General features: G+C 45.2%; 3 protein-coding genes across 3 annotated transcripts in view; 2 read left to right on the top strand and 1 right to left on the bottom strand.

Moving 5' to 3' along the window:
* CLUL1 (clusterin like 1) overlaps nucleotides 1-12850 on the top strand; it is a 21557-nt gene extending 8707 nt beyond the window's left edge. The window contains exons 5-8 of the mRNA XM_078060475.1: nucleotides 4907-5044; nucleotides 11779-11993; nucleotides 12484-12599; nucleotides 12847-12850. Coding sequence (XP_077916601.1) covers nucleotides 4907-5044; nucleotides 11779-11993; nucleotides 12484-12599; nucleotides 12847-12850 — 473 coding nt within the window. The remainder of the gene's footprint in view (nucleotides 1-4906; nucleotides 5045-11778; nucleotides 11994-12483; nucleotides 12600-12846) is intronic.
* A 6368-nt stretch (nucleotides 12851-19218) lies between these two features.
* Nucleotides 19219-29314, top strand: TYMS (thymidylate synthetase). Its single transcript, XM_036070705.2, has 7 exons — nucleotides 19219-19555; nucleotides 21329-21402; nucleotides 24255-24429; nucleotides 25892-25993; nucleotides 26785-26960; nucleotides 27341-27412; nucleotides 28712-29314. The coding sequence occupies exons 1-7, from the start codon at nucleotides 19330-19332 to the stop codon at nucleotides 28847-28849; spliced, it is 963 nt and encodes a 320-aa protein (XP_035926598.1). The 5' UTR covers nucleotides 19219-19329; the 3' UTR covers nucleotides 28850-29314.
* Nucleotides 29315-29844: 530 nt separating this feature from the next.
* ENOSF1 (enolase superfamily member 1) lies at nucleotides 29845-58983 on the bottom strand. The gene is made up of 16 exons (XM_036070701.2): nucleotides 58831-58983; nucleotides 52526-52634; nucleotides 48341-48456; nucleotides 46517-46603; nucleotides 46106-46132; nucleotides 43902-43974; nucleotides 43747-43785; nucleotides 43291-43373; nucleotides 42469-42503; nucleotides 39816-39903; nucleotides 37956-38090; nucleotides 34896-34937; nucleotides 34003-34132; nucleotides 33666-33765; nucleotides 30839-30920; nucleotides 29845-30237 (listed from the first exon to the last, which is right to left on the bottom strand). Exons 1-16 carry the CDS (start codon nucleotides 58912-58914, stop codon nucleotides 30136-30138), a joined length of 1332 nt encoding a protein of 443 aa, XP_035926594.2. The 5' UTR covers nucleotides 58915-58983; the 3' UTR covers nucleotides 29845-30135.
* Nucleotides 58984-60948: the final 1965 nt, after the last annotated feature.

The following is a 60948-nucleotide window of genomic DNA, read 5'->3' on the forward strand; positions in this document are numbered from 1 at the left end:
GTCGGCCAAACACCATCCCTCCTCCAACATTGTCAAGAGCCCTGTGGGGCTGGTATCTCTTTTTAAAGCAGATTTTCAAAGCTGAGAAAGAAAATGCTAGCAGCGTGAGAAGTTGAACAAAACAGTTGCCTCCTTTATTAAAACTCATGTAGATACGCACAACTCTGTTCTGCTTGAACATCATGGGGTTTCCTTAAAATCAGTCTAGACTCCTCAACTCCCAGTTTGGGAAGGAGCCTAGTGTCCTGTATTAACCAGGTCACGTTGAGTGCCCTGCACAGCCTCCTCCACATCACCACCATGATCCCTTAAATCATAACATTTATGCACAAAACCACAGAAGATGTTCACAGACAAACCCAAAACTACAGAAATCAGAGTATCTGTAAAGGATAAGAATTGCCTTCTACCAATGCCAAACACGCCCCAAGATATTCCATGTTGGAAACATAATGCTACTGTGTGTCTTGAGGCAGAAGGAGATACCTTCCTTGGGATTCTGTAGAGTGGCTGGGACACAGCATCTCAGAAATGAGAGCTGCTGGGTGGGCCAAGGTAGGGTCTACATTTCCTTAGACTTAGATTTTATGGACCTCAAGCCTACAGGAAAGAATACTCCCCTCTGACATGAAAAATAATGTGGGCTCCTTCTAGAAATCCTGCCATTTGTAAAAACATGAATGAACCTGGAGGACATTATGCTAACTGAAACAAGCCACACACAGAAGGACAAATACTATATGATACCTCTTATATGAGGAATCTAGTCAAAGTTATGGAAGCAGAGAGTAGAATGAGGTTGCTGGGAGCTGAGTCAAGGGGGAAATGGGGAGATGTTGGTCAGAGAGTACAAAGTTTCTGTTATGCAAGATGGGTAAGTCCTAAACCTATAAGTCCAACTGTGCTGGATAGCGCCTATCGTTAAAAACACTGTACCGTATACTTAAACATTTCCTAAGAGGGTAGATCTTATTATGTTAAGCATTCTAATGATGATAATAATAATAAATAAGAGGGCAAGAGAACATTTTTGGAAGTGATGGATAGGTTTATGGCATAGATTATGGTGATGGTTTCATGGGTTTATACTTCTCTCCAAACTCTCCAAGTTGTATATATTAATTACACACAGCTTTTTGTATGTAGAAAGAAATGGGCTCCTTCTAGCTATTTCCCCATTATACCAGCTGTACCTGGCAACATCTGAACTAAATTCTCAAAATTACCATTACATCGCATCACTGGTCTCTATATAGAAGGGACCTACCTCACAGTACCAGAAACTGAAGCCAAAAAACACCGCATGACATCCTTCCCGTCCCTTGTTCCATGAGCAGAGAACAGCCATCATTACTGGAATTGTTGCTGGGTTCTATTTCAGGGTCTGGAAGACTTTCTTGTAAGTCAGGTGTTTTCTCTGGTATTCTATTCTAAGATTTCCAATATTCAGGAAAAGCATCAAGGCAGTAGACTAGATATATCAATGCTGGGGTGATATTAAATAATTTTTGCCTGAATTTTTAAATAGATATCAATTGTTTGGGGATAATATTCCAAATGTGTTCATTAGAATAAAATAATGCCCCCTCCATCTTTCACATTGCATACAACCTTATATGTGGGTTGCTACATTCAAACGTGCACAAGAGTATATAGTGATCCATCCACTTTGAAATCGAAATAACTTCCTTATCACTGCAACTCCCTCCCACCCCACCGACTAAGAATGTAGGTTTCCACCCGTTCTGCCTCAGCTTCCTCCCCATTCTCGCAGCCCAGACCCAGCCCCTGCTCAGCTGGCCCTCTGCACAACCTCCACCTTGATGATAACCTGCAATATCCAGAGCCCCCTGTAATGCAAAGGTAATGTAAATACAAATATGAAAAACAAAAACAAAAAAGCCTTTCCTCTGCTATCCCTCCCCTAACCAGACAGCACCCAGCTAGCCCCACAGAGGAGACATTCTCTTCTCCGAAGAGCACCTGTGGACTATTCATCAAGCATAGTCAGGCAGGGGCAGTAGGGTATTTGCAAGTAGTTTCCGTTACTCTTCTGGACAGGTGGTAGGTGAACGATAAACCTAATGCTCCTGGAAAATCTGCCTAATGAGAGGACATTTTGAGCTTTGCCCCTGTGTAGACAGAATAATAGCTTCCCAAAGATATCTACACCCTAATCCTCAAGACCTGTGAATATGTTGTGTTACACGGCAAGGGGAAAGTACGGTTGTAGATGGAATTGAGGTTGCTTGTCAGCTGACCTTAAAATGAGGAGATTATTCCGAATTATACATGTGGCTACAAGGGTTCTTAGAAGTGGAAGAGGGAGGCAGAGTAAAATCTATAGAGATGGTAGCATGAGAAGGACTTGGCCCTACTTCGCTGGCTTTGCAGGTGGAGGAAGGGGCCCAGGAGCCAAAGACTATAGTTGGCCTCTAGAAATTGGAAAGGCAAGGAAATGGATTCTCCCCTAGAGCCTCCAGAAAAAAAAACCCACTGCCAACACCTTGATTTTAGGCCAGTGAGACCCATTTCAAACTTCTGAGCTACAGAACCAGAAGGCCATTGGTGTTATTTTGAGCCAATAAATTTATGGTAATCTGTTACAACGGCAACAGGGAACTAATACAAGGCTCTTGTCAGTTACAACGGCCAACACTGACTGAGTGAGCGCTGTGTATCTGACAACCTTCATGGATGGGCTTTGTCATGACTGTCCTAAGAGCTAAAATTAGAAAAATAGCTAAAATTGAATAATGAGCACCATTAGAAGAAAAGAGGCGATAATAAAAAAATCTGAAACGTTGGGGCACCTGGATGGCTTAGTTGGTTAATCATCCAACTCTTGATCTCAGCTCAGGTCTTAATCTCAGGGTTGTGAGTTTAAGCCCCCTGTTGGGCTCCCACAATGGGCATGGAGTCTACTTAGTAAAAAAAATCTGAAATATTTCGGTTTTTAATATTTTTGTTTGATTGAGTGTGGGTTTCATTTTAGTCTTCATATGGGAGAATTTCTTTCCTACTTTGGTCTTTCTAAACTTCAGTTCCAGAATCTGTTGAAAGAGAATAAAATAGCTCTTGTAGTTGTCCTCTCTTGCTTTATAAATCTCTGGAAAGGTTAGAGAAGATCGTGTGCAGTAGATCTGCATGGTGTGGTAGCTTGGTGCAGTGCTGGATGCTGGGAGATATGAGTTCTAATCCTACCTTAGAGAGCATTTTGACTTTAATTTTCCCTTTGAGTGGGGTGGGGAGACAGAGGCAGGTGGGGAGAGTAGATGGTTGATAAGAGTGACGGCACCAGAGGTAGCTGCCTAGAGGGGTCTGGAGGTTCTGTATGGGTTACTGCCATGCACAGGATGAGGAATTGGTATCGGATGGTCCTGGAATTTGCCATCCCTGATCTATATACCAGATATTAATCTAGATGCTGGGAATAAGACAATGATTATGACACAGTCCCTTTTAGGAGCTCAGTCCAGAGAAAGGAAAACAGATCACTGGACAATTACATTACCTTCATTACCATATTGTAAGCAATGACAGAAGAAGGTACGGGAAAATGGCATGATTTCAAATGACAAGGCCAAATCCCTTCCCTCAGTGGGGGGAGGGGGGGCGTCTAACAGACAAGATAAGAAAGCAAACAGTACAAAAAGCAGAGACAAGCTCGACAGCAGAACTCCTCACAGGGGTTCTGGGGGGTGACAGGGGACAGTTCAGGGAGGCAGCTGGGAGGCCACGACTCTATTCAACAAAAGGAGACGGTTACCTTACACACCACGTGATCTAACCAGTGCCTCCAGTTTTTAAGCAACAGACTTCACAATTCATCTCAAAATAAAATGTTTCATTTTAAAATGTTGTAAATTAATAATAAACGTTTCCTAATGTCAAACACTCAGTTAAGAACTGTCAATTTTCTGTTGGACAGACTTCTTTTTTACATCATCATTTTCATATGAATTTTTAATTCTTCCAGAAAAAGAAAAGAGTTTCTCAAAAGCTGATCAGCTTTAGTAGTTTTCCTAAATCTTTGACCCATTGTTCATAACATTATATATATATGAAATGCAAAAGGAATAGTAAGAAAGTAAATGCCTACCACCCAGCTTTAGAAACAGACATTCCCAGTACCTTTGAAACTCCAATGTACTTCCCAATTATAGCTGTAAAAAATTAAAATTATTAGAAAAAATTAAAATTATTAGGGCGCCTGGGTGGCTCAGTTGGTTAAGCGACTGCCTTCGGCTCAGGTCATGATCCTGGAGTCCCTGGATCGAGTCCCGCATCGGGCTCCCTGCTCAGCAGGGAGTCTGCTTCTCTCTCTGACCCTCCCCCCTCTCATGTACTCGCTCTCTCTCATTCTCTCTCAAATAAATAAATAAAATCTTTAAAAAAAAAAAAAAAAAAAAAAAAAAAAAAGAAAAAATTAAAATTATTAGAAAATTTTTAAATAGGAAGAAATCCAAAGAGAAAAGTGGCCTACAATCCCTTATTTAATCCATTGACATCAGAAATAATAATAAAAATAAGACACACTGAATTTAAAATAATTCAAATATATAAAAGAACAAACAAATGAAAGTTGCCCTCTCTCACCCCATCAAGTATCTCTTCCAAAAGATTCTTTATGATTTCTTCCAGAAAATAAAATTATATGCATTAACTTTTCGGGGGGGGGCAGTATACAAATAATCATAGTAATGTGATTGTTGGATCAAAGAATATATGCAATTTTTAATAGATGTCAAATTGTCCTAGCAAATGGTTGCCACAATATGCCCTCCTATGATTGAAGACAGAAAGATTTTAAAAGAACTGGTAAGAAAAAGAAATGACATCATGTCCATGCCTTTAAAATGCAGACTCTAATAACATTAATGTGCAAACACTATGTTACCTGCAGATTCTAACCATGGAAGCCTGAGTTCAAAGGTGTTTCCTGTGCAAGACAGAGGACCGTGTGGAGAACTTGGCCAGAATTTGTCAGAATGTTTCCAGTTTCATGCCAGATGCCAAAAATGTCAGGACTACCTGTGGGAAGGTAAATAATTATTATTTTCCAGGCTTTCAATAGTATTCTGGTTAGAGGTCAAAATCTCTCTTTTACAAGCATCATAGGTTCATTCAAGCACTTTTTTCGCATGCTTATTCCCATCTGGGGGTGTTCAGTGTAGGTTTATAAACTTTTATTATTCAAAAGTAGGCCACTTGCTTTTTCTCTTATTTAAAATTCCATCATTGCTCCTATGACATTTTTTATGGTTATAGACCAAAACCACTAATGTACGCAAAAGAGAAGGTAGGAGCAAATTAGGGCACTCCTTCCTTCTTACTGCAAGGAAAAAGAAAGCCCACAATGGAAGCAATCTTCCCATTGTATAAGCAAATTATTAGCCAAGTGAGTGTTTTTTTTTTTTTTTTAAGTGGCATTAACTCTTTCCAATTGGTGGGTTAATTACTAATTAGTATTTAAATATGTAAGGTGGCTCCTCCTCAGAAACCACGTAGCCTTTTGCCTCCCAGACCTGGCCAAGATGGTGAAAAATCCTTCCCTCCCCGGCCCCTCCCTCTCCTCCCTCCGTCCCTCCCCTTATCTCCTTTCCCTTCCCCTAACTAAAGTTACCCCTCCCATCCGCCAAAGCAACCCCCGCCCACCAACACATTTTCTTACAAAAGCCAAGAGATTTCAATTCCTATGCTTCTGCTTTTCACCTCGCTAAAGCCCTGAAGGAAGGAGTTGCTAAAAGGCAAGAAGGTTGTACCTTTTTGTTATTTCTCCTGAATGGCTAATTCAGTGACTCTGCACCTCTGTTTCATCACATGGAGAATGGAAATAATAGATCTATTTTACATAGGTGTTTTGCAGATTAAATATAATGTCTACCATACTAATGATTTTCGCTATTTAGTTTTTGCTTTTTAAGTCACACTTACAAGGTTGCATGCAGAAACAGAAGTTTTTATAACAGAAAAATATGCACAAACACCCTGATCACTTACAAAAATAGTCCCACTCAAACATCCCATCTACGTATCATTAACTTCCTTTCATCCAGTTAAAAGCTTTGACGAATAATCTCTGCCTGTCATAAAATCATACAGAAGATGGGGAGAGGGTATTGGAGGAAGGTGGTCAAGAGGTCCAAGCTTCCAGTTATAAGACAAAGAGGTGCGAGGCAGGTAAGCTACGGCAGGATGACTTTCGCTATAACCGAAGTGTGACATCCAGGAAAGTTGGTAGGAGAGTAGAACCTAGGAGTTCTCATCACAAGGAGAAATTTTGTTTTCTTTCTGTTGTATCTATATGACATGATGGATATTAACTAAACCTATTGCAATAATTATTTCAAAATATATGTAAATCAGACCATCATACTGTACATCTTAAACTTAGTGATATATGTCAATTATTGCTCAATAAAACTGGAAAATTATGCAAGGAATCAGATAATATAGTACAAATGCCTTGGATAATCAATATACATCGGACAACGTGTTAGCTACAGTACACATCAGATAACACAGAATACATGCAATGTGAATTGCTGCATAGATAAAACATCAAAGAAAGGAGGCTCTATTGTGCTCCCATACAACTTAAAACTTTTATTATAAACGTCCATTTTGTTATAACGGTATAAAGGATAAAAGAACAAAACCCATGTGCCTACAACTGGATTCAGAAATAAAACATTACCAAAATAGATGAATTCCCTTCTGTGTCCCTTCCAGATCATATCCTCTTCAGCCCCTCAAAAGGAAACTGCTATTTTGAATTTAGTGTTTATTATTCCTTTGCTCTTCTTTATACTGTTATCACGTGTATGTATATATAACACACACAACATACATAACAGTGTTTTGCATGTTTTTCATTTTATATTGTCAAAGTATGATTTTTAAGTTTAAAACTATGACTCATACAAATATAAAATGAGCACGGGTCAAGATGAATTTATCCTATATAATGAGGGAATCCGCAAAGTGTTAAAGCTGTTGCAAAGGAATACAGGAGAGACTGAAGAATTTATAGTCCAAGATAGACAGAACGTGGAAGTTAGATTGCAAAATTAAATATAAAACTAGTTACTGTTCTAACAGGCAATAAAACCGTAAGTTTTGCAGTGATGTTTTCTATCCGACCAAAATAATTTATATGTCTACTGGACAAAAGAACATTTGCAACTTTTCAATTTTGAATGTTCATCTAAGCACATAGAATCTTGCCCTGAGTACCAGTAAGTGGTAAACCCAACAAAAGATCATTTCCCTAGAGAATCAAAGAGGCTTTAGGTGGGTCTCTTAAACAATGCAGCTGTTCTTTTGCCTTATTTCCAAATTTTGGATGATTTTTCTTAACAATGTAAAATATTATTGCTTATGTATTCATTGGCAACTTGGCTTGTCACAGTGTAGTTTGTGAGATTTAGCCACATGAATATGTGTTCTAATTCATTAATTCACTGCTCCGTTAGTCTGTGTAGGCACATCACAATTTATCCATTCTCCTTGAGTCTATTTAAGTTGCTTCCATGTTTTGCTATTACAAACAACTCTTCTACATTTTGCCAAACAATAATTTTGCCTCTTCAATCAACATTTGATTCTTTCCTTGTTCAAAGACGAAGCACATAGCTATAATTATAGATGTAAGATCTTATAATAAATAAACCTTATATTTGATAAATATTTTCCAAGACATCATAAACCTTTTTGTTTTCCCACTAGTTACCATACATTTTTGGTCCTGATTTTAAACAGATTTACTGTGAATCTTTTCCTCTTCTCCCATATCAATTACTAGTACTGGGTATATACACCCAAATTCAAAATAGTAGTTTCCCTTTGAGAGGACAGAGAGGGGTTTTGATGTGGAAGGGGCACGGTGGGGCTTCCTCTGTTTAGGTAGTATTTCATTTCTTAATATAAGTGATAGGCACATGGGATTTATACCAAGGAACTTCTGTCTCCTGCCCATTTTGTTATATAAGACCATATAATTATCAATTAAACTAAATCCCTTCTGAAAGTGATGTGAGTATATAAATACTTAAGAAAAATAGGCATAAACTGGCAGAAGGGAACGTATGAATAGTAGATAAAAAAATTATCACAATAATTTGTGGTTTCTTCCATCAAGAGATGTTTTATATTTTGTATTTATTTTATATTTTTTATGTTTTTTAAAATTTTTCCACGTACATAAATCTGGGGTTGGCCAAGGGTCTGTCCTTAGTGAATGAGGCATTGATAAATGTGACCAAAGTACAGGCTTGACATGTGCTTGTAAATTAAATCTTGTTCTGGGGCATCTGGGTGGCTCAGTCCATGAAGCGTCTGCCTTAGGCTCAGGTGGTGATCCCAGGGTCCTGGATCCAGCCCCACAGCAGCAGCGGACTCCCTGCTCAGCAGAGAGTCAGCTTCTGTCCCTCCCCACCCCATTCATTCTCTCTCATTCACTCTCTCTCTCTGTCAAATAAATAAATAAATAAAATCTTAAAACAAAACAGAACTTCTCTCTTGCTGTTGGACAACTATCTACTACCATGTGAACATTTGTGTATCTCCTTTGCAGAAATGTCTACTCAAATCCTTTGCCCATATTTTAATTTTGTTATTTGTCTTTATCATTGAGTTGTAAGAGTTCTTTATATATTCTAGATACTAAACCCTTATCAGATATATTATCTACAAATATTTTCTCCCATTCCCATGTGCTGTCTTTTCACTTTTGGAATAATGCCCATTGAAGTACGAAAATTTTTCATTTCAATCAAGTCTAACTTATCTATTTCTTCTTTTCTTTTTTGTATTTTGATGCCATGTCTAAGAAGCCATCGCTGAGGCTCAGTCAATTAAGCATCTAACTCTTGAGTTCAGCTCAGATTATGATCTCAGGGTCATGAGATCAAGCCCCACATGGGGCTCTGTGCTCAGTGGGGAGTCTGCTTGAGATTCTCTCCCTCTCCTCCCTCTGCCCCTCCCTCCACTCACCCTCGTTCTTTCTCTCTCTAAAATAAATAAATCTTAAAAAAAGAAACCATTGCCTCATCCAAGGTCACATAGATTTACACTTATGTTTCACCTACAAGACTTACATATTTAGTCCACGTGTTTAGGTCTCTGATACATTTGAGTTCATTTTTGTATGGTGTGAAGTAGGAGTCCAGTTTCTTTCTTTTGCAGTAGATATCCAGTTGTCTCAGTTCCACTTCTTGAAAAGACTGTCCTTTCCCTCATAGAATTATCTTGGCACCTTTGTTGAAAATCTATTAACAGCAAATATAGGGTTTATTTCTAGACTCTCAATTCTATTCCATTGATCCATATGTCTATCCTATGTCAATATCACACTGTCTTGACTATTGTACTTCGTAGGGAGTTTTGGGAAGTGTGAGTGGTCCAATTTTGGTTTTTGTCTTCTTTTTTAAGATTTCATTTATTTATTTGAGAGAGAGAGTGAGAGAGAGAGCAGAAGTGGTATGAGGGGCAGAGGGAGAAGCAGACTCCCTGCCCAGCAGGGAGCCTGATTCAGGGCTTGATCCCAGTACTCTGGGATCCATGACCTGAGCCTAAGGCAGATGCTTAACCAGCTGAGCCACCTAGGCACCCCTGTTGTTTTCAAGATTGTTTTGGCTATTCTGGGTCCCTTGCATGCATTTCCACATAAATTTTGGGATCAGCTTGTCAATTTCTGCAGAGAGGAAATTCAGCAGGGATTTTGATAGGAATTGCATTAAATTTATAGATCAGTTTGTGGACTATGGCCATCTTAACAATATTAAGTCTTCCAATCCAACAACATATCTTTCCATTTATTTAAATCTTCTTTAATTTCTTTCAAAGATGTTTTTTAGCTTGGTGTATAAATCTTCCACTTAAATTTCTTTTTCATAAGCAATTCATTCTTTTTAATACTATTGTGAATGTAATTGTTTTCATAATTTCATTTTTGGTTTGTTCGTATTTTATAGAAATACAATATTGATCTTGTATTCTGAATTATTTATTAGTTTTTATATTTTTCTGTGTGTATGTATTCTTTAGGACTTTCTATATACAAGATCACGTCATCTGTGAATATAGTTTTACTTTTTCCTTTCCCATGTGATTCTATTTTCCATGAAGTTTCACCTTTGTTCCATGAAAATCTTTTTTCCTGGGTGGTACTCTTTAAAAGAAGAAATGAATATCCCTTGTAGAATTCTGCTTGCCTAAATCATGAGGCAATCACCACCTTCTTCCCCCCATAATTAAAATATATATATTTATATTACTATTCTAAAAGTTAACTCTGAAGTTGCAAATGAAGACGTTTTAAAAGAATATCTGAATCTCCTCTCAAATATATACCATATCTTTTTGTTTGTTTTTAGAGGGAGAGAGAGACTGGTGGGGAGGGGCAAAGGAAGAGGAAGAGAGAGATCTTAAGCAGGCTCCACATGGGGCTCAATCTCACAACCCTGAGATCATGACCTGAGCTGAAATCAAGAGTTGGATGCTTAACTGACTGAGCCACCCAGGCGCCCCTCAAGTGTATACTATATCTTGTTGACTGTGACTCCCTTCATTTTCAAAATGTTATCTTGAATCACTTTTCCAATGTATGCTACTGCAAGTTTGTTTATTTTTTTAAAAGATTTATTTATTTTTAGAGAGAGAGAGAGAGAGCATGAGCAGGGGGAGGGGCAGAAAGAATCTTTCAAGCAGACTCCCCACCAACTGAGGAGCCCGATGTGGGGTTCGAGCCCACAACCCATGAGATCATGACCTAATCTGAAACTGAGTCAAATGCTCAACTGACTAAGCCACCAGGTGCCCCAAATTTGTTTACTTATAAGTACAAGGGGCTCCCTCTCCTCAAGATCCCAAAACAATTTCTGAAAATGTATGAGATGCCAGGGAATCTTGTGTTATATCTTCAGTATCAAAAAGAAACCAATAAACTGATGTGTAAGACCTCAGATGAGGTAGTCACCAGCTCTGGTTGGTGGATTCTCTCCTGCCCCGATCTTCCTGAAGGCATGGCTTTTTGGTAAACAGTAAAAGACACAGTTAAAAGAGTCTGTGGTCTTTCTCCACAACAACAACCTCTTATGATCTTCCATGCCCTAACACATAGACACTTCCATAGTCTTCAGATAATCTTTCCACAGTATCAAGCTGCTCATTAGCATAGCTATGTAAATTCCTAGAATCCTGATTCAGTTCAGATGGGCTGCTGTAGAATCATAGTGTCTTGTCAGCACAAAGGTTGATTTCTCACTCTGTGCTGTGTTAATTACTGTTTGAGTGGAGGTCCTGCTACACCTCTCACTCAGGACAATGCAGCCTTAGTACATGGAGCAAACCTAGTTCCGCCATCTGGGGAAAGGGAACATGATAAATCCTTAATTGTTCCTTATGCTTCCTCCAGAAGCAAGACCCATCACCTTGAAGAGGGCCACATCTAACTTCAAGGTGGCAGGAAACACAATCTCCCATGTGTCCTGATCAGAAAATCAGTGAGTGGCCCTAATGACCCTTCAGAGACACTACAGAAAGAAGGAAAAGAAAAAGGAACATTTGCTAAATCTCCAGTGTGTGCCTGCCCTGTGAGCAGACAGTTCACAGTGTTATTACATTCACGCCTATTTTACCTAATTGAAAACTCACTGAAGGTCCAAAGGCTGGAAATAGAAATAGAAAGCTTAAGGGTTGGGATTTAAACCCACATCACCCAACTCCAAATTCCATGGGCATTTTCCTTTACCATGTGACTTTCTTCTTTGCTAGACTGTCCTGATGTACCCGAACTACACACAAAAGTAGATGAGGCCCTCGCATTGGTCAACATCTCCCATCAGCAGTATGCCCAGGTTCTCCAGATGACCCAGCATCACCTAGAGGACACCACATATCTGATGGAGAAGATGAGAGAGGAATTTGGCTGGGTGGCTGAACTGGCAAACCAGACTCCAGGAACTGAGAACGTCTCCAATTCCATAAAGGTAATGGAGAGACCCAAGAACAGATACAGAGATGATATGTGCATACATTGATTTTTTTTTTCTATTAATTCACTTCTTTTTTTTTTTTTTAAAGATTTTATTATTTATTCACTTGAGACACAGAGATACAGAGAGGGAGAGAGAGAGAGCATGAGCAGGGAGAGAGGCAGAGGGAGAGGGAGAAGCAGGCTCCCCGCTGAACCAGGAGCCCGATGTGGGGCTCGATCCCAGGACCCTGGGATCATGACCTGAGCCGAAGGCAGACACTTAACCATCTGAGCCACCCAGGCGCCCCTATTAATTCACTTCTTAAGTACGTCTGCATTTGAAAACAAGCTGTGGGAGGATATTCATATTTCCATTACGACTGTATTCAGGCTGACTTGATATAATGTGTGCATGGTCCTTAGAAACAAGAAACTCTATAAAGAAAACCAATTTAAAATGCAAAATACTTTCTAATCCAGACATGGCCATATAACTTTTTCAGATTCCTTTTAGGAAGTTTGAGAGCAAAAAATTAGGAAATACAACAGTGGGGGTTGGAATCCAGGTGATCCTGGGCGCGGAGGCTATACTAATGGCTTTACAGACATCCATTTTAAGGTATCCTATTATTTCCATTTCCAGGGGGGAAAAACTGAGACCTAGAAAGGTTACGGAACGTTCCCAAACTTACTCAGCGGCTAAGTATCACAGTCAGCATTTGAATTCATTGCTTCACCTGGAAGTCTTCTCTCCTAAAAATTACATTGGTCAGGTTTCTTCAAGTTTACTTGTATCAGTTAAGTACATCCCTGTAGCTCTAAGCAGAATTGGCCATATTTTGATTTTTACTGCTTTTTTTTTAAAGGTAAGAAGACCGGATGCATCCTATACCTGGCAAGTAGAATGACCTGTTCAGGTTTCTCTGAGACCTGAAAAACCCAAATGTATAAGATAATGTAATAAATGCAAGAGCAGGAAAGTATGTCAGTTACATATTATGAAGTACTGTTATTTACTGGCAGTTTAATAGCTATTCAGATTGAGTTAAAGTAAAATACCTTTTTAAAAAATTCACATGTACATATTACTGAATTCTATGGTACATTAGTAGTTCTTTGTATATTAAATAAATATAAAATCACTAAAGTGTCTGTTTTCCATCATTTCTACTACAAACATGCCACTTTCTAATTAACAAAGGATACTTCTTTCAATTTGCTTTTGAATTTACAATATAATAATTGACTTTTTGAAAAAATCTATAATTCATTCCTTTGTTTTGTAAACACCTATAACTTCTGCATAGATTTTTTTTATTGTGGTAAAATATATATAATAAACTATTATCGTAACCATTTTAAAGTGTACAGTTCAGTAGCATTAAATACATTCCCATTATTGTGTAGCCATCACCCCCATCCATCATAAGAACTTTTTTCATCTTCCCCAAACTAAACTCTATACCCATTAAACACTGACTCCCCATTTCTCTCTTCTCCCGGGTCCCTCATGAGCACTGTCCTACTTTCTGCCTCCTCTAAGCACCTCACCTAAGTGGAATTGTATAGCACGTGTCCTTTTGTGACTGGTTTATTTTACTTAGCACAATGTCCTTAAGTTTCATCCATTTTGTAGCTTGTGTTGGAATTTCTTTTTAAGGTTAAAGACTATTCCATTGTGCATGTGTGTGTATTAAATTTTGTTTATTCACTCATCCATCCATGGACACCTGGGAGATGGGTTGTGTCCACCTCTGGGCCATTGTAAATAATGCAGTTATAAACATGAGTGCACTTCATTGTTTCTTTTTAAAATTGACACAACAGGGCTCTCTGAACAAGGCCACACATATTTTATGGAAAATACACGATGTCTTTGGCTGACCCTTACTTAACCTCATAATTTGAACCTTGATGCAATATAATAATCAGAGGGTCATTTGCCAGTATATGTCACTAAAGGTTATGTTGGAAATATACTTATAATCAGCCTTTCCAGTTATGAACAAGAATATAATGAGAGAGGACTCAAAATCATTAAAGCATTTTCTACCCAGTCTTGATACTCTATTTGACAGAAACGCTTGTCAGAAAAAGAGGGGTCAGAGGCAGCCAGTTGAACATAACTGACTCCAAATGAAGATAAAGCCTCTCCTATCAAAACTGAGGGCCATAAAAAAAAAAAAAAAAAAAGACACTATTGATAGAATCTTCCTTAATGTGCAGAAGTCTCAGATAAATACAGCCTATTCAACCATATATTTGATGTATTTGTCAGAGAAGGTGCCAAAAAATAAGTTAGAAAGGGAACCTGACTATTTTATGGCCAATGAGCTACGGAAAACTTGCAGAGTGAGGAGCCGGGGGGGGGGGGGGGGGGGCAGGGTGGCAAGTGGAAAGGCCTAGAAAAGCCTCTGCGCCCAGGATCACCTGGATTCCAACCCCCACTGCTGTATTTCCTAGGTGTGGGACTTCAGGCGAGACCCTTAACCTCTTTAAACCTCAGTATCTTCACCTTCAACTAATAAAAGGAATAGTTTTTGTCTTATTATAGGGTAGTTGTGAGAACTACAGTAAATAATCCATAATGATAAGCATCAATAAATGGTAGTGTTGATTATAAAATAATATTATTATCAAGTATCTCAGAGTTGGCTCTCAAAAATGTTTCCTGCTTTCCTTTACCTAATTGGACCATCATTCTTGAGAGTTTGTTGTGTAAAGAAAAGATTTCTTTTTTTTTTTTTTAAAGATCTTATTTACTGGGGCGCCTGAGTGGCTAGTCAGTTAAGTGTCTGCCTTCGGCTCAGGTCGTGATCCCAATGTCCTGGGATCGAGTCCCGCATGGGGCTCCCTGCTCAGCGGGGAGTCTGCTTCTCCCTCTCCCTCTGCCTGCCACTCCCCCTGCTTGTGCTCTCTCTCTCTGTGTCAAATAAATAAATAAAATCTTAAAATAAAAAAAAAAGATCTTATTTACTTATTTGAGAGAGAGAGAGCAAGAGTAGGGGGAGGGGCAAAAGCAGACTCCCCACTGATCAGGGAGCCTGATGTGAGGCTCGATGCAGGACTCGATTCCAGGACCCTGGGATCATGACCCGAGCCAAAGGCAGACGCTTAACTGACTGAGCCACCCAGGTGCCCCAAGGAGAAGGTTTCTTTAGACCAATAATATCCTAATTTTTTGCTCTCAAACTTCCTAAAAGGAATCTGAAAAACTTACATATGCTCTTGCATGTGATTTTTCAACATAAACTTTCAAATAGCAAAATTTTATTTTCCCATGTATTGTAAATATTAGCATTTAAAAATATAGTTTTCATCCCTCTTTAAAATGTACCCAATGGAATCTAAATATCGTGGAAATTTGATACCCAGCATCGTCCACTTAAACAAAGATACAAACAAGTTTTTCTTTAACAGTGAGAAATCTTATTTCTTTCCATTTTCTCCTTAAATTCTGATTTTCATTCTCCTTTTATCAGAGAATTTTATCTTAATGTAATATATTTTTATGCTTAAGCATCTTTTTAAAAAAGATTTTATTTATTTATTAGAGAGAGAGCTAGAGAGAGTGTGGGGAGGGGCAGAGAGAGAAGCAGCCTCCCTGATGTGGGGCTTGATTCAAGGCCCTTGGCTTGGGATCCTGACCTGAGCCAAAGACAGACGCTTAACCAACTGAGCCACCCAGGTGCCCTATGTTTAAGCATCTTTTATTGATCGATAAAATGTTAGCATTTTTAGATTTTAAAAATTAACAATCTCCCCAGACACAAAAATCTAGGTATCAAATATTCATTCTCAATTGAGTTATTGCCTGTAATTATTTGTACATATTGCTCAAAATAACATAAATATATTATAAATTTCTATGACCATTAAACATATAAAATTTTTAGGGCGCCTGGGTGGCTCAGTTGGTTAAGCGACTGCCTTCGGCTCAGGTTGTGTTGCTGGAGTCCCGGGATCGAGTCCCACATCGGGCTCCCTGCTCAGCGGGGAGTCTGCTTCTCCTCTGACCCTCCCCCCTCTCATGTGCTCTCTCTCTCTCTCTCATTCTCTCTCTTTCAAATAAATAAAATCTTTAAAAAAAAAAACATATACAATTTTTAACAGAAATAGATTTCTTAATGAGAAGGAAGAGGTTTTCCCCCTAATAAGTTAATGTATTCATTGATAAAATTCTTTCCTAGAATAAGATAGGATTCAGCATCCATACTACCCCTATTTTTTATTTTTTATTTTTATAGATGCAAGTGCTAGGAAACATGCTGGCATGGATGCACTGGGGGTTGGAATGCTTTTTCCCTCAGGGAGGTCTTGCCTGGTGATGGGACCTAAAGTAGTTCCTCTGTACTACACTGTACTACACTGAGTCATGTATAGAACTGTTGCATCACTATATTGTAAACCTGAAACTAATATGATACGGTATGTTAATTATACTGGAATTAAAATTAAAGCTAAAAAAAATTTATTAAATAAATAAAGTAGTTCCTCTGTACCTTCAGTAGCCCTTTACTGGGTTACGTAATCATCATGACATTATGACACTTGTCACTATCTGCAGATGTCTTGTTTGGGAACATACGCATTGTTTGTCTCTGCTAGAACATCAATTTCTGTGAGAGGGACATTGTCTATCTTGCTCTGTTGACATGCAGTAGGCACTGGGATATAAATTCTTCTTGGAGGAATGAATAAACGAAACGCTCCTCTGAGAGGATCATTCATTTATGGAGCAGCCCTGGAAGGCCATTCTTTCTCTATTATCATCAAACCAAGATCCTCCCAGCACCACAGAGGAAGAGGAATCTCCACACGGGTGGGGGGGCCTACTCTTATACCTTGAGCTTCTCCTTGTGGGATAACTGACATTCGGCTGCAACAATTAAACTCAGCTCAAAATAACAATTAAGGGGCGCCTGGGTGGCTCAGTTGGTTAAGCGTCTGCCTTCAGCTCAGGTCATGATCCCAAGGTCCTGGGATCGAGCCCCGCATCGGGCTCCTGCTCAGCGGGGAGCCTGCTTCTTCTCCCTCTCCCTCTGCCTGCCTCTCTGCCTACTTGTGCTCTCTCTCTCTCTCTCTCTGTCAAATAAGTAAATAAAATCTTTAAAAAAAAAATAACAATTAAACTCAGCTCAAAATAACAACTGGAATGGAAGACTGGAAAATCTGAGATATTTTCAGGCTGGGATCCTCCATGGTTGGAGATTATGGGGACACTTTTCAGTAGGGGTGGTGTTGGAGGAATACCTGCATTTAGCTGGCTTTCCACACGCATGCTAAAGCCCTGCAGTATGCAGGACAATCCTGCCCAGCAAAGAACTCTGCATTTTCTGGCCCACCCAGGACTGTGCTTCCACATGGCACGTTAGGTTCTTATACCCAGGAGCACTCTCAAGCTAGAGCAGACGTGAGTCCCCATTCCTGTCTAAAGTCTGTTTTCTGGGTTCAAGTTTTCTGACCAAGCACGTCTCTTCCCAAATGCCCATCAAAAAGAATGCCCACTGCATCTGGTGCTACCCACCCTGTCCAAACAGTACAACACAACACAACACGACACTGGAGGGCCATCATTCCTAACAGAGACAGGTGACTCTTTAAAACTGTTACTACACTGGAATGGGGTAAGGTGGGGAATGTGCTGCAGGAGGGGGAAATCAATCTATGCTGACCTAGGAAAGGCCAGCTAGTAGTGTGCTGGATGAAGTAGATTTAAAATATCTGCTGTTCCGTAACCCAGTGCATTTCAGTTTACTTTGGCCTTGTAAGCACTCATACAACCAAACAGCAAGAGCATGGACTTTCCAGCTATGAGGCTTGTGACATGTTTCCTGAAACACTCCCTCAGTCTGTTCATAGTATTTTTCTCCCTCCAATTAATCCAAATGGCCAGGTATTTTGTAAATTGTCTTTGAGAATTGATTTAATTTTTATAGGCTTTGTACCACATAAAGGCATGCAAGATTGTTTTCGCTGAGATTAGGCAGAGCTGCAGATGAAAGATACCTCCTCCTAGAATTTGTGTTACAAAAATTTTAACCTTGAGGTTGAGAGGTGCGTATTAGCAGAAAGATTCCAGAATCTTGCACAAATTCACTTCAAGTAACCAGAAACAAACAAACGTTGACTTTATTGAACAGCAAGAAATAGTGTTTGATATATTTCATCAAAAGAAGTTTTCATCAAAAGTATTCATCAAAAGAAGTTCCCCTTTCATTTCAAGAGCTGACATCTTATTCTTTACAATCCCAGACCTATCAACAAGAAATACATTGAACATCTACTATGTGCTCAATAAACAGTTGTTGATTCAAAAGGCTGCTTGTTGCGTGTACATGTATTAGTGCATTTTTTTTATTTTTTAAAGATTTTATTTATTTATATATATGTTTTTTGAAAGGGGGAGTAAAAGGCGAAAGATTTATGCGATCTGAACCAGAGTAGGGGGACAGAGAGGAAGGGGAAAGAGAGAATCTCAAGCAGGCTCCATGCTCAGTTCAGAGCCTATACAGGGCTTGATCTCACAACGGGAGATCGTGACCTGAGCTGAAACCAAGAGCTGGAGGCTTAACCAACTGAGCCACCCAGGCGCCCCTTAAAGATTTTATTTTTAAGTAATCCCTACACCTAACACGGGGCTCTAACCTACAACTCCTAGATCAAGAGTTGCATGGTCTACTGACTGAGCCAGCCAGGCGCCGTAGTGCATTTTAAACTAATCATCAAATAGCTCTTACTCACCAGTGTTTACATTATAAACATTTCACAGTAAGTGAAAATTTTAGTATTAAAAACTTGAAAATGGCTGGCTGTCATTAATCAAGTAAAAAAGCTGCCTATTTGACTCGCTCCCGCTACCGGCCTTCACTGGAGATGGGGGAAAACGGAAATGCACATCTCCTGACAGCATGACCCCCTTACTTGTAGGAAACATACCTCAAATAACAGGGTTTTGTTTGTTTTTAGATTTCACGAACATGTGCGGACTGTTCCAGGCTCCCCTTAGTATTGAATGGCGCGGTGGACTCGGAAACTTTCTAACCGGAGCGGCCTCTTTCAGCCAACGCACCAAAAGCCAGGACTTAGTTTGTTAGCTTTTAAAACGGGCTTGCAAACGCCGCAGCTCTGGAAGTCTGGCGCCTTCCCCGGAGCACGCGCCCTGCCCAACCCATAGCTCCGCGCGCTCCTGGGACGCCAGGGGGCCGCGCGCGGGCCGACGTCAGCGGGCAGGAAGGGGCGGAGCCACCGCAGCGGTGGCGGGAAAAGAGGCGCGCAGAAAGGCACGCATCCCCTAGCCCGCCGCCAGCCGCCCTCCGCGTCCCAGAGCCCGCAGCGGCGCCCGCGCCATGCCCGCCCCCGGCTCCGAGCTGCAGCGCCCGCCGTCGCCGTCGCCGTCGCCGTCGCCGCCCGCCGCGCAGAAACCGGGCGCCGAGCCGCAGCCGCCACCTCACGGGGAGCTGCAGTATCTGGGGCAGATCGAACATATCCTGCGCTGCGGGGTCCGGAAGGATGACCGCACCGGCACGGGCACGCTCTCAGTGTTCGGCATGCAGGCGCGCTACAGCCTGAGAGGTGACCCCCGCGCGCCCCCGGCGAGGGCGCGTGCGCCCGGGTGGGCTCCGAGCGGCCGCTGGGCGGGGAAGGCGCCTGGGAATGGCTGGGCTTTGCCATCAACCCTTGGTCCTAACCTCGATCCTGGGAGCTCCTTAGCCCCGCTTTGCAGACGCCAAAACAGAGGCTCGGGTTAGAGAAATGATTTGCGTAACGGCACGCGGACAGGAGTGACAGAAGTGGGAGGTGAAACCAGGTCCTTTGGGTCCGAGTCCTGTGCTCACCTGGTCGTGCTGTCTGCCGCAGAGCGGCCACGGTCTGGTAGTGTTTGGCTCATACCAGAGTGTGTGAGAGGATCTGTCTGGGCTTGACCACGGACTTGGCTAGAAGTTCCCCTTTTTGGCTCCTCCTCTTCTCTCCCCCTTCTGGTCCTTCGGTTTGGCAAAGTTTAAAAATTGGAGCGAAGGAATAAGGGCGGGTCAACGGCGGCGGGAGGAGAGAGCGCGAACGGAGAGGCTGGGCAAGAACTTGTGGTTCCTGACCATTTTTCCGTCGGGTCCGCACGAACCAGCTTTCCTCTTAAACCTTGAAACAGGAACGCGAGAGTCCAAGGAGTAGTTCTTATTCGTCTTTTCCATTAAAACAGGATGGCTCCGGAGAAGTTTCTCTTGGCGGTTGTTAGAGTCAGGCTTTCGGGGCACAAAGAGACGGGTGTGGGGGCGGTGCACGAGACAAATATCCTGGACACAGGTATGGGGGTGGTTTTGAGTAGGGAGACGCACTATTAGTAAAGCTGATTCACTGTGGTGAGCAGGGGGAGGACCCTCAACCCCACACCCATTTTAGAGACTAGGAAGATACCCAGGCTGCAGGGTAGACAGGGATCCACCTTCGTGCAGCTCCACACAGATCTCGTTTTTACTCCAGCCCATCTGCTTAGACCGTGGGCAATTTACCTCTCTGGTCTTCAGCTTCCTCGTGTGCTTAAAATAGAGGAAATCATGCTCAGTGACAGTACGGATAAAAGGTGCTTGGAAAATCTCTCCTTGTTACATGAATATCAACTATATAACTGATAAGGTGAACTGAATATGTACTGAATTTAGAGATAAGCTTTTACATTTTGATCTTCTCTGTTGCTTGATGCAAACATATATTCCCTCCTGGTGCCTGTAAAATGGAGATCTTAAGGATGCCTAAAGGAAGGTTGTTTTGAGGATTCAATAAGGTCATGCATATCAGGTATTTAAACGGGTACTATTTTTGGTACATTTAAATAATAGAGGTTAATTTGCTTTGCAAATAATTCAAAACTATCCCTTAGCTTTGGTTAGTGTGATATCTACTATCCCCCAGACCTGAGTAAGTTTTCCCTGGCAGGACAATCAGGGAATAGCTCTGGGAGCCTTCACCGTTTGTCCTAGGGCACACTTTGTGTGTTGTCTTCACACCTCTGTGAAGGAATCACACTAACTGGGAAGTGGATGGTAGCTCTTTTCCTGTCCACATGGGCATCCCTGCCTGGCCAGTGCCCCATCTCACCACGTGGGTGGAATTCCTGTGGTGGTCAAGGGATTGAGGAGGGCAGTCTCTGTCTGAATTGTGTCACTGACTTGGACTGTAGCCTGGGAGCTCCACCCTGTTCTGGGGCACCCATGTGATCAGAGTCAGTTTTCTAGTTGGTCCTGTGGTTACTCAAGGGCCTTGTCCTGGAGGCAGTCCTCCTCCACAGAGAAAGCTGGATGATGTGTTCTATTTTCCCATCTTGAAATTATTGGGCAAACTGTTTTTCAGATGAATTTCCTCTGCTGACAACCAAACGTGTATTCTGGAAGGGTGTTTTGGAGGAGTTGCTGTGGTTTATCAAGGTAAGGAAGCTGCTGCTGTTGGAAATCAGCAGTCTGTTCTCAGCCCAGCACCAGGAGATCCTTCTAAAAGTCCGATCATGTCACTTCTCCGATCATGTCACTTCTCACCTACAGCCCTAGTGGGTCGAATTTCACTCAGTAAGAGCCCACTCACCTGGGGCCCTGTCCCAGCTCTGGCTTCAGTAAAGTTCCGCTCACTCTATTCCACCCACCTGGCTTCCTTGCTGATCTTTGAGTACATCAGGACATTCCCACCCAGGGTTCTGGTGCTTGCTAGTCCTGTTCCCTGGAACCTTCTTCCCCAGCATGTAGCATGACTCACTCCCTCACCTCCTTCAAGTCCCTGCTGAATGAGCCTTCCCTAACCTTCCGATCTAAGACTGTGATTACCCCCCACCCACCCACACACACACATCCCTCCCACCCTCCTTTGTTTTCTCCATAGAGAAACATCAGCTGATACATAATGTCTGCCCTCTCCCTTTCCCCATACAAGGGGGGGAAGGTAGACAACAAATAAACAAGTAAAATGTATTAGAAGCTCCATGAGGGCAGAGAATTTGTTTTTTCCTATTCACGTTTGTATCCCCTGGGCCTAGAACACAGCCTGCCATATTGTAGGTGCTCAACATATATTGATCATTGACTATAAATCCCAGCCATGTTCTCATATTGGTATAAGCTAGAAGGATCTCTTGAGTAACAAGCTATACCTCTTCCAAAGAGCCAAGTAGGCACCTCTGGCAAAGGCTAAAGTGCTGTGATGATGGACAGCTTCCTCTCGCTCAGTCTCCTGGTCCAGACCAATGATATTCTCGCCAGTGCTGTTCAGAGAGTACCTGAGGAGATGGGCTCAGTTCTGGGCCATGCAGAAGCTGGGATCCCTTCTGCAAAGCACTCAGTGTGGCGTGTCTGGTCTTGGGCCAAACCAGACCTAAGACTTCTTACTGCATTTTAGAAAGAGTTTATTTCAATTTGGATCCAGTCCGGTCTTCCTTACTTCCGTATTCTCGAGGTGTTTTCTTCTGTGTCGTCCCATGTCAGCTGGCAGTGAGCGCCTAGTTCCAGGTGCATCATCAGAAACCTCAGAAGAGGCCGTTTGTAAACCAGCCAGAGCCCAATTGAATGGATGAAGGGGAGGCATTAGAAGCAGTTTGGGAGGGCGCCTGGGTGGCTCAGTAGTTAAGCGTCTGCCTTCGGCTCAGGTCATGATCCCAGGGTCCTGGGATCGAGCCCCGCATCGGGCTCCCTGCTCGGCGGGAAGCCTGCTTCTCCCTCTCCCACTCCCCCTGCTTGTGTTCCTGCTCTCGCTATCTCTCTCTGTCAAATAAATAAATAAAATCTTAAAAAAAAAAAAAAAGCAGTTTGGGAGGGAGCATCTGGGTGGCTCAGTGGGTTAAGTGTCCGACTCATGATCTCAGCTCAGGTCTTGATCTCAGGGTTGTGAGTTCAAGCCCAGCGCTGAGCTCCACCTGGGCATGGAGCCTACTTTTTATTTATTTATTTTTTTAAGATTTTATTTATTTGAGAGAAAGAGCACGAGCAGGGGCCAGGGGCAGAAGGAGAGGGACAAGCAGACTCCCCAATGAGCGGGGAGCCCGATGTGGGACTAGATCCCAGGACCCTGGGATCATGACCTGAGCCGAAGGCAGATACTTAACCGACTGAGCTGCCCAGGTGCCCCCATGGAGCCTACTTTAAAAAAGAAAGCAGCAACAGCAATATGGGAAAGATTGAAAAATGACTTATGGAGGTGAAAAAGATAGTACAAACTCAAAAACAGAAGGGAGGAAACGAGATGCTCAGAAATAAAGTGCATTCACTGGTTTTATCTTAATTTAGCTTGAGTTCAGGATTCTAAGTACTCTTTACCAGGAACATGCCAGACTCACCTCTGATAGATTTGCTCCCTGGGTGACTGGATGAAACACAGGAGTCAGGGTGAACCCACACTGCAGCCGGCATCTGTGGGCAAGATGGAGATGTGGGGTCTGTGCCGAGATTAGGATCTGTCGAGCACTGAGCACTTTGCTTATGTTTTCTGCCCCTCACAGTAGATGTGTGGGGACGCGGCTGTGCTCTGCCGTGGTTGGGGGCAGGGAGCCGTCAGAGGAGAAGGGGGATGGAGGGCAGGCATGGTGTGTGTGGCACAGCTTGTCGCCATTACAGCGCATCGTACACAGAGGCCGCCGAGGTCTGTCTTTGCCCTAAATGCACGATCAGGACACACGTTAGGATGATATGGGCCAAATCTAATGAGATGACCTATAAGTAATAAACATTAGCTTGTACTTGGAAAAAAACAAAGCCCCACCTTAACGGCAAATACAGGTTGGGGTGAACAACTTGACAGTGGCACATATGAGATAATGTGACTGATTGATTTGTAAGAAAAGCTGATACTGATTAGGCCAGTTAGTGAAATACCCTATGTACCAGGTATCCTATGTATACGTTGTATACATATACATGATACAGGTACCTGCGTGTCCATTGAACAGATTGCAGGTGAGACATTAAATGCATTTTGGGGGATCACACACACAAAACACCTTTGGTTAAAAAACACAAAACTGTTAGGTGGGAATAATGAAAGGACTTGGAGGTGTTTAATCTAGAACATTTAGTTGAGGGGAAGAATCACCTGTCCTGGAAGTGATTCCAGGAGACTGTCTTGGGGGCCCTCAAGAAGTCTGGGCTGGGACTGGCCCTTAAAGACAGGACACGCCGTGCAGGACATGCTGAGTGCAGGACAGGTATGTTAGCACAGGCCCGAGGCACAGTTGGTGGGAGGCTCTTGGGGTGTCAGCTTCTTCACCTGGATGCCTGCTCTGCTCTCCTGTCCCTTGCAGGGATCTACAAATGCTAAGGAACTGTCTTCAAAGGGAGTGAAAATCTGGGATGCCAATGGGTCTCGAGACTTCTTGGACAGCCTGGGATTCTCCAACAGAGAAGAAGGGGATTTAGGCCCAGTTTATGGCTTTCAGTGGAGGCATTTTGGGGCAGAATACAAAGATAAAGATTCAGGTGAGAAAACAGCGATGGCTCAGATTTCCTGAGCACTCATTGTAGCATAAGTTGGCCCCATTGTTTCAAGTGAAGTTGGGGGCATAAGAAGCCAGCGTCTGGGGAGTTGATGTATAACTTTGACCTTGTGAGAGGCTGTTTCAGATTCAGGTAGAGGTCAGATCACACTCTTGGTTGTTAGCATTTATTGGGTGCTTGGTACTTTCCATACCGTATTTCACTAGCAGGTAGTGACATGGTGGGTCGGTTGGTTGCTGTGTTGGCCATAGGAAGAGGCCCGGGGATTGCCTTGCAGTGGCTTGATCTCCCTTTTTAAGGCTGAGCCACCCTGCACACTTTAGGTGGTGCTCATGTGATAGCAGTTCTTGGGTTACCCTCTTCTCCCTGCCCTCCTGGGGTGGAAGAAGATGAACCCTCTTATTCCTGGACATCCACCTTCCTCAGTCACTTGGTGGCATCATTTGCCCCCATCCTTTGAACCTTCCTGTCCTGCCTGTCCACAGGTCAAGGGTTGCAAAAGCAAATGCCTACTTCCTCAGTGTGCATGTGTGTGCGTGTGTGTGTGTGTATGCATGTGTACACACATACATAGGAAGTACTAGCTTGCTGGCTAGACTGAAACCGTTGATAATTTTAGCACCTGTAGATTTATATAAGCATCACAACTAAAATATAGAACCATACTATCACAGTGCATCTTTTTTAATCTTTGCTATTACTTTTTCTGAAGCTATGATCATGACAGGACTTTCTTCCCCCCAAAATTAAGAACTACTAGACTAGAACATAGTCTGACCCCAATAAGTGGAGGTTTAACTGGAGGGGATATGAAGCTCCTCACTTCTCAGACTTCGCAGCTTCCAGTTCCATTTCAGAAGGAAGGCAAGGAATTAAAAGTCCAGAGACCAGAAATGGGAGAAAAGTACAAGGTGGTGTGAGAGTTATAGTGGTTTCTTGATAGTTACAAATCAGTAGGTGTTTGGCTGCTAAATTGTAATTTTGGGTGGAAGCGTTGGGAGAATAGCATCTAGACCATAGAAAGGAATCCACCGTCCTCTGTTAGTTGGAGTGTGTGTGGAATGGTGTCTTCTATTTAAGATCTGGTACTTTCCATGGCAGCAGAGTGTGATGAGAATGGTTGATGGGTATAGAGACAGTCCCGTGGGGAATAGTGGAAGAAATTGCTGGGATTGGAGATAGTTCGCAACAGGAAGGGGAGGGGTGGCACCATGACAGATCAGATGTTTAAAGGACTCTTGTAGAAAGGAAAGTAACTTTGTTACGGCTCCAGAGGATAGAACTCATCATCACCCACGAGAGCAGAGGAGTTTGTAGAACGCCTTGGGTATCCTGGAGCATGACCACAGGGGCTGTGGTAGGACAGCGATGGATGGTCTCTAAGGCCATCTCACGAGATGCTGTGATTGACATGTGGGCGTGTCTTCTCTCGACAATTCCACAGATTATTCAGGTCAAGGAGTAGACCAACTGCAAAAGGTGATTGACACAATCAAAACCAACCCCAACGACAGAAGAATCATCCTGTGTGGCTGGAATCCAAAAGGTGAGAAGCATCCCAGTTACTCTCGTGTCCGAACTGTACCATTAGCACAAAGGGAAGCCCAGTGGCTTTGCGTGGAGGCCACCGATAGGAGGCTGGACCCTGGGAACCACCCCCAGCCACATGGCTGGTGTGACTCTGGGCAAGTCACTCTTGGCCCCATTTTCACCTTCAGATGATGGGGTTGGACGAAGATGATCTTAATGTGTGTATTTATACTTCTCTTACTCCACAGAGAGCTTTAAATTACCTATAAAAATATACCTAAGGTTTTAACAGTTTAAATTGGGGCAGATGAAGTTTCATATCTTCTCCACCTGGCTGTTAACATTTTAACAGTTATATCGTAAAATTAAACTCTACCAAGGTGTACTAAACGTTACCCAGAGTGGCATGTTTGCTTTTCGAGTAGAGACTTTGAATACAGGAGGGTGTGCCTGGGCTGCCGGTTGGCTGTGGCCCCTGGGAATGGATGAATTCCTCCTGCTGCTAGTTTGGTGCCGCGAAGGCGGTGCAGGTAATTTTGGCTGGATGAGTGTGGCTTCAGCTGTGAAAATGCATCCTCAGACGTCTCATGTTAATGGATGGGTCACCGTAGGCCTGGTGCCGTCCCCAGGATTGGAATGGTCTGCTTTTGACCTGGGGGGCGGTGTGGCTCATGGGAGTCACTGGCCCGGTGGCCTGTTCTCATGCTCTCCCCCGCAGGAGTTGGCTTCTGTTTCTCTCCTGTCTTGTGTGCAGCTGCGTTCTTTAAAATCACCCGCGCCTCATTTTCCTGTGTGCTGGCTCCTCAGATCTTCCTCTGATGGCCCTCCCTCCGTGCCATGCCCTCTGCCAGTTCTACGTGGTGAACGGCGAGCTGTCCTGTCAGCTGTACCAGAGGTCGGGGGACATGGGCCTGGGTGTGCCCTTCAACATCGCCAGCTACGCCCTGCTCACCTACATGATCGCACACATCACAGGCCTGAAGGTGGGCTGCGCCTGGGAGGGAACGGTGGCTACCGGCCTAAAGCACTGAGCTCTTAGGTTATTTAACGTGGAAAAACTAATTGCAGAGAAGTCAGTGGCTGGTTAGTTCACAAATGTGATCTGTGTAAGAAACGAAGCTGCTCACCCGGCAGCCTCCCAGGGAGCTTTCTTGTCTTTGCGGTCTGGATAAGCAAACAGGTTTCTTATAAGACAAGACAACGTTTGTGAACATCAGCTTTTCTCAAAAGCTACGCTGGTGAAATTGTTTTTTGAAAAGCCTTGGAATGTCTGCATAGTCTACATAATGTGCTTTTAAATGATGTGTCTGAAAGGAATTGAAACTAAAACATTTGCCATTTTGCTTGCTCCCGTGGGATTTAGCCAGGTGACTTCATACATACTTTGGGAGATGCACATATTTACCTGAATCACGTTGAGCCGCTGAAAATGCAGGTAAGAATGATATCTGTCACACTTTGGTACTTTCTCTTTTTTTTTTTTTTAAGATTTTATTTATTTGAGAGAGAGAATGAGAGAGAGAGAGCGGGCATGAGAGGGGGGAGGGTCAGAGGGAGAAGCAGAGTCCCCGCCGAGGAGGGAGCCTGATGTGGGACTCGATCCCGGGACTCCAGGATCATGACCTGAGCCGAAGGCAGTCGCTTAACCAACTGAGCCACCCAGGTGTCCTGGTACCTTCTCTTGATAAGAGGTTGCCTTCTAGAACGTCCCTCACATAACAGACCTTCTGCTCTTGCTGGGGCAGAGCTGAGATGCCCTGCTCCGACTGCAGGGACTGGCGGTGGGCAGGTGGGCGGGGACAAGGCAGACACAGCCACCACGGGCACTTCGTGTGACCGCTACTGTGAGATGCTAGGCCAGTACAACAGAGGGAGAGCCCATATTCAGACCTGTGGGCTTGGGAACCTTCCCAAAGGTAGCATTTCAACTCATTTTTAGTTCGAGAATTTAAATGGTGATGTTTTCCCTTCATATCATGTTAAATACCACACATAGGTATTAACTTTCAAAAGTCTGTCCAAATCCCAAGTTACACCAGCCAACAAGTGATTTGAAACGGCAATTAAAATACGAGTGTCTAATGCTCAGTGAGCTGAAGGGGGGGAAAAAAATTGAACCAAACCCTTTTAGCCCCTTCCAGATGAGATCCAGGTTTTGAAAGTTCCTCCTTTGTGGGAGCTTGGCTGCTTTTGTATAGAGGGCGACTTCGGGGTTTGTGCAGTTGCTTCTCTGGTCGTCTGCTCCGCTCATGCTGGACAGAGTAATGTGAGCTTGGAGCCTGTGTCCACGTCCCCATTGCCACCATCTGTTCCTGCCAGGAACCCCGGCTTGCACCCCTCTCTGTTGTCAGCAGATGTCATCTTGCCTCACCCTCTGCCAGGGACAGTTGAGATAGGGATTATGGGACTCAGATAACCATACTTGAGTGCCTACCTGGAGTTACAGATACAAAAGTGAAAGACTGTGTCCTGTCCTTCATAAATTTACCAAGAGGCCACATGGCTCCTGACGCGGTGGGATGCCACAAAAGATCATTCGGTCTCCACGTGTGGGAGAGAATCCGTCAGTTACATTCCAGGAGTGTTGTTGCCTAAGCAGGGGCAGGTGTGTCTGCACTATTACATTCCTGTGAAATGTTTTGTCGATAAAATACTGTGTACTTGTTTCACAGGGAGCAGAATTAAAGCTGGTTGTACAGATAATGGCAAGATAATCTTCTCCTCTTGTTTTTAGCTTCAGCGAGAACCAAGGCCTTTCCCAAAGCTCAAAATCCTTCGAAAAGTTGAGACAATCGATGACTTCAAGGCTGAAGACTTTCAGATGGAGGGGTACAGTCCTCACCCGACTATTAAAATGGAAATGGCTCTTTAAAGTGCTTTTAAAGGAGGTATTTGAAGGATATTCCGCCAGTAGGGGTTGGACTGAGTGCCCAGGTGAAAGCTCATTTGCCCTAGAGGAAGAGGGAACTAGGTCAAAAATTCTTGGCCACCAGCAGTTTTTATTAACTTGTAAAGATGTTGCCACTGGCAGACGTAACCTTGCCTGTTCTCTGAGTAACAAAAGGCCTTGAGTTTGGTAACTCACTGAGGACGTGTGAAAATGCCGAGATTGGGAATAAAGTCAGGAGAATAAAAACTGGAATACTCTTAAAACATGTACATGCATTTCAACCCCACATTTTTATGAAGGTCCATGAATTTCAAGAATTACACATCAGCTCTTCCCCAAATTTGAGCAAGCTGAGTAACACCAGCATTCATAATAATGCACAGTTGTGCTTATGAACATTTAAAGTTATTTGCTTTATATATTGCTATAATAAAGGTGTGTTCTGCATTTGTGTTCTGCATTCATCTGGTTTTTTTTTTTTTTTTTAATTTTTTATTCTATATTGCTATTCTGCTCACTTCCTGCCTAAAATAGATTTAACTGAACCCTCCTAAATAAACATGCTCTATTCTTGTTTGGATACTGCTTAGAGGTTTGGTGTATTTTGGAAATGGTGACTAAACTGTATTTTGCCCTATTTTTCTGTGGTTCGTCTAATTCTGGCTACATTTTATCATTAGCACATAAGGATTACTGAGGATAAAGGTTTAAGGGTTATGGAAAAATAATGTATGAAATTCCATTTTCCTGCCCATTACTGCTGCCATGGTTTCAGTATGGTGTGAATCCTCTACTAATACACTTAGACTGAGCAAGAATAGAAAGGCTAAACCACTCCAGGGCTAATCCGTGAAATCCTTTTACCTTTGTTGTGCACCAGATACCCCACAGTACTGCAGAACTATTTTTACTCTGCTAATTTTTAACAAGCGTTAGATAGAATAAGGCATTGTTCCAACAATTATGCAACCTGCTGCTTATTTTCAAAGTATAATTTAATGTCCAGGTACCAGCACTTGGTAGAAATTTTGTAAGAACATCTTTCTGGACTTGGAGTTAAATCTAAATTTGTTTAAGGATTAATTAGGAGAATGTGTGTTTATTTGCTAAAAGAATCAAGTAATGACTGAGCTGATTCCTGAGGTTAACAGGACTTTCAGCTGAACTTGTTTTGATTGCTACGATGATTTCTTTCCCCTGTTTTTGTAAAACCACACGGAAAAAATGGTTAAGCCTTTTCACTTAGGAAAGGGTGTTAGGGCTGAACATTAATTCTCTTGAGCAGCAAGGAGTTTTTTCCAGACTTCCCCATGTGGATACTGGTGTTTCTTTACAGATTCCTCCTTCATTTCTGTTGAATAACCAGCATCCTATCAAAGACAAAAAATTTTAGAGTAGTGTTAATAACCACCTGGAACAAAACTCATACATGTATTTCTGCTGTTCATAGAAATGCTGTTTTTGGATTATTTGAAATGGGGAAGGATATACTTTATTGGCTGTGTCTCAGGATTAAATAATCACACTTCCTTTGACAACTCAACCTCTGTTGGTGAAAATGAGCCCCAGTGTCTTGAACATGATGAAGATAAATGGTCCAGATTAACACAACCGCAGTCTAAACGTTTCAGTTCACTAACTTGCTAGGTGGTGCCAGGTTTGGTTTTTGTTTGGTTTTGGGGTTTTTTGGGGAGGAGGGGGTTTGCACAGAAGTGTACATTTTAAGGTCTCAGCTGGTGTTGGGAAGAAAGGCTGGCATTACTGAAGGCTTGTCAGGGCAATTTCACCCTCAACCCCTGACCTTCAGGCTTTGGGAATTTGATATTGCTAACTGAAGAGCCATTTGTAATTTCTAGATACTGAAAATAAGCTCTAAGGAGACAGCTTTGTGGTCTAGGGTCTAACTCACAAGAACAAGTATACCAGGGGCTGGAAGCTTGCTTCCTCAGGGAGGCCTCTGGCCAAGCTCACCTTAGGAGGCATGTAGGACGCTTTCTTGATGACCACAGGATACCTGAAATGTTCATGCAGGTGGTTGACGTATTCACACATCCTAGGAGGAAGGAATCAGATTAGGGCAGTAATGTCTTATGTTAGATCATTCATGTGGTACTAACTGTTAGAGCCAAGGGGTGAGCACCACTGAAGAAAGGGTGGACTCAGTCGGGTGTGTGTTTCTATGCAAATCTATCAACCTCTGCCTCAGGTTCTCTCCCTGTAAACTAAAACAGTGTGAGGCTTGGGTGAAGTCTCATGTGGGTGGGTACCAAAAGTCTCGTAACTCTACAGATGGTCCCTGACTCACAGTGGTTTGACTTAAGATTTTTCGATTCCATGATGAAGCAAAAGCCATATGCATTCAGTAGAATTGTACTTCAAAGTTTGAATCTGGATCTTTTCCCAGCTTGTGGCATGTGATACGATCCTCTCTCGTGATGCTGGCCTGTGGCCTATGGCCGCAGCAGCCCCCAGTCAACCACGCCATCACTAGGGTCAACAACCAATACACTAACAACTGTTTGTACCCATACAACCATTCAGTTTTACACTCTCAGTACCGTATTCGATAAACTACACAAGCTATTCAGCATTTTATTATAAAATAGGCTTCACGTCAGATGATTTTGCTCAAGTACAGACTAATACAGGTGTTCTGAGCATGTTTAAGGTAGGTAGGCTGGGCTAAGGTATGTTCAGTAGGTTAGGTGTATTAAACATTTTAAAATATATTTTCAATATATTAATATTTATCAATATTGATAAATATATTACTATTTCAATATACTATGGTGGGTTTATTGGAATGTTAAGCTATCTTAGGCCAAGGAAGATCTCTAAAAGTTTTGTGACCCCCAAAGATAGCCATTTAGACTCCATAAGTATCTGGGATTATTTGGGTGCCTTTAGCCAAAAGTCAGATGAATAGATTAAAATCACCCAGTGAGATCCCATCCAGCTACACACACGAGTTAGAAAAAAGAGCACAGGTTTTACTATCAGACCAATCTGTTCAAATTTGGGTCAGCCACCCTCTAGTTTTGTGACTTGGGGCAAGTGACCTAACTCTGCTGCCTTACTTTGGTCATCGGTTAATGAACAGCTAGGACAGGCAGCCCAGGTGCCCGGTGCTGGGCATTCCCAAAGGAACTGGCAAGACGGGGCTGCATGGTTTCAGAGGACACAGATACCAAGTTATCGACCAGAATATGCGCTATGTATAATCTACAAAGAACAGGCCACAGGTGAAGAACCAGCCCCATGGGAGAGGATGTTCTGGCCTTGAAGAGTGAGCAGGAACGGGTGTCCCACGCGGTCACAAAGCTGGGGTGCAAGCGGCGCCTGGCGGCTGTCCCGCTCACACACCAACATTCCCGCGCATGGGGGCGACATTCCTGCACAGGGGGGCGGCAGGAGGTGCTCTCGCCCACTTGTGGGTGGTCACAGCGCACCTCGCTCAGCCCTGGCCCTTTTCTCAGCCCTCAAGACTGACAGGACCTTTCAAGGTTGGTCCGAACCTCCCCTTAGTCCCACCTTCGGGACTGAAATGAGGGAGCAAAAGCAGAATAACCTAGGAATGTTCACTTTTTATTGTACAAAATATTTCAGACATAAAAGGCAGCATCTATGTACTCACCCCCATCTTAAGAGAAAAACCGTTATCATTGAGGCTCCCATCAACCCTCATAGGTCCCATTTCTCACCCACGGCCCCGCATTTGGTGTTGACCATTCTCATGTATGTATTTATGCTGCTGCCATATAAAGATCATGGCCAGTGATCCTTCTGCGATACCACATTTAACTCCAGGAGTTAATAAAGCCATATGTGGGGGTGCCTGGGTGGCTCAGTCGCTTAAGCAGCCGGTTCTTGATTTTGGCTCAGGTCATGATCTCAGGGTCCTGGGATTGAGCCCCATATCCTGCTCTATGCTCAGCAGGGAGTCTGCTCAAGCATTCTCTGTCCTCCTCCCTCTGCCCCTCCCACCGCTTGCTCTCTCTCTCTGAAATAAATCTTAAAAATAAAGCCATATGTGTGCAGATGACTGGAAGACTGTCTTAAAGTTCACCTGGGACATGTTGAGAAATAAGGTGGAACTAGATGCGGCTAGATTACAGAATACTCCAGCGCTGGGACCAGGAGATTGGACAGAAGCAGAGAATATAAGTATGATGAAAGCAAGGCTTTAGAATGGAAGGAGTTCTGGGGGCGCCTGGGTGGCTCAGCCGGTTAAGTGTCTGACTCTTGATCTCAGCTCAGCTCTTGATCTCAGGGTTCTGAGTTCAAGCCCTGCTGGGCTCCATACTAGGTGTGGAGCCTACTTAAAAAAATCCAAAAAACAAAAGGAGTTCTGGCTTCCCCAGGGTTCCACCCCACCCACGCACCATCTCGTACTTAGAAAACAAAGGCAGCTACCACAAACCCAGTCCTCTGAAAGAAAAAGATCTATTCACTGCTGGGGCTCCAGTGTAATGGCCCCCTGGGAAAAAGTGGAAGCAAAACCAAGTTGGCCTTTGAGTTACAGGACATGGCAAAGCAGAGTTCTTGGTGCCTCTGGTCTCCAGAGCCGAATTTTACAAAGTCTGACCTGACTGAGGGACGCTACTGAAGTTAACTCCACATTACCTGTTTTTTTTGTTTTGTTTTTTAATAGAGAGCATGAGCAGGGAGAGAGGCAGAGGGAGAGGGAGAAGCAGGCTCCCCGCCGAGCCAGGAGCCCGATCAGTGGCCCCGGGATCATGACCTGGGCCGAAGGCAGACGCTTAACCATCTGAGCCACCCAGGCGCCCCTCCTCATTACCTGTTCTTAAGGCTTGCAGAAATGGAGATGAAGTCAAATATAATCAGGTGCTGAACCAATTCACAGAGGCCAACTCCACCGGCATGAGGGCAAACGGGAACTACAATAAAGACAGATTTCTATTTAATGCCTAGGGGTGGGGATGGGTGGATGAGAGAGCATCTGCGGTGATTAAGGTGATTGCCCGCCTGTGATTACATCATTCATCATGATCTAGGGATGAAAATAGTCAAAGATTCCCTGATCAGGCCGAAAAGAGAGTCCCTCCAGAGGGACCCGCCGGTGTGCGTGGGTGGGGAAATGGAGGTTTGGTGCGCGGCTCCCGGGGCGCCCTTACTTTCAAACTTTTTGGCCATCAGCAACACCGAGAGGTTTTCATTGACACTTCCCAGCCTGCAGCTGTCAATCTGGAGAAACTGCAGGGCTTTCGCTTGTAGGAGTTGCTTAAATATCACTCTATTGTGGCACTGGAAATAGAATTAAAATAAAACCAGCAGAAGAGTTAACCTGGGCCTTCAGGAAGCCCGGGCTGTATTTATCCTTCGCTCTCACCTGGCACGAAGCAAACCCTGACAATACAGGCCGGGGACCTGACTGCTCACTGCTTCCTAAATCTGCCGGTGGAAGGATGTGAGTCACGCAAAAGTCCCACCGCTTGACATCTATGAAGGAATAACCGTCGGAGCGGATGGCATGTGGGAGGCGAAGCAAAGCATCAGGGTGGAATGTGGTGATGGCGGTGAGCAGGTGGCTTGGACGACCAAAAACCCACGGCTAACCAGCACCGCTCCTTTTGCTGGGCAAACTGAGAATCTGTTCCTTCACACGCTCTGCTCGTGGGTGGACCGCCGCAGTTCTGGCAAGCACTGGTGCTTCGTTTATAAGCACAGAGAGTGAACGCAGTAACGTTTATTCAATTTGGAAGCTGGCTTTCTTAAAACCATACAGTGCGTCTCATGCCCTTGCAGGAGCAACTTTAAACTGCTGCCTTGTAAATTTTGATTACTTTGGGAAAGATACATGGCCTTACATCATATGAATTGTAGGTAAAGAGACAAAAACTTTTGACTGTCTCCGACTCCAGACTCTACTGATGTGCTGTAAAACATCCCAAGTTCAGAGATTAAGAAAACTTCCCCACTCAGAATAACACAGGTGAGGGAGCCTGACGTACGCCAGCGTCCCCAGTGGGTGGCCGGTGTGTACTGACCCCAAGGAGAGGTCACTTACCTGTTCTCCGGTGGCAACGCCAATTCCTAATGGGACCAGTGCCTATAAAATATAAGGCAACCTGATGTTAGTTTCCTGAGTCTTTGAGCTGAAACTCCTAATGTTTAAAACTATTTACAGTTGTTTCACCACTTAGAGCTGAAGAAGGAAACGTCCCTGCTGGGGGGCTGTGTGAAGTTTTGGGAACGGCAGGTCGGCAAGGGGATTATGTGTGCACACAGGAGGGGCTTGTTCCTATGCTGCCATTAGCTCCCCTCCTGCTAGAGCTCTGCAGATTCTCGCCGCCGCCCCCCTCCAGTGGGTGTTCTAGAACCCTCTCCCTTCAAGCTTAGCGAGCGGCCTTAGATCCACTTTACCGGTCAGGCTGAGCTCGTTCCTTACCTGGTGAAATCCTCACCTGGCAAATGCTGGAGTCTTCTGAACATAGCACTGCTCTCTCTTTCCTCCCACCTGAAGCGACCTCACCCCCCCGCCCCCAGGCTCTGGGCTGCTCCCCTCATGCCCCCACTGGGATCGCCTCGGGCACCTGTGGTTTCTCCGCAGCTTATCTTCCCGTTGTTAAGGGAATAATATCCAGGGCACTGCAAGCTAACACTATCTGAGCTCCTACTACCTGTCCGGTGCCGTGTGAAACCCTGCCTGAAATGACTCCTTGTCACAGCCCGTCGGGACAGGAGTCACCATCGTCCCCATCTCACAGGGGAATGAGAAACAGGCACAGAGCTGGTAACCGTTCCGAGATCACAACTCTAGAAAGGGGTAGAACCAAGGCTTGAACTCCAGAGCCAGGGGAGGCTTCTGAACCACTAGATAGGAAAACTTCCCTGCAGAAAAAACCCTTAATTTAGGAGCCAGGTGCCCCCGATCCTGCTACCTGTCCTGCCTCTATGTGTGGATGTGGGTGAGTCACGGACCACCCAAGCCTTGGCCTCCTTGTCCCCAGGTGAGGAGTTAGAGTGGATGGTCAGTGGGGCACCTTCTACCTTCCTGGTTTATGCTTCCAGAAACCTCTAATTTAAATGAGTGCCGTTCTCTATCTCAAAACAAAAACCAGAGTGGGGAAAAATAATAGAGGAAGAAAGCCATTTGACTTATTCATTCTACCATTTTAAAAAGCATATGTTTCTGACACTTAATAGGTACCAACTCCTATTTCTTCCTTTTAAATACTTCCTGAACCTGCTCTAGTCTCGCTGCCCTGTCCCTTCCCCGCCCGCCCTCCTAGATTACTGGGAAAGCCTCCTAGCTCTGCTCTCTGCTCCGGTTTCTTTCTGCCTGTTCCACACTCCCCTGTACTGCATCGCAACCCATCTTACATGTTTTTTTCCAGTCAAATCTTCTTTGATCCCATTCTCTCCTTCAAGACGCTATCGTGACTCACTGTGTTGGGCAGCATCTTCTGCGCAGATGGACCCATCGCCCGGGCCCAGGGATCGGTCTTTCCCACAATGCCCGACGTGCACCTGCCCTCCACTGGGGGTCTCCTCCGTCCGCCCCACCTGTGCCGGCTGACTCTGCAGCTTCCCCCTGCCTCTGGTTGTCTGTGCCCACATCATAGGATACCTCCTGCGGGGACAGCCTTCCCCATGTAAACAAAACCTCAGAGGGCTGAAGCCCCGAAGAACTTCCAATGAGACTCTCCGGGCTGGGGTGTGTGGGGGGGGGGCGGCTGCAGGTCCCTGTGTGGGCAGGTGGGCAGCACTAGGGTGTGGCTACCCCCAAAGAGCCCCAAGGTGAAAGTCTTCGTCAAACCGTGGCCTCTGACCAGATTCTCAGAAGTTTTCGGGTCTGTTTAAACTGACACGGTCACCCTGTGGCTCCTGCTTGTCCCCCCACCACCCTGCCGTGCAGCTTTGCTCAGGGTTCGCTCTTGTCTTACCTCCACGAGCCGCCCCACCGCCCCAGCCCACCCGTGTCTTCCTCCTGTCCTCAGCACTCAGCCACCCCCCAGCCATGCCAGTTATCTTGGGTTCACGTATCTTTGTTTCTCTGCGGCTCGGCCGTGAAGTGGGGAGAACGGAGGGCACCCTGCGAACCCAGGCTTCTGGGGACGGCCTGACAGCAGGAGCTCATATGTTCATGTCCTGAGAGAAATGGGGCAGGATGGCCCCCGTAGGACCCACAGTTTCCCACAGGACTCACTGAGGTGTCCCTCCCAGAACGTGAAACTGCCTGTCCTCAGAGTGAAAATTTTCAGATTAGGGGAGAGTATAGCAATGCAGTCACCTCAGGGGGAAATCTGCTCCAGGTACGGCCCGACGGCACCGTGTTGGGGGGAAGGGGCATCGGAGGAAAACATAAGGGGAGTCAGGGTGCGTGCTGGTCAGAGAGGGGGAAGGCTTAAGACTCAACATGCCTCGTGCCAGCAGCAGGCTCAGCTACGCTGAGGATGGATGCGTGGGGCTCCCCGGACCGACACCGTCGCGTGTTCAAATCACACAACCCGTTCCTGCCCCGATTCCTCACTCACCCAACAGCCTTTGGTTTAATGTGGCTCCTGGTGGAGCTTGCTCTGGTCAGAGGGTACGGACATCTAGTGCTCCCAGAAGTCGGGAGTTCTCCTCAAAAGTGACCCGACATTCTGGCTTATGTATTTCAGTGCCAGACACTGGTGAAAGGGAGACGCTTCCTGAGAAAGGATGTTCCTCAGATGTTCTGGCGTATCAGGGTCTCCCTAAACCCGAGAGGTGGGGAGGCCGGGTGGCTCTGTGCGGGAGGCGCCCCGGCGCCAGGGCTCCAGGCAGCCTCCTCGGGGGGCGGCCTGACCGTGGCATTAGCTAAGCAAACCTTTTCTTTGGGGTCAACCAGAGGAATCTACACTTTTGTTTCATTCGGGGTGAAAAAAATATTTTAGTATCAGTCAGGTTTCTGTATTTACAAAGTACCAAGCTTTGGATTGCTGGCAGCCTTTCAACTTTTAGCAGTTTACTGTCTCTAAAATAAAGAGAAATGTGAAAGGAAATAAGCAAAGGAGCTTTAGGATCTGTCACGGCCACTCCAGAAAACCAACCAAACAACAACAAAAATATACAGTGGCAGGGGCAGGAGGAGTTTTTCTACCTCGGAAATGGCTGCGTGTCCCAGAATGTCGTCAGGGGAGGTGGGCTCCTCAATCCACAGTGGCTTGAACTCAGCCAGCTTTGACATCCACTCTACCGCCTCGGGCACATCCCAGCGCTGGTTGGCATCCATCATCTGCAGGGAAAGAGAGAGAGAGAGAGCCTCCACCGCGAGGTCTGCCTGGTGCTGACCTGTGGCAGGGCTATGGCTCTCAAGGACGAAATGCTGTCACTTGGTGCCCCCGACTGCTGAGCAAGACTTCTGGAGGGAGCCCGACATGTCCTCTGTGGAGGACCAGCATGCAGGCAGCACGAAGGTGGCCAAAGAGCAGCCGCCAAGACTGGAACTGTGGCTCCAGATGCGTCTTCTGACAGGGCCACCAGGATGTCCGCAAGTGCCCTGGGCTGGGCCCAGGAGAAGTGCTCGCCGGCCCTGGAGCTCTGGCCCAATCTGCATCGAGGTGCCACCCAACTGCATCTGTCTTGCAGTATCCGTTGTTCTGGAAACTATTTTATCACATTCCGAATCAGGCCTCATCAATTCTGAATTTGTTCACCAGTCATTTTGATGCTTGCCAACTATGAGTCTGGCACAATAATACATAACCCAAACTCTACCATTGATGAAGCACCTACTCAACCAGGCAGTTTATGGATTTTGTTCCATTTAATATTTAGAACAACTCTATGAAGCATTTCCTATTAACCCAGTTTACAGAAAAGAAAGCTGGCATGCAGAGAAGTTAAGGAACTTACCCAAAACAGTAAGTCACATAAATGACAAGTTCAGGGCCAGGCCTCGAACTCCCAAGCCCTGGCTCTCTGGAAGCCAGGTGCTGGGTGTGCAGACACCAAGAAAGGGCCTCTCCACCCCTGACATTATCACGCTTGATGACAGACATGGGGATGGATGTGTCCAGTAGAAAGTGCTAAGTGGTATGAGTTCCCTCAGGGGCCACTGTGAGGACCAGAGGACAGTACAGCTAGAATCACTTTGTATCACAAGTTATTTGGGTAAGGACAGCCCCATAAGACAAAAGTCATGTTAACTCGTGTATAAACAGTGGCATTTCTGATCCTAGGTCAGGATTCAGCTCCTATTTCTGTTAACTTATGAAACATGCCTCCAAAAGCATAAAAATATCTTACTGTGACTTTGTAAAAGTATTTTACATGTAATAAGAAACATCTTATAAAAATATGTAGTGAGGAATGACTGATCCTTACATTTATCTCTGCAAAAGTCTGGCATTTCTTCCACCTTGGCTCCATGAGACTGGCCTACCTGCTGAACCAGGCAGGACGTATTTGTTAAGAGAAATTAAATAATGACACATGAGGGCACCAAGGGGGTACCTGTTTGCTCAGGTGCATCCGTGCTAGCAAGAAGGAACAATCCCTAACCCGGATCTGACTTAAGGAGTTCTGCAGAGCAGACACATTTAAAACTATCAGCTCCTTCAGTTTTTTGTTTTTTTTTTAAAGAGTTCACCCATTGCAAAACCACGCAGCTGTGCCTCCTCTCACATTCAGCTTTAAAATTCCCCACGAGGAGGGCCTAGGTGGCTCAGTCGTTGAGCGTCTGCCTTCAGCTCAGGTCATGATCCCGGCGTCCTGGGATCGAGCCCCGCATCGGGCTCCCTACTCTGTGGGGAGCCTGCTTCTCCCTCTCCCACTCCCCCTGCTTGTGTTCCCTCTCTTGCTGTGTCTCTCTCTCTGTCAAATAAATAAATAAAATCTTTAAAAAAAATTTAAAAAATTCCCAACGTTCTTTAATCCTTGCTTGAGATGAGCTGTATTTGGCCCAGGACACAGGCTTCATGTAAGCTGCTCTTTCTCAATGGGAGGAGAGGACATTTACCAACGTCTTCTCAGGTCCAATCATGTTTCGGGTGAGGCGGCACCTGCGGATGTCATCCTGGAGATCAGCACCCACTTTTACCTTAAACCTATAAAAGAAATGCGGTTTGGGGGTTGAGATCTGTCCCCTGACATGGCGAAGACACGCGGGTTCTCTGCCTTTGCCGACAACTCATAGGTGCTTCTAGTAACCTCTTGCCTCTCTCCCCATTGGTCTCAGACAAGCCACTTGAGGGGCGCCTGGGTGGCTCAGTCGTTAAGTGTCTGCCTTTGGCTCGGGTCATGATCCTGGGGTCCTGGGATCGAGCCCCATGTGGGGCTCCCTGCTCAGCGGGAAGCCTGCTTCTCCCTCTACCACTCCCCCTGCTTGTGTTCCCTCTCTCACTGTCAAATAAATAAATAAAAGTCTTTAATAAAAAAAAAGACAAGCCACTTGAAAAATGACCCAGTCGATGTCTCAGGGCAACAAGGCCACATCACCTGCTGACTCGAAGTCAAGGAACTAGGAGAGCAGTCAGATCTTTTTTTTTTTTTTTTTTAAGATTTTATTTATTTGACAGAGAGAGACACAGCAAGAGAGGGAACACAAGCAGGGCGAGTGGGAGAGGGAGAAGCAGGCTCCCCACTGAGCAGGGAGCCCGATCCCAGAACCCTGGGACTATGACCTGAGCCGAAGGCAGACGCTTAACTGACTGAGCCACCCAGGTGCCCCGAGCAGTCACATCTTTAACAACACTGAGTTTTTGCTGCGCCGTGACAAGGAACGAAGAACAAAAAGCCAGTCAGCACTAAAGAGAAGAGGAGGCTGCGACAAGGAGCCAGCCCGTCACACCCTGAATGTAAAGAGTCTGACTGATAAAGACCTCCAGCTGCGCGGCTCCTTACACGCTCAGGAGAGGTGGGCCTCGGGCTGCAGGCGCCTGAGACTGGGGATCACGTGACTCGGTCACAGAAGGAGAAGCAGCAGAGGTCTCCTTTATATTACAGCTGACCCCTTGCAGGGAGCTCCCTTCATCTGTTCAGATGCCCAAATAGTCTCCAGAGCCGGGTCTCTACCTCCTCCCCATGACCCCAAGCCGCGGTTGCAGTTGTCGGGAGAGAGCGTGGTCACCCCCTCGCGGCGGAGGCAGCACCACCGTGGGCGAGGCCAGTCTCCTCTCCCTCACTCAGGGACTGCTCCACATTCTCCCCCTACTTTCCTCGGTGCCTACGCTCTGTGCCAACAGAAAGCCCCGCTCGCAGCACACACCCTGGCACCCGTTGCTTCTCTCTCTTCCACTCAGCACTAACACACTCAAGAAGACGTTTCTGTCCCAGATGGGAGCTCCAGTTTCCAGATGCCAGGCTTCTGTGCTGGGAGGCCTCTGAAATCGCTCCTCAGCCTTCTGTGACTCACTAGGTACAACTGTTCCCACCTTTCCTGAGCACGTGGAGGGGGGAGGGTATCAACGCTTACTGAGCACCTGTTATGACTCCCAGCTGTGCTGGCCCTTTTCAGATAAAAACATCTTATTGCAAGGAGAATCATGAATTAATATTATTCCCATTTTATAGAGAAAGAAAATGAGGTCTGGAGAGGCTGAGCAATTTGCTCCTGATCACACAGCAAGTACTTGCAGGAGACGAAGGGAAAAGGCAAGAGGTTGATTCCAAATCCATCACAACCCAAGCCCCTTTCCACTGCTTCAGGCTGCCTCCTTCAAAGTCTCACTCCCCAACTCTATTTCGCTGAGGAGTCAACAAAAATTCAGTGCCTCTCAAACTTTAGCAAGCACGCAAATCACCCTTTACCATGGGATCTCGTTAAAATGCAGATTCCTGAGCAGCAGGTCTGGGAAGAGGCTGGAGGGTCTACATTTCTGACAAGCTCCCAGGGAATGCGGACACCCCTGCCCCGCAGGAGGCCCGTGGCCAGGCCCCGAGTCTGCGGAGAGCCGGCTGAACTAGCGCAGGCAGAACTTCCTACCGTGTGCTACACCGATAGACTCACGGTGACCCCACATCACGAGATGATGGTCCCTCTGTGTCCTGCACTGTGTCGGGTTCGGGAGCCCCCAACAACCACAATTTATCCAGAGGAAGACCCTAGGACGTCCAGGGGTCCATATTCACACAGGAGAGAGACAGGAGAGAAGAGCCAATGGTTGGTCTGGAGAGAAACAGCCTGCAGAGGAGACGGGCTGCCACTGGAGGGGATGAGGGGGCACCTGGAGACTGTGGAAAACTGGAACCAGCGACTGGAAGTTCTCCGGAAGGGAAGGTTTCGATACATGGAAGCTCTAACGCGTGCAGCCCTCAAACAATGCAGAAGCGCCTTTTACCGGTTAGGCTTGCTGCCTCTGTAGGTTTTCAAGCATGGAATCAATGCTTCTTACTGGTAGTAAAGAGTGGATTTCTATCCTAGACTAGTGCTTGAGATTGACCATCTTCAAGCTCTGTTTCAAATCTGATGTTCTAGGATTCTCACTAGGACTCACATCTCATCTTTGGAGGAAGAGCCTGGCCTACGTTGAAACTTCTCCTATGCGTCCCTACGTGTCAGACTGTTCTGGATGAATCCTGGCCTCCTTGGTGCCTTTTGCTCCTGGCTCCTCTCCACTGCCAAGCCTGTCGTGACGGGGAGAGTGAAGCGCATTATCACACAAACAAGTTACCTGGTCCAGCCGTCCTTCAGTGCCTCCGTGCAGAGCTGTGGGAGAAAGGGAGACAGCCACCATCACACACCCAAACGCTCTCTCTGGTCTAATGAGAACCCCAGTTGTCTCTGATGTGCTTTCACAAACACTGGCTGCCGCATGAACCGGAGGAACAACCACGTGCTGGTGAATTAAGAGCAGGACGCCTTAGCCAACAGAGCATAACTCCTTGTACTTGTAGGATGATTTCTTTCCTCATCTCTAGGGGAACAATTTCTTGAATTGTTCACAACATTCCTAAAAGGGAAATGGAGCATTTAGGTCCCCCTTCTTAAAGCCAAGATATTCTGCAGCATCCATAGAACACGTGGATGTAAGGGAACCAAACAGAAGCTAGTCTTTCAGCTGTGTACAGGGTGGTGGGAAAGTCATAAATCAACCAGGCTCTGACGGCATGATGTGTGCCAGCCACCGGGCTACGGGCCTTACACAACTCACAGCATTATTCTGAGTCCTCCAAACCACCCACGAGGTACGTATCATTTCCCCACTTCACAGGGAGGAAACCGAGGCTCAGCATCGTTCAGTGAGCACAGTACCATGTGACCCTGCTGCCTCTGCCTAGGAATCAAATCCCGGGCTGTCACCTTCCAGAAGCCGAGGTGGGACACGCTAGGTCACAGAGTCTCGCACCCACAATGTGAGCGGCTTTACTTCGCTCCGGTATAAGTACTTTCAGGATGGGGCTTTGGATCCATAATGATTTAGAAAGGCTAACAAGAAAATGCCAGAAAGCCAGGAATATAAAACCTGTCTACAAAACCGGGTTCCAGTGCCCACCTGCTTCAGCGTGTCATCGGAGTACCCCAGCCAGGCGCACGACGTGGTGTAGGCAGGGTAGCCGTGCATCAGCATTTGCCCTTCTGGGGAAACACAATGCTTGTCAACATTTTGTGCTTTCCAGGCGCCTTCAGAATTACAACTGCCTTTAGCTAAGCTGCTCCCTCGGAGGATCCAGCCTGTTCTCCTTCTGACCCTGCCTTTCATGTGCACCCAGCCCCAAGCCCAGCCTCTGGCCACATTCACAATCATGCAATTACCAAGGATGTCAAACTAGCCCAGGTCTTCCTATTTGTCACACCCAGGGAGCTGCTTCATCCAGATGCAACCCTTTGTCAGAGGGCCTGGCTGCTGGGTAGGGGGCATTTGGGAAGATGATGCGAACCCCAAGAGGACAGGGACCCTCAAAAGGACAATGAGAGCAAAAACAATGAAGGAAATTTCCTCACCACCCACCTCTCTCTTTTTTACCAACTTGACCTTTCTGCAGTATTTCTGGAAAAAAATAAGAAGCATCATCACTTTTTCAGACAACACAGCATGCTACTACATTATTTACACATCAGCAGGTACTAGAAAACTTCCAGTTCCGTTACTCGAGTATGACTCACCATAGGCTTCCTCCTCGGTCAGGACGTCTGTGATGTACCTGAAATCGATGCAGGATAAGAGCATCCTGGGGTCCTGGCAGCATGACAGGAGAGGGGAAAGGCCCAGATCAATTCACAAGCAGCTTATGTTTCTAAGGATGGACTTACCCTTTCTGGGAAAGGGCCTTCAGGATTTGTGTTAAATTGTTTGGTTCTGTCATTCCTTGGTACAGAGCTCTTCAGAGGGTCGGTACCACCTCCCCAAGACATCCTCAGGCCCTCGTATGGCAACCGCTCCCCTCCCCGACACCTAGGCTCCACCAGCTCAACTAACATGGCTCCTGGAAGGAGGACTGGGCAGGAGGCAAGCACTCAGCACAAGTTAAGTGGTGAGATGAGCGCCTGGCGTCCCTCTACATATAGGCCATTTCTCCACACTTCAGGGCTGACCATGATCCTGGAGCAGCTCAGTGGGAGAGGAAAGAAGGCTGGTCTCAGAGCCGGGCCCTCCAGGGTCAATCCTGTGCCCACCGTTTATTAGCAGCCTGACCGTGGGCCATCCTCTCTTGTCAAATTGGGACAATTCACTTCACCGACAGGAACGGAACGGATTCACCATGAGCGACACAGCGCACAGCCTGGCCCTGGACCATCACTGGCTGTTCTCTCCCCTGCTCTTCCTGCCCCTGGTTCACTGCTCTGGCCACGCTGGCAAGGCAGACATCCTCGGCTGGGCCTCTGGCTGAGACCCCTCCCATCCCAGTCTAATAGCTGGGAAGCAAGCAGTAGCTTCACTCCCACTCACGTTGTACTGTGACCAACAGTACTCCACTGGTCTGTTAAAAATCGTAAAAGCTGGGCACCCGGGTGGCTCGGTCAGTTAACCATCTGCCTTCAGCTCAGGTCATGATCCCAGGGTCCTGGGATCGAGCGCCGCAACTGGCTCCCTGCTCAGCTCAGCGGTGGGTCTGCTTCTCCCTCTGCCCCCACCCCTGCTCATGCTCATGTGCACGCGCTCTCTCTCAAAAATAAATAAAATCTTGAAAAAAAATGTAAAAGCTCTTTCAATGCTGAGATTCTGCCCCTTTCAAGACTATTGGCCGCTACTGAATCAGGAAATAGGATCCAAAAGAATGAAGTCACAGGCATCTTCTCTAGTGGCCCTCAAATCATTCAGTTTTGGAAGCCACCTCCTACACCCCTCTGAAAGGCTGACCTTGAGCCTAAAGGCAGCTCATGTCCTTCCCCTTTGGATGGGGCCCCATGCCGCCAGCAACTATGTCAGACAGATGGTGTGAGAGCCCGCCGCTTTTTATTTTCTCCCAGAGAAGAGGCAATGTCTGCCCACCTACAGTCTTCAAGGCCATGGTGTTCTTCGTGTTTCCTGAATTGTGATGCCAAATAATAACAGGGCCTTCATTAGTTGACCACCAGAGTTTTAGCAACCACCATGCAAGACATCACCCTGAGGCCAGCTAATGCTCAGAGGTTAAGTGACATGCCCAAGGTCAACCCGCCAGTAAGTGGTGGAGCCCAGATTCAAAACCAGGTCTGCCTGGGTCTGAAGTTCACTCCCCTTAACTTGTCCAGACTTTTTTCCTCCTCAGCTGCCAGGTGCTCGACCCTGCCATAAACAGGTCAAGGAAAAAGGAAACATCGAGGTGCCTATCTTCAGCATTTGGCTCCTTCCCTTCCAGAATCAGACAGTGGAGACCACCACAGTCTGATCCATCACTTTCTTTTAAATTCAAAGTGACCAGATGATATCTTAATAATAATATTATATCTTATGTATTGTATAAGATAATAATATCTTACTAATAAAGTCTTGCTCTTCAGGAAGCACTTTTATCATTTGGTCTTTAAACAATTCTATGAGGTCCTCAGAGAAGTGACGACTATCCCCTTTTCATAGTTAGGAAACAGAGGCTCAGAGAATTTGCATTACACATGAAAACTCCACAGTGGGGGGAGGCAGGACCTAAACTCAGTGCTTTCCTTGGACCACTCTGCCTATGTGAGCACAGCCAGCTGTTACTTCAAATATCAGAAAAGAAATACTAGGGGTTAGTGGGTGTTTGCTTTATCATCACTATAGTGATCCAGAGACAATCCTGAGTATATTTACCGATTATCAAAAGGCAAGTAATCTGTGAAGTCCATCTCATTTATGTTACAACGTTATCATAATTATTTAATGTTATAATGTTAAAGAATTTACTTACCATGTCAACAAGTAACTTCCACAGAGGCTTGAAAAAAGAAAAAAAAAAAGAAAGAAAGAAAAGAATAGTAAAACGTGTAAAGTACCCATTTTTTCCTGAAAGTAAATGCCAACTCCCATTCTCAAACACCTGTCCTCTGGTCCACCTGCGTGCCAGGATCTCTAACGCTGCCTCCTAACCCCTCACCTTTGCTGCCCTCCCATTTCTTTCTCAGCCCTTTATAACTGACTCCTTTAGTTTCCTAACTACTTCCAGAGAGAAAAAGAATCAAACAATTCTCTATATTTCTTTTGGAGGCCTGCTGTGTATGTCTTTTGTCATCAGAAGGCTGCTCATAGAGGAAGTGTTCATCCCTCTGCCATGCGTCGGATTATTCCACAGAGCCCCCCAAGTGCTCCTCCGATGAGTTACCTTTCCCTCCTGCTTGGCCCACAGGTCCCACACAGCGTTGAGAAGGGCCGCGGTAGCCAGATGCACAACACCTTTCTCAGGACCGATCTGGTTAGGAAGCAAAACACACCAGCACTTCTTAGAAATGAAAGAGATTTAGGTCTCCTAGCCAGGGACACATTTCAGGACTTAAAAGGCATCAGTAAAAGCTCATGTAGAGGTTAAGCTTTTTTTTTTTTTTTAATAGTTTCTAATCTATAGAAAAATTGCAAGAACAGCACAAAAAACTCTTGTATATTCCCCCCACCTCTCTCTCTATATGTATATGTATGTACTTATATACACACACACATATACATATACAAATAGAACATATATAATATAAATAAAATTGATTTTACTGAACCATTTAAGTTGCAGATATCATGCCTCTCGAACCCTAAAAACTTCTGTGTAGGTCCTAAAAACAAGAATATTCTCTCACATAACCACAGTAGTACAATGACCAAATTCGGGGAATAGGACATTGATAGAATACTACTGCCTAAAAGACAGTCCATACTCAAATTCTGCCAATTGTCTCAATAATGTACTTTATTTTATTAACATATTGCATTTGTTCTGCCTCTTTAGTCTCTTTTTATCTGGAACAATTTTTCTAATTTTTTTCAAAGATGTGTTGACATTTTTAAAGCACACAGGCTAGTGGACTTGTAACCATGTCCCCAATTTGGGTTGGTCTGGGGTTCCTTCATGATTGGGATTCAGGTCATATTTTTTTGGCACAAGTTCTAAGCAGACAATAATGTCATTTTGGTTTTTTACTAGGGGTATGATCTTCCAGCCCTTAGGTAAGGCAGGGTCCACAGCTGCTGCACTGTGAGGTTACCATTTTCCTTTTCTAAGTACAGAGATTTGGGCATGCATTGATGAATCTTGCCTCAATCAGTTATGGCTACAATATTTGCAATACGGTGACTGCCTAACATTATCATTCTTTTTACATTAAGTTTTTACTCTATTATAATGACAAGCTTTTCCTGGTTGCTTGTTCACTACCTTAAATGGACCGACCCATGGATTCTTATGTTTTTCCATGAGTTACAAGCCATTACTAACGTATTTATTTTGATCCTTGAATTGTCCCAGATTTGGCCAGTGGGAGTTTCTTCAAGGGAATGCCTTGAAAAGCAAGTTCAACGTGCTTTGCAGAAAGTTCAAAATGAAATCCAAGGCAAGATGGCAAGTGCCTTCCCTTGTGCCTTTCTCCATGACTGGATGAGAGCCTGAGAAGTAGCAAAACACAGAGCTGCTGTCAGAAGACAAGGGCAAAGACCCAGTTATTGGACTGACCTTAGTGGGACAGAATCCTTTCTCTAGAGCCTCACTCTTTTCATGCCTTGAACTTAGGGTTCAAAATATAGACTTTTACACATAAAAGTACTCTGGTCTCTATCTTAACTTGGCTCTTCTCTTATGTTTCTGGCTTTAATAACTTCCTCCCCCAACTCCAGTACTACCCATATACTCTGTCCCCCAGAAAGGCTGCCGATTCGGTACCTAATCTTCTAGAGGGTCTAGAACACTTCTTCCATTCAAGGAGTAGGAGTAGAGATGAAGTCCGTAGGGTCTCAGGATCCAAATATGTCCAGATTCAAGTCTTACAGAAAGAAATCAATTACCTCCAAACACTGTCTAAATGGTTCAAGCCCTAATTTATCTCAATACCATGTTTGACCTTAGAATTGTAAGCCTGTTTCTGTTTTCACATTTGTTGCCATCAAAGGACATCTTAGACCTTAGTAACATTACTCATAGAAGCATTTTATAAAATTGGCCCCTTACCCATCTGAGCTGCCCGTCGCTTGTGAGCTGCCTGTAGAAGCCTCTGAAGTCACCGACGATGTCCCTGAGGTCCTTGTTAAGCACATGGTGGGCGAGGGCATTCACAGCACAGACAACTATTAAGTAAGGATTCAATTCTTGTGTATGTTTTGGTATGAAGTCAATAAATTAAGACATGAAAACACCACAAACTAATGTGGGCGTTTTATGAAAGAAACTTCAAATACAAAAGGTACATGTTTTTAAAAACTGTCCCAAATATATCTTCTGTGTTTGTCGTAAGTAATATCATACATATGGAAGAGCTGTTAATCCATACATGGAGCTTTATTTGAGTAGAGCAAACATATTTTGAATGGTTGCCGTGCGAGAAACAGAGCCATCAAGACAAAAGTTTAAGCCATACTCCCAATCTATTTTCTTGTTCACTTCGGAAAGCGTACAGGCACTTTCAAAACCAAACCCTGCTAGTTCGTTGTTCCTAAGGAGTAAGAAGACCCTGACTTATCACCAAAAAAAAAAAAGTACCTTCTAATTATTGTCAAGCATAGAAAATATCTTGAATTCACAACATAACACACAAAGATGAAATGAATTTGCAATAAGCATAATACATGTAAAATGTTAAAGTACATGAAAACACTTTTCTTAAATATTACATTTCTTCCTATTGACTTACTTATGATATACTACTCTTTTCTTAAGTAATTTGAAAGTTAAACTTAATTTGGTTCAGCATGACCACTGTTTTTTTTGTTTTTTGCTTTTGGTATTCTACTGAAGGTTTTACGGAAAACATTCTATTATTTCAGATGAAGAATAAGTAACAAATTGAATGGCAGAGACCCTTCTACCTTTTAGTCATTCTAGAAAAACACTTAGTCTATACATCAATGGCCAAAATAATCAAATCAAGTCATCTGATTAGCCCCAAAGCAATTAATTTGTTACAAAAATTTTTGATAAACTTGTTTGGCGTTGCCATTTCTGCGATATGACTCAGACCATTTAGTAGGACAGCTGGAGAGTTGGCCAGATCCTAGGAGAAAGACCGTTTCAGTATATGAAACATGCTGTCAGGACGTGCCTGGCCTCTATGTGGAGAGCACTCAGATGATTGCACACTTGCTGTTAAATACAGCATCAGGGCTGGACCAACCATTCCATGTTCTCTAGGGCTTTTGTCAATGGGATATAGAATCATTCCAGTTCAGACATGTATTCCCTAGAACCGCGAGAAGACAGAATCCTCCTCACGCCTTAATGGTTGGTGCTCATAGATTAAAGACCTCTGAAGAGTCTGTCAGCAAGTCACAGAGAGGTACACTATTATCTAGTAAAACCTCCATCTCGTTGATGAGATGGTGGCCAGAAATCACTGATGAAGCACACCTCCGGCTTGCCCCACATGGCAAACGCATTTAACACAAGTTGAGGATGACCTCCTCTTTTACAGCTTCCCAGAGACGCAGCACTAATATATTCATCTAGAGTATGTAGATTGTCCTTGCTCAAGAGGAGGGCACTGCAAGAAACTAACTAAAATTTCGTGCATTTGACAGAAATTTGGGTACTGGTGGTCATCCACTATATGGGACAGTCTACTTCAGGTTTGCTTTGCTGCCACGGGTGGGAGATTTCATCTGGAGAAAACTGGCCATTGAAGGCAGTGCCTTGCTGACTAACTCCTCGGGATCCCCTGGCCCAGGAAGGACACGTCCATAAGGCCTATGAATGACCATGGGTGCCTGAGCCCGAGGGCTGGTGTGAACCCTTACAGCTCTTTTTGTCTCTTTAGAAATTCTTCTTTCTTCATCTTTTTTTCCTCTATTAAAAAAAAACTATATTGGTTTATTCTATCTATTAAAAAAATAACTAAAACCCTCCCTCCCTTTCTCACACACACATACTAGCACTGCCTTCACAGTAATGAGGAAACCACTATTTCTTAATTTTTTTTTTTTCCGATCATAAAAGAATGAACTACCAGGTAAGTAGGCTGACAAAGGCACAGAAGAACTGTGATGAGCTAATGGAATTTTTTTCAACGTTAATGTGAATGCCGTGTAACACATTGAGACCGTGGTAAATTACCTGAAATATGGAGCAAGGTTAAAGTTAAAATGGGTTCTGTCATGTTGTGGTCGACAAAAGGCGGAAGCCGACTACATCACCGCAAAAGAGCCGTTTATTAAAGGTGTAGAGAGATGGAAATTGATTCACGCCTGGCCGAGATGCCCATCAGGACGGCTGGGGGATGGGAGTGGAGGAGGGACAGGTCAGCGAAGGCCCCAGAGCACAGAGCTCAGCAACCAGGGAGAGGAGCCTCCTATCTCCTATCTTGTGTCTCAGTGAGCACACAGGGTCCCTCCACCTCGAGCCGGAGTCAGCAAAGTTCAAAGTCTCGGCTATTAACAGAGTGGTTCCAATGGCCGTTCCCATAACACATTTTGTAAGCTTGCTGAGTGTTACGCAACGCTTGGGGGCCGCCCTATATGGCCTGCAGTATGGAGAAGGCGGCTTCATAAAGTACTCGACTTCCACCAGAGACAAAGTTGCAGGAGAAGCTGACACACGGCTCACAGACCTGTCGTGGTCAGCGGGCACCGCCTTACGGAAAACATTAACAGCAAATGGTTGACTTAATGGAGAGGGAGACAGGGAATAGTTGCCGAGTCTCCTCCCGCTCCCTGGCAAATTCCTAGCTTCAAGGAATAATCTTCAAGACTAATCTCACAGGCTCACCTCTGTTCTGAAGCTGCCCAAGACCCTCCTGGACAATGAACTAAACTTCTGTGTAACTTGTACCAGCTTTTAAAGAACTGTCCTTCTCACACTGCATGATCTTTTCTCCTATGGCTGTGTCCCTGAGAAGTTTGTGCATTCCTTCTCTGTGTATGCAGGATTCTGTCCCCTTTCTCTATCTCACTAAAATGGATCTCTCCAGTGCCTGACACATGCGAGGGCTCAAGGGAAGTCTTACAGAACTGGCTGAGGGCACGACTGAAGGCCAGCCCTGTGAAGAGTGGAATAGTGGCCACCTCGCATCCACTTAAAGTGCAAGAAAGGTTCCCTTGTCCTCACACACACACATATGCACATACACACGTGCGTGCGTGGGCACACTCACCTTTCATCTGCTTGACAATATTAAAATCTTTCAGTGGGGCAAGACTTCTATTTTACATCTTAGGGAGAGCTGACAGTGCAAATATCCATGGGAGAGGTTCTACTGCATCACCACCAAATTTAGAGAATCTGTTTCCTTCCTTCTTAGATCCTCACACCTCAACTGTCATCATTTGGCTTCAGACCCTAATGATCCATAGAAATTGATCTGGCAAAGGTCACCTTTTGTACTTCTTGAATTTTGTACCTTGTACATGGATTAAGTATTTCAAAACAAAAATCAAACAAATAATTTGTATTTAAATGTGGAAAGAGGGGTGCCTGGGTGGCTCAGTCGGTTAAGCTTCTGCCTTCGGCTTAGGTCATGATCTCAGGGTCCTGGGATTTAGCCCCACATCGGGCTCTCTGCTCAGCGGGGAGCCTGCTTTTCCCTCTATGTTCTCTCTCTTTCTCTCAAATAAATAAATAAAATCTTTTTTTAAAATGTTGTGGAAAGAAAGCACTTCAGGGAGTGGCTAGCTGAGCAGCTATCTGGGCCTCAGTCTCCTTATCTAAAAAATGAGGGGCCTCAAGACCCCCACTGAGCTCTCTCCAATTCTGAGAGAAGAACTGCACTCATAGCTCAATGAACAACCTGCTTTGCCCAGATACCAGCTCTGAAACAGGGCAGCCAGAGGCCCTTCCACCGTGAGGAGCAGTGGGCCTGAAACCACTCGCTGTGCAGTACTTTGAAGAGCAAGTGGCTCGCTGTGCACATCCCAATAAGCCTTGCTACACAAGTGCCCATCTGTCCTTGTCATGTCCCTCAGCCGCCCGCCTAGCTCAGGCAGAGAAACAGGCCGAGATTCACGGATATGCCCGCAGTCCATTGACCCCTGCAAGGAGAAGGGCCGAGTTCTGCCGCCTTTTCATTTCTTCCCATGAAACAAATAACAAACCATGAAACATTGTCTTTACTCACCCTGAACAGCGTAAATACAGAGAAAAGTAAGGTCACAACTGGAATCTAAGTGAAAACGAAGCATTCCGGAACCTTAACGAGAATGTTCAACTCACCAACTTCCGTGCCTTTTCCCAGAGTGAAGGTAAGCCCGTACCCCTTGAGCCCGTCTTCCGCATCGGTCTCTAAGACGACATAGGCAGCCGAGTAGTCAGGGTCTGTGTGCTGCAGGAGAAACACACCCCGCCCCACAAGGCAAACATGAGAAACCCAAAGGTACCCCTCAGTACATCACATAAGACTAGAAAACGCAACAGGGGACGTTCAAGAGGAGCTCGAATCTGATGCAAGCCTGGGTGTGCCCCCCAAAAATGGAGGAGTTCTGAATGGACAAAGGGAAAGTCCGCCTGACAGATTCATATCATTTCAACAAGGGCAATGCATATTTTCAGTGCCAGTTTGCCATTAGGCCTCCTCTGATGATCAGCTCAGATTTTAATCCAGGAGTTTTTGCCTAAGCTACCTCTGCCAGCTCTCTGAACAGAGCTGTATTCACAAGCAGCCTCAAATGGAAGCAGCCAAGCCTTCAGAACGCCTCACAGAAAACTGGACTTATCTTCGCTGCAGTGTGTAGCAGGGCTAAAAAGACAATGGCGCTGGTTCAGAGATCGCTGGGCGGAAACAAAGAATTAAAACTTAAGGACAAATTAGCCCGCTTTTTGTTTTGTTCTTCTTTAAAACTTGCTACTATCAAATGGTATTTTGGTAAGTGTTTACTGACCGACTATGATGAAACTCAACACTACCTGTTGATATGGGGGATGCAGAAGTGAAAAAACCAGTCTGTCTCCAGAAATTTCCCCTCAGTAGGGAGAAGGAGCAGGTGAGAACTACTGTGTGAGAAGTCCCCAGGAAGGGCAAGGGAGCAAGGAAAGAGGAAGCAGGGGACTGAGACACTAGGAGGGGCAAGGAGACAAGTGAAGGCAGGGGCAAGGGAGAGCCCTAGGAAACCCCGAGCCTTGTGAGACAGAAGTGAAAGGCCCCTGGGCCACCGGGGTGGCAAGTGAATGAAGACAAGACTGGATAGGTGGTGTGGGGGCAGATAACGGAGACCCCCAAAAGCCAGGCAGAAGATCTGAATGCATCAATAAGGAATGTAGGATGCAACTATTGATGTATTTTTGCATAGGGCGGTGACAATTGTTTTTATTGTTATTATTATTACTACACAGTATTTGTTGCTCTGAAAAACTATTTTAAAAGCTACTTGATTTAATTTAATCCTCACAACAATATTATAAAGTAGGTGCTATTATCCCTATCTGACAGATAAGGAAACCGAGTTTATTTTTTTAAAGATTATATTTATTTGAGAGAGAGCAGGTGAGAGAGAGACAGCATGAGCTGGGGGTGGGGAGGGGCGGAGGGAGAGAAGCAGACTCTCCGCTGAGCAGGGAGCCCCACGTGAGGTTCTATCCCAGAACCCCAGGATCATGACCTGAGCCGGAGGCAGATCCTCCACCAACTGAGGCACCCAGGCGCCCCGGAAACTGAGTTTAAAGAAGCAGAATTTAAATCCCTGCGCTCAGGGAAGGGGAGGAGGCACACAGAGGCCTTTGTCTGGCACCAAAGCCTAGTGGAGAGCATTCGGTGTGAAGGGTTGCTGGGCACCAGCTGCGTATCAGAGGTTGTGCAGGTTGCTGAGGGGGCACAGACACGTCTGCCCTTAAGGAAGTTAGAGTTTAGGGGCGCCTGGGTGGCTCAGTCGGTTGGGCATCTGCCTTCAGCTCAGGTCATGATCCCCGGTCCTGGAATCAAGCCCTGCGTCGGGCTCCCTGCTCAGTGGGGAGCTTGCTTGTCCTTCTCTCTCTGCTGTTCCTCCTGCTCATGCTCTCTTTCTCTCAAATAAATAAAATCTTTAAAAAAAGAGAAAGTGGGGCACCTGGGTGGCTCAGTAGTTAAGCGTCTGCCTTCGGCTCAGGTCATGATCCCAGGGTCCTGGGATCGAGCTCCACATTGGGCTCCCTGCTCAGCAGGAAGCCTGCTTCTCCCTCTCCCACTCCCCCTGCTTGTGCTCCCTCTCTCGCTGTCTCTGTCAAATAAATAAATAAAATCTTAAAAAAATAAAAAATAAAAAATAAAATAAATAAATAAATAAATAAAGAGAAAGTTATGGGAGCCTGGGTGGCTCAGCTGGTTAAGCGACTGCCTTCGGCTCAGGTCATGATCCTGGAATCCCAGGATCGAGTCCCTGAGCAGGAAGCCTGCTTCTCCCTCTGACCTCCCCCCTCTCTCATGCTCTCTCTCTCACTCTCTCTCAAATAAATAAATAAAATCTTTAAAAAAAAGAGAGAAAGTTATAGTTTAGAAGCCATGGTTATAGAAACTCTAATAGAAGAGGCAGGACATGGTAAGTCTCTGGGAGAGATACAAACTATGGAAGCCAGGCAGAGAGCACTATGAGCGGGATGCATTTGAAGCTGGAGGAGACTTTATGATGAAAATAGAATCTGAGCTGGTTGGTTGAGGATGGGGAGCTTTCCAGTGAGGACTGAAGCTGTACACACAGAGGGGGTCTTACTGGGAGCAAACCGTGAGACAGGAGGGCCCTTGGGGCCTGAGCCCTGCAGAGGGAAGAAGGAGGCCAGTAAGGAAGCAGCCGAAGTCAGTTAGGGTGTAGAAGTGATGGCAGGAGGCAGCTGACAACGTGACCCGCAGCCCCGGAGAAAGGACCCTGGAAGCAGAAAAAACAGTCAATCCCAAGAGAAGGAAGGAGACAGAAGATTTCAGATGAAGGAGGAAGTAAGCGTAAAGGTTGGAGGCAACAGGGATGAACCAGTAATTTAGTCTTTGGTGGGGAAGGAGCAGACACAAAGGAAGAAGAGAGATGTTAGGGTCAAGGAAAGGTGATTCCAAAGTGGGAATCCCTGTCTCTATGGGATAGAAAAGGAACCACTGGGAAAAGAGACTGAGGAAGAAAATACTGGAGATGGAGGGGATGAGAATGGGGGCCTCGTCAGTCAAGAAGGGTGGGATGGGGACACAGAATAGATTCGTCTGGGAGGATAGGACTCACAGAATAAAGGGAAAGATGAGAGGGTTGGTTTGGAGGCCGATGGGTGGAGATGGGGCCCACCGTGCATTTGTCTTCAGTCTTCTCTGTGATGCAGTGGGCAGTTTTCTAACTGCTGGGGGTGCGGGAATGGGAGCCAGAGGAGGGAGAGAGTGGTCTGGGAGCACAGCCACTCCTGGGAGCTCAGCAGACAATGGGGAAAGGAGAGGGAAAGTATGACTGGCTGGGAAGTGGTGGTGGTGGGGGGAGGGTGTCAGCTGGAGCTGGGCTATGAGCCGACAGCCCTGGAGCTCTCTGGAACCTTGATGAGTGCCTCAACAAGCAAGCAATTTATAAGTACAGGCCTGAGTGCTCCATGTTTCCTAAAAGGCCGATAAAAAAAAATCACAGCCGAATCCTTTACTTTTAACAGATTTGGGGGCAGTTTCAGGGCTCCTTCATGAAAATATCCTGCTTCTGATCAGGAAGTCTCCTCTGCTTCTAAGTGCTGAACAGAGCTGAACTGCTGAGTTCAGCATGTCATGAGGGTTTGGGAAGCAATACCACCCAGAACTGCAAAGTAGCACATTCTATTAAGAAGGCACATGAGAATCAGCACACAACACACCCCATATCTCTGGAAGATAAATACTTAAGTATTTATGAGTTTGCAATACAGGTATCAGAGAACCTCTCTTGACCCTGAGGTCATAAACAACTTAGGCCCAGAGACAAATTCCATTTCTTAAAATTATTCTACTTAAAACCGGGCTACTTTAACACTTCACAAATTCAAAGCAGAGAAAAATCTAGGCCACAGCCCCTTCTACTTCAGTTTCCTCATATGTAAATAGTAATTACAGACAATACTTTTTGATGGCTTTCTCTGTATTTAGGCACCTGATGGGCATCTCATTTATTACATGAAGCAGATATTATTATACCCATGTCACTGATAAGAAAACTGAGACCTTGGAAAGAGCTGTGATGTCCACTGACAGATGAATGGATAAAGTAGACAGAACTAGAGGCTATTATGCTAAGCGAAATAAGTCAATCAGAGAAAGAATTATCATATGATCTCACTGATGTGTGTAATTTAAGAAACAAAACATAGGATCATAGGGGCAGAGAGGAAAAAAATAAAACAAGATGAAACCAGAGAGGGAGACAAACCATAAGAGACTCTTTTTTTTTTTTTTTTTTAAGATTTTATTTATTTATTTGACAGAGACACAGCAAGAGAGGGAACACAAGCAGGGGGAGTGGGAGAGGGAGAAGCAGGCTTCCCGCAGATCAGGGAGCCTGATGCGGGGCTCCATCCCAGGACCAATCATGACATGAGCCAAAGGCAGACACTTAACGACTGAGCCACCCAGGTGCCCCACCATAAGACTCTTAATCATAGGAAATAAACTGAGGGTTGCTGGAGGGCAGGGGGTGGGGGAAGTGGTAACTGGCTGATGGACATTAAGGAGGGCACATGAGGGGCTCCTGGGTGGCTCAGTCGTTAAGTGTCTGCCTTAGGCTCAGGTCATGATCCCAGGTTCCTGAGATCGAGTCCCGCATCGGGCTCCCTGCTCCGCGGGAAGCCTACTTCTCCCTCTCCCACTCCCCCTGCTTGTGTTCCCTCTCTCGCTGTGTCTCTCTCTGTCAAATAAATAAATAAAATCTTAAAAAAAAAAAAAAAATAAGGAGGGCACATGTAATGAACACTGGGTGCTATATGCAACTGATGAGTCACTGACCTTGACCTCTGAAACCAATAATACATTATATGTTAATTAACTGAATTTAAAATTTAAAAATGGAAAAAAAAAGGAAAACCAAAGCTTAAGAGAGTGAGCGGTTTAACCCACAGCTGCTACACATCAGAGGGGCAAAGTGGTTGCATTAGTTCAAGTGTTTGAATTTTACAAGCCAATGAAATTTCAAACACTTCTTTGGAGATCCACAAAGGATTGCCAACTGGGTGTTTTTTTTTTTTTAAGTCATTTAACATAATATAAGAAGGAACACAAAGATTTTAAAAAGCGGGAGTAACTTAATCTCAGAATAAAGGACATTTAAACATAATAACTTTGTTTAGTCAGCATTTTTTTTTAAAGATTTATGTATTTCATTTTTTTGACAGAGAGAGAGAGACAGCGAGAGAGGGAACACAAGCAGGGGGAGTGGGAGAGGGAGAAACAGGCTTCCCGCTGAGCAGGGAGCCCGATGCGGGGCTCCATCCCAGGACCCTGGGATCATGACCTGAGCCGAAGGCAGACGCTTAACGACTGAGCCACTCAGACGCCCTAGTTAGCATTTTTTTTTTTTTTTTTTACGAGAGACCTATTTCTAAAAAAATATTTCAAGTTCACAAACAGCATAGGTAATGTAATGATATCAGCGTGCCCTCCACCCACTTAGGAAGCACAACATTAGAGGGCGAATTAGAGTCCTCTGGTACTCATTCCCCTCCCTCCACACAGATAACAGGTAACCATCATCCTAACATGGATGTTTCTCACTTCCCTGCATTCCTTACAGACCCAGGCAATTTTATTTTTCTCCTCTGTGGACTGAGGGCAATGAGAATCCAGGGGGTGTCAGCCCTCGGGGAGACCCAGTATAGAACTCCTTCCTATATTTGGGAACAACTGCACTAGACCGTGGTAGGGATGGAGAGTGTCCCTCCAAACACTATCAATAAGCAAACACGCCCTTCAGTATTTAGGTAGAAGGCTGTGCCTTTACAACATCTCCAAAGACTGGTATTTGCATAACTCTCAACAGTGACAAATCCCTTCTAACAGTGTTTTCAGGTAATTTCATGACAGCCCCCCTCACATGCCCCAGAATTACTACGAGCTTGTTTGTCTGCTTTCCCAGCCAGAGTGTGACTCCATTTCATAGATGGGCCCAAGATGCCCAGAGAGGTTGGCGTCTTCTCTAGGTCACACAGCAAGTTGTGGAGGGGGCAGGATCATCACCCAAAACACCCAGGCCCACCACCACGAACCCCACCAAGGTTTCAGTGCAGAAGTCAGTATGTGTTCTAGGGTTTCGTGGGTGGGGATCCAACAAGAGCATTACGCTGTTGTTGCTTATTACGCATTCTACCATTTCCAGCAAAATGCGAATCATAAATGTAACAACAGAAGTATAAAACGTCAACAAAGAAAAAATAAGGAAAGGAAAAAAAAAAAAGCCCAGGAGTTGTGGAGAGTTTCGGGTTACTTTTATTCCCTTTCCCCTCCCGGCCTACCCCCTTTGCAAAAGCAACGGTTCCAAAGTGGGGAACCTCCGCGACCCGCTGGACTCCCTGCGCATACATGGGCCTGGACGTCCGCGGGAAGAAGCACCCGGCTGTCGCTCAGCGCTTACCATGGCGTCGGAGCCGTGGCCCCCGAGCGATGTGGGGAAGCGCACGTCGCGCACCAAGAGTCTGCAGATCCTGCCGCGCACCATGTCGCCGCGCACCCGGAGCTTCCCGAGCCGCCAATTCGGCTTCGGACACTGTGCGCCGCGGGAGGGGCGGGGCCCGGCCCCGCAGGCGCTGATTGGCCGCGCGGCCGCGCACCAGAACTTGACCGGACCCGAGTGGCAGGCCAGGATCCCGGCTCCCCGGGACGCTCTGGCGGTTCCCGCCGCGTCTGCAACCCCGTGCTGGCCCGCACCGCCCTGGCGCGGATTCGCTGCGGGTCGCGGAGGACCCGGGACTGGGGGGAGGGGGGGAGGGGTGTCCCGCGCTGCGTCGGCGTTTTGGCAAGACCGTGCCCCGCCCGGACGGGAAACTCGAGAAGTAACTTTCCCTGGCGCGGCGTCCAAGAGGAAGGAGCGGGGTCTGAACAAAGTTCGGTCGCCCAATAGCACAGTTGGGCCACGGGCTCCACTCTTGACGCAAGTCAATGCCGGCGCAGCCTGGGGAGACGTTAGAAAATCCTAGGTGTCTAAGTGACCTCAGCCCGTTTGTTACCCGATAAATTAAGAAGCAAGTCACCCTTTATTACACCCCTTCTGAGGCGGAGTGGTTTAAATACATTACCTCTTATCCGTCCAGCTCTGCAAGGTGGTGTAGAAATGAGATTCAGAGAGATTAAGTGACTGGCTCGAGGCTACACAGCTAGTTAGGTAAGTGGCAGAGTGATCCGGCTGCAAATCCTGGGCTCTGTCCTCTGGACTGCAGGGACTGTTTAAGAGGGAACTTGGTGAAAGCTATGGATTAGAAGGCACATTGATCCTTTGCTTTGAAGTACAGCACACACCATTTTAGTTCCTACTTTTGGGGCATGCTTTGAAGAATAAATGTTTGGGAAGCACCGCTACAGACGTTATTCTATCGATTTGTGTTTATGTGGGTCTGGCAGGGATATTTTCAGGGATGCCCAGGACACCTCTGCTCCTTAAGGATGCATATAACCCTGCTGGATGAATTCCTTAGGCTTAACGTTTAAGTGAAGCAATAGGCCACTGGGACTGCAGTTAAGGGCCTTTACTCTTTGAAAGCAGTAGCCAGTTAGCTCCAGCTTATAGTGGTCCAGTGGGAACTAGAGCCCTGGATTGCTTTATGTTCTCATTTTCCAAGAGAAGTCTGAAATTCAAATGTTAATGTGAAATAGCCTTTTTCCTTGCCCTGCTCTACCCACTTTTGTGTGTGGCTGGAATATATGCTCAATTCACTTTTTCAGAATGGATCTGTGGCCTGGTTAATAAATTCTGAGTACTTTGTATTCTGAAGATGCCCTTTTCTTTTGGATTTGAATGCTGGTTTTATTATATAAAAGTCTTAGTTCAAATTAATACTTTAGTGTTAAGTCCCATTCTTTTTTTTTTTTGAGAGGAAGAGAGGAGTGCCAGAGGGCAGAGGGAGGGAGAATCTTAAGCAAGCTACACCTTGGGCGTGGAGCTGGACATGGGGCTCCATCTCACAGCCCTGAGATCATGACCTGAGCTGAAATCGAGTTGGATGCTCAGCCGAGCCACCCAGGTGTCCCTAAGTCCCGTTCTTTAAAGAATAAGCTGGGTGGGGTTTTAACACCCTCAAGAAAAAGTTTGGATTTTCTCCTAATGGCTTTAAAATGTCACTATTTGTGTTTAGGATTAATTTAAAAATTAATTCTGTTCTACAACTGAGGGATCCTTTCAACCAGAAGCAATATATTCCTCTGGAAAATCTTTCTGTATTTCTTTCATTAGTTCTTCCTCTTCATTCTTTTGTTTTCTTCATCTGGAGCTTAATTGGATTGATAATTGATCTTCTGAATCTATTATCCACCCCTGGGAAAAAAAAACTTTTTGACTCTGTTCTTTTGTACTGAATCCTGGGTATGTTCTTTGGCTTAATAATCCAACTCAGATTTGATCTCCAACTGTGTTTCTTCTTTTACTCACTCCAATTCTTTTTCCTTTGGTGTTGGATTTTTTTCCATCTGTTTTGAATTTCCAAATTTTCTTTTCATAGTACAGTTGTCCCCTCTTATCAGCAGGGGACACATTCCAAGA

The sequence above is a fragment of the Halichoerus grypus genome, chromosome 13 (assembly GCF_964656455.1).
Source record: "Halichoerus grypus chromosome 13, mHalGry1.hap1.1, whole genome shotgun sequence".
In the NCBI taxonomy this organism is placed as follows: domain Eukaryota; kingdom Metazoa; phylum Chordata; class Mammalia; order Carnivora; family Phocidae; genus Halichoerus; species Halichoerus grypus.

Coding starts and splice junctions, on each gene's coding strand:
- TYMS (XM_036070705.2), top strand. CDS start 19,330: ATGCCCGCCCCCGGCTCCGAGCTGCAGCGCCCGCCGTCGCCGTCGCCG. Junction 19,556..21,328: donor GGCGCGCTACAGCCTGAGAG/GTGACCCCCGCG, acceptor ACTGTTTTTCAG/ATGAATTTCCTCTGCTGACA. Junction 26,961..27,340: donor CACACATCACAGGCCTGAAG/GTGGGCTGCGCC, acceptor CGTGGGATTTAG/CCAGGTGACTTCATACATAC.
- ENOSF1 (XM_036070701.2), bottom strand. CDS start 58,914: ATGGTGCGCGGCAGGATCTGCAGACTCTTGGTGCGCGACGTGCGCTTC. Junction 52,635..58,830: donor GCCACGGCTCCGACGCCATG/GTAAGCGCTGAG, acceptor TTTCTCCTGCAG/CACACAGACCCTGACTACTC. Junction 42,504..43,290: donor CCGATGACACGCTGAAGCAG/GTGGGCACTGGA, acceptor TTTCTCCCACAG/CTCTGCACGGAGGCACTGAA.